We start from the raw sequence: 72,089 nt of genomic DNA, 5'->3' as shown, positions 1-72,089 counted from the left end.
TTCAATGAGCAGACCCTGAAATCATTTTCGTTTACTTCACAGACAAGGGCAGGCCATTACGCTGCTGGAACTGACAGAGAAGGATGTAGAAAGGCTGCAGAATGTACAATAGGTATTTGAAACATTCTGTTATTGAACGTCCCCTCACCATCCACCTCTGCCATTGTGGGTGTAGACCTTGGCCTTTACAATTCCCATTCCCACCTGCTGCGTTCTCATCTTTCTCCAGCAGTTTTTCTTGCTTTAAACAACATTCACGTGAGGATACATATCCGTAATCTCCTGGAAGAGCGTCACAGGTAGATAGAGTCATAAAGTGGGCTTTTGGCTTACTGGCCTTCAGAAATCCGAGAACCGTGCAAAGGAGCTGCGAGGTTCGACAGGACAATGGTGAGACCTAATTTGTGTGCAGTTCTGGTCACCTACATACAGGAAAGATATACCTAAGATTGAAAGCATACAGAGAAAATTTAAAGAATTTTGCCAGTACTTGAAGACCTGAGTTACAGGGAAAGGTTGAATCATCTTTATTCCCTGGTATTTAGGAGAATGAGAGGAGATTTGATAGAGGTATATGTGTCATTGTGTGTGTACACAATAAAGAACTTCTGTTCCCAGTGTGCAATACACGGTTCACCCTGAACTGAAGTGATGTTGGTGAATGATGCACACGTACTTCTTGGCGGTCTACAGGGTCTCGAGAAAGATATGGCCAAGCTGAAGGCACCGTGACCGTCTCCTGTCAATAAATGTGCCAGTGTTAAAAACCCATGCAAATCTGCCTTTGTTAAAGAACAACATAACAGTACACAAGATGATAGTTCAGGTAAATGCAGGCCAGCCTTTTCCACTGCGGTTGGGTGAGACGAGAACAAAAGGTTTTCGGTTAAGGGAGGAATGTGAAGTATTTAAGGGGAAACCAGAAGGGGAACTTCACTCAGAATGTGGTGCAAGTATAGAGCGAGCTGCTGGCAGACGTGTTGGATGCAGATTTTATTGTAACGTGCAAGAGAAGTTTGGATAGGTTCAAGGACGGGAGGGGCATAGAGGGCTACGGCCCAGACGCAGGCCAATGGAACCAGGCAGAGTTACAGTTCAGCACAGAGTAGGTAAGCTGAAGAGCCTGTCCCTGTGCTGACTCAGACTCTACACGGTAGTGAGGACTGTTCGGACAGAACATTTCAGCATCAAGGCTGTCCAGACCAGGAGCAAGTGTGTCAGCGAGCAGAGAGCACAGCTCAGCCTGAGTGGACACGAGTTCAGACGCAGGGCAGCAGTTTTCCGGAGCATCACCAAGTTTCTGACTGCAATGAAGATCTTCAGTTACGACGATTCGGATCCAGACTCGGATCTGCTTATCACACGTACATCGAAGCACGCAGTGAGACGCACCGTTTGTCTTAACGGCCAACACGCTCACGGGATGTGCTGGGGGCAGCCCGCTAGTGTCACCACACGTTCCGGCAGCAACGTAGCATGTCCACGGTGTTCAATAGAACAACAGCAATAACACAGAAGAAGCCGACAACAGAAAAACAAGACACACACACACACACACACACACACACACACACACACACACACACACACACACACACACACACACACACACACACACACACACACACACACACACACACACACACACACACACACACACACACTCTGACCCCAGGACAGGCCACCTACAGTCCTTTAGCCCTGGACTTTCAGATACTGGGCCTCCATCCTCCAGTCTGTGGCCTTCAGCAGTTCTCATGGTTCATCCAGGGGTTCTGGCTGGGGAAGACGCTGAGTGATTTTGTAGGGACACAGTTGTCTACGACTGTTTCTTGTGGACATATTCGACCCTTATTCCTCTCGTCAGGTCACCCCTCAACGTCCTCTGCTCCAAGGAGAGCAAACCCAGACTGTCCAGTCATCATGGCTGGAGATCTCTGTGAGTCCGAAAGTCAAGGCCAGCACTTGCAGACTCACACACATCAGGGCTCTGATCTCTGGAGAAGCCGGATCTTAAAGCCTCAACCTCCGGACTCACTGGCTTCAGACTTCAACCTTTGAGCTTCTACCTCTGGATTCGCTGACCTCTGGTCTTTGACCTTTGGCTTCTCCCTCTGGATTTGACCAACCTCAGGGTATCAGCCCCAGGGCCCGCCAATCATTGGTTTGAACTTACAGGCTCACACAGACCTCCAACCCTGGCGACTGGATAGACTGGGCTTGTTTTCCTTGGAATAGAAGAGGTTGAGGGGCAAGCTGATGGAGGCGTCCAAAATGATTGAGTATGCCTGAAGAAGCAGTCATAGATGAATGTGTCCCCACAAAATCATTCAGCATCTTCCCCAACCAGAAGCCCTGGATGAACCAGGAGATCCACAGTCTGCTTGTGGGCCAGATCAGAGGCATTCAAGTCTGGAGACCAAGAATGTTACAAGAGGTTCAGGTATGATCTCCGGAAAGCCACCTCACTGGCAAAGTGGCAATTCAGCACTAAACATGAATCAATAAAGGATACTTGAAAGCTGTGGCATGTCTTGAATGCGACTTAGGGTGACAACAGAGGTTCATTTCCAGATAAACACATTGCCTTCTATACTCATTTTGACCATCAAAACATGGAGGAGCCATGACAAACTCCCACAGGCCTCAACGATCCTGTGCCAGATATTTAATCTCCCATTGGTTGACTTTTTCTTCTATAATGATAATTTCTTCATTTTTCTGGGCAGTGCTTTCATTTAAGTTTAACGGTGTGTACTTTATATCAGAATTGCATACGCTCGCATGGAGTGCTGAAACCTGTTTTTGTTGATGAAAGTATATCCTTAGAAATTTATCTGGCTGTTGTGTAATTTTTTAATGTCTGTTATTCCTCTTCCTCCTTCTGTCCCAGGTAGTTAATCTAAACGGACAGAATGTTTTCTAAAATTTGTCATTTCAATTCTTATTTCTCTTTATAAATTTTCCAAATCTGTTCTGGACCAAGATATTATTTCAAAAGAATAAGTTAATATGCATACAGCAAAAGTGGTTATTGCCTTTGTTAAATTTCTACTGTGGAGCTCTGCTTGGTAGACTTTCTGAAGCCTTAAAGTAAATTCTGATCAAAGTTTTCCCTTTATTGCACTATGATCTTTTCAAAGTTCAAAGTACAATTTATTATCAGAGCACATACATGTCACCACATACAACCCTGAGATTCTTTTTCCCGCGGGCATACTTAGCAGATCAATAGAACAGTGACTGTAAACAGGATTAATGGACAACAAACTGCGCAAATGCAAATATAAATAAATAGCAATAAATAACCAGCATGAAGTAACAAGATAAAGAGTCCTTAAAGTGAGAGCACTGGATGTGGGAACACCGGAAATAGAATGAGTGGAGTTATCCCCTTTTGTTCAAGAGCCTGATGGTTGAGGGGTAGTAACTGTTCACGAACCTGGTGGTGCGAGTCCTGAGGCTCTTGTACCTTCTACCTGTTGGCAGCAGAGAGAAAAGAGAATGGCCTGGGTGGAGAGGATCTTTCTTTGCTTGTTGATATCCCAATTACTTTAATGTTTCATATTCATCCATCGGTGGTATTGTATTCTGCTGCTCTGTTTTATGTTCTGCTAGCTCCATTGCAACTTTCTTTATGTTTAATGTTCTGCACTATCTGGTCCAAAGTCCATGGCTATATCTTTAGAAAATAGTTCATCTATTTGAATTAACTGTTTTAACTTTACGGATGAAGAGGCTTATAATTTCAAACCTCCATGTATAGAAACCATGTTTAGGTGTATTTTGTTTGGTTGCTTCTGATTGTTTTCGTCCGATTCAGTAATTTAGAGAGCGGGTTTAAAGCTAGACAGAACCATAGTGGGCTTAGAGAGTCGCCGTGGAAAATGATTTGGTTTATTTTGGTTGTTAATAGATAGGGTGATTATGGTACGCTAATGCTTCATCAGATGTGATCAATTTCACAAGTATTGGGTGTAGTTTATGCATATTAAGAACTTCTATTAACCATGAGTGCAGGACAGAATCAAATGCTTTTAGATAGTCAACGTAACAGCATGAAAGATTTCTGCTTTTCCACTAGGCTTGAGTTAGAATTACAGAACCTATTATCAGTTGTTTATTACACCCTTTCATAACCTTACGGCATCTTTCTGCTTTTCTGTAACTATCCTGTCTCAGTAAGTGGTAATAAGTTGTGAGATACATGATGTTACGATTTTATGTATAGCTTGTAAACAAATAATAGGAATATATTTTGATGGGTCAATTGTGATTTCTTCTTTAGAGAGAAGAAATGTTTTAGCTCCTGTCAAAAACTGTTGTTATTGTTATTATTATTGTTGTTTCTTTTTGCATTTGCACAATTTGTTGACTTTTACACACTGGTTGTCCATCCTGCTGGTGTGCTCTTTCATTGACTCCATTGTTGTTATTGGGTTTATTGAGTATGTACTTTGATCATAAACTTACTTCGAACTTTGAGATACTTATTACAGATGGCACAGGTGCCTAATACCAGAGGGCTTATGTTGAATGTCAGGAGTAACAGGGAATCTGAGGTGGAAGTTTTTCACCCAGAGGGTGGTTGGAATTTAGAATATGCTATCACCAGGGGTGGCGGCCACCTTAATAATTGATTTAGGAGAATTATCCTTTATGATTTATGATGTTAGAAATAAATCTGAATCTAAATCTGAACCTTATGTCCTGATTTATGGGGAAAAGTTGAATAGGTTAGGATTAATCCCTGAGCTTTGGAAAATCAAGGTAGGGAGATTTAGGTAAAAAACACGAAATGCTGGCAGAACTCAGCAGGCCAGACAGCATCTATGGGAGGAGGTAATAACGACGTTTCGGGCCAAAACCCTTCATCAGAGAGATTTAGGGGGAGTTCAAGCAGGCATTGTCCACTGAGATTGGGTGAGACTAGAATTATTTGTGCATGAATCACAAAAGATTGGTTTGCAGGTGCAGCAGGCTATCAAGAAAGCAAATGGAATGTTGGCCTTCATTGCTAGAGGGATTGAATTTAAGAGCAGGGAGGTCATGCTGCAACTATACAGGGTACTAGTGAGGCCGCACCTGGAGTACTGTGTGCAGTTCTGGTCTCCATACTTGAGGAAGGATATACTGGCTTTGGAGGCAGTGCAGAGGAGGTTCACCAGGTTGATTCCAGAGATGAGAGGGTTAGACTATGAGGAGAGATTGAGTTGCCTGGGACTGTACTCAATGGAATTCAGAAGAATAAGAGGAGATCTTATAGAAACATATAAAATTATGAAAGTGATAGATAAAATAGAGGCAGGGAAGTTGTTTCCCCGATAGGTGAGTCTAGAGCTAGGGGACATCACCTCAAGATTCGGAGGAGTAGATTTAGGATAGAAATGAGGAGGAACTGCTTTTCCCAGAATGTGGTGAACCTTGATTCTCTACCCAATGAAGCAGTGGAGGCTGCCTCAGTAAATATATTTAAGACAGGGTTGGATAGATTTTTCAATAGTAGGGGAATCAAGGGTTGTGAGGAAAAGGCAGGTAGGTGGAGATGAGTCCATGGCCAGATCAGCCATGATCTTATTGAATGTTGGAGAAGGCTCGATGGGCCAGATGGCCGACTCCTGCTCCTATTTCTAATGTTCTTTGAGTTTAAGGATGAAGGAGAAATATTTAAGGGGAACATAAGGGGAACTTTTTCACTCAGAGGGTGGTGCGAGTGTGGAACGAGCTGCCAGTGGAAGTGGTGGATATTGGTTCGTTTGTAATGTTTAAAAGAAGTTTTGATAAATACATGGATGGGGGGGGGGGGGGGTGGTATGAAGAACTATGGTCTAAGTGAAAGTCGATGGGACAAGGTTGAATAACATGGACTAGATGGGCCAAAGGACCTATTGTTGTGTTTTATTCCTCTACAATTCTATTACCTTAGTCTCACCACGGAAGGGGACCATCTCAAGAGCCTCAAAAATCTTTTTCAAGCTACCAAGGAAAATCAAAACAAATTCTGAACAAATTCAAGACCCACCTCTAGGCAAAGGATCTTTACCCAAAACGCCAACTGCCCTTTGCATGTTGCTCTAGATTTCCAACATCTGCAGTCTCTTGTGTCACCATTAGTGTGGATGTGTATTTGATGGTTGCTATGGATACGTCAGGATGAAGGCCTGCCTCTACATGATTCGATGACTCCTTAATTGATGCTCCATGTGTGCCCTCTGAGGGAGAACTCTCTCCAGCTCTTCCCAGCTGTAAGGGAAAATAGTTTTTACTCAGATGGGCTGTGAAACATCCTGGTTTGAATCTGAAGGTTAAGATCCCACAGTCCACAGTCTCCCTTCCAGCTGTCCACCATCATCTCGAACACCTCAGTCTGCAGATAAAGACCTGGAGGAAGGTTTATGTTTGGTAAAGCACAGTTGTGTAGCAGTTAGCACGATGGTTTGTAGCACCTGTGAACAGGCTTCAAATTCCACTCAGTCCATTCTCCCTGTGACTGGGCGGGGACTCCACCAGGTGCTCAGGTTTCCTCCCACTTTCCAAAGACACACGAGTTAGGGTTAGTAAGTTGCGGGCGTGCAACGCTGTCACCAAAAGTGTGGTGACTCTTGCAGGCTGCCCTCAGCACGTCCTCAGACTGTGTTGGTCGCTGACACAAATGACGCATTTCATTGTGTGTTTCGTAGGTGATCTCAAAGGAGTTCATAAAATCATAAGACCATACGACATTGGAGCAGAATTAGGCCATTTAGCCCATCGTGTCATCTCCGCACTCCGTCATGGCTGATCCTGGATCCCACTCTACCCCAGACATCCAAGCAAAAGCAATGCTTAAGCGTGGTCTCCCTATCTGACTGTTGCCTTGAACACGCCAGCCTGCGGGCTCAGTGGAGGCCTAGAAGAAAATTACCCAAGCTGATGCAATACGTGTCCCTCTATCCTAGAGAAAAAGAGCTGAATCTCCACTGGGCATCATCCAGAAAGTGAGTGCTTTGAGCAAAGAGATTGACTAAGGAAGGCAAACACACTGAAGGAGCTTGCAGAGCCATTACCCCACAACCCCAGTGACCCAGGCTCAGCCCTGCCACTTGGCACTGTCTCTGTGGCATTTGCACGATGTCCCTGAGCAGGTGTGGGGTTCCCCTGGGTGCTCCAGGTTCCTCCTACATCTCAAAGACGATCATGATAAGTGGATTAATTGTCCCCTAGCGTGGGAGTGGGGAGTAGAATCTGGAGGAGGTGATGGGAATTGTGACGAATTTTTGGCCCTGTATCTAAGGAAGGATCAGACCATAAGACATAGGAGCAGAATTAGGCCATTCAGCCCATCGAGTCTGTTCTGCCATTCCATCATGGCTGATCCCAGATCCCACCCAATCCCATACACCTGCCTTCTCGCCATTTCTTTTGATGCCCTGCCCAATCAGGAAACTATTAACTTCTGCTTTAAATATACCCACAGACTTGGCCTCCACCACAGCCTGTGGCAAAGCATTCCACAGATTCATTACTCTCTCACTGAAATATTCCTCCTTACCACCGTTCTAAAAAGCCGCCCCTCAATTTTCAGGCTGGTCTTCTAGTTCTAGATACCCCCACCATAGGAAAGATCCTCTCCACATCCACCCTATCAACATTTGGAAGGTTTTAATGAGATACCCCCCCGTATTCTTGTATGTTCCAGCGAGTACAGGCCCAAAGCTGCCAAACGCTCCTCATATGTTAACCCCTTCATTCGCAGAATCATCTTTGTGAACCTCCTCTGGACTCTCCCCAAGGGCGACACATCCTTTCCGAGATATGGGGCTCAAAACTCTTGACAATACTCCAAGTGCAGCCTGACCAGGAAAAGGTCCGGCTGAGGTTCACAAGAATAATCTTGGAGTATGAAAGGCTGTTGGAAACACAACGCTCTCTTTCAAAACATACTTTGAGATCTTTGACCTACTACTGTCAGGAAGGAGGTGACGGGAACATCAACACTAGGACTGCCAGACTGTGTAACAGATTCTTCCCTCGATCTGTGAGACTAATGCATACCCTGCCACTGCTGAGCTGTTTACTGTTTACCCATGCTGTACACTACATGCATTTTGAATTATATGTTGTTAACTTATGTACGGTAATATTTTACTTTATGTGCTGTGTGTGATATATGTTTTCCGGGTGCACCGTGGTCCGAAGGAGCAATGTTTCATTGGGCTGTTTACATGGAGTCAGAGGACAATAAATTTGAACTTGAACTTGAGGTCAGCTGGAAATTTAAACAACTAGCAAGGGAAACAAGAGAGTTGAGTCGAATCCTCCTCTGAGCCGGCGAGCTGTTGTGGTCTGGAGCAGGACAACAAAAGCAGCTTCAGGGTGAATTAATTCAATGTGTGTGGGGAGGGCAGAAAGTCGGTCATTGACTTCCCTGAGTCCGGTCCACCGGCAGACGGATTGGGAACTGATGATGGGGATTCCAGATCCTGCTGGGCTCTGCACAGTAAAACATAGGAGCAGAATTAGGCCACTCAGCCCATCAGGTCAGCCCTGCCATTTCTTCATGGCAGATTTATTACCCCCCTTAACCCCATTTTCCTGCTTTCTCTCCATAACCTTCGGTGCTCTTACTAATCTGCTTTAAATATACAATGACTTGGCCTCCACAGCTGTCTGTGGTAATGAATTCCATAGATTCACCACGTTCTGGCTAAGGGAATTCCGTGTCATCTCTGTTCTAAAGGAACGTCCTTCAATGCAGAGGCTGTGTCCTCTAGTCCCAGACTCCCTCACTATTGGAAACATTCTCTCAATGTCCACTCTGTCTGGGACTGTCAATATAATTCATTTAATTGTATTAGATAATAGGATTGTGAATGCTAAATGTTATCCGTTTTCTCACAGTCTATCAGTCAATAGAAATGGATGAAGAAACAAATGAAGTGGGCTACCCTGTACGAAAGAGGTGGAACAGATTAGATGGGCTGAATGGCCTAATTCTGCCTCTCTCTCTCTCTCTCATGGTCTTATCAGGATCATTCAATTGAAAGCTAGTTTATTGTTATTGGCCAGACATAAAAAAGAATGCAGATGGCGTGAAAATGTGCTTTTGCAACAGCAAACCAGTATATTACTGACAAAGATGAAGCACAAATTATGCAAAAAGTAGTCACATGTTTGATGGGCCAAATGGCTTCCTTCATTGATGTGAAATGAATTCTTTGTGTCACTGTGTAACTGAATTTCTTTCAAACTACCGCCATCTAAGTGTGGCTGTGAATAAAACAGTTTTGTCTGTGCCTGTCCCTGGGGGGAGGGAGAGAGAGAGAGAGAGAGAGAGAGAGAGACAGAGAGGGAGAGGGAGAGAGAAAATGCAAGAGGGGGGAGAGAGAGGGGAGAGAGAGAAGGAGAGAGAGTGGGAGAGAGAGAGAGGGAGAGAGAGAGAAAGAGGAGAGAGAGAGAGAGGGAGAGAGAGAGGGAGGAGAGGGAGAGAGAGAAAAAGGGAAAGATAGAAGGAGAGAGGGAGAAATAGAGGGAGGGAGAGAGAGGGTACAGTGGGGAGAGGTAGAGACAGAGGAAGAGAGAGGACAGAGAGTGGGAGACAGAGAGGGGGAGAGAGGAAAGGGAGAGATAGCGAGAGAGATAGAAAGAGAAAGAGTGAGAGGGGGAAGAGAGAGACGAGAGATAGAGAGAGGATAGAGAAGAGAGAGAGAAAAGAAGGGTGATGGAGAGAGAGAGGGAGAGAAAGGGATGGGGAAAAGGGGGAGAAAGAGAGAGTAGAAAGTAAGTGGAGAAGAGAAGGTGTGAGTAAAAGTGAGAGGTGTTGGAGAGAGGAAGCAAGGGGTTGAGAGGAAACAGATGTTGGGGAAGAGAGAGAGAAAAAGACAGTTGGGGAGTAGGGAGAAAGGAGAGAGGCAAATGTGGATGGAGATAGAGGGTAAGAGTATCCTGGATCTGGCACAAACAGGGGCATTTGTTAAGCTCTCCAGCTGGCTCCTGACTGTTTCCAGTTCTGGGGTCAGCACTCCGGGGAAGATGCCATCACCCTTGGTGGGAACGCTGAGCACATCTAGCGGGAGTGTAGCAGCCCGGTGGTGCAGAGGGGCTGAAGAGTTATCGAAAACAAGAGAGCAGAGGGTTAAGCTGAGGAAAGAGTTGTAAAGGGGATCTGAGGGGTGAGCAATTTACACAGAGAGTGGTTGATATCTGGAGTGTCACAGGTGACGGCACAGTCAGATAGAACAGCTCATTTAAGAGTCATTTAGATAATGCTTACACAGGCAAGGCATAGAATAGCAAAATATCAGAATGAGGTTTACTATAACCAACGTATGTCGTGAAATATGTTGTCTTGTGGCAGAGGTATGGTGCAATACCATTAAAATTATGATGAATTACGGAACAAACGGCGCAAAAAAGAGAGCACAATATTGAGTTAGTGTCTGTGAGTTCACAGAGGTAAGTGGAGGGTTAGCTGTGTGTCTCCTTCTCCTTGGACAGTCACTGCTCCGATTCCTCTGAGGCTTGGGTATAAATGAACAAAAATCGGTCAAAAAAGGCGGATCTTCAGGAGTGTCATCAGGGAGAGAGGTAGAGATCTGTTTCCAGAGCTCAGTGTCCAGGCAATCAGAACTAGAGTCACACAGCATGGAAACAGGCCATTCAGCCCACTGTGTCCATGCTGGCTCTCCAGCACCTACCTATGCCAATCCCAATTAGCAGAACTTGGTCCATAGACCATACCTCAGTCTCCTTAGTTAGACAGTTCTTAAATGCTGTGAATGTCTTTACCTGCAGTGTGTAGCAGGTTCCAGCCATCATCGAGATGAAATAACCTCTGACCCGCTGAAAGCCTCTGCCCTCTTACCCTAGTCCTGGACCCTCCGGTTTTACGCACCCATGCTCTACAAAAGAGCCAGAACTCTGCCCTCATTGAGCAGGACACAGCTGGATTAGGAACAGGAATGGCAGACTGATGTCGGGGTAGATGTTGAAGGGACACACAGCTGCTTTTCTGGCTGTTAATGTCCGAACGTCACCGGTGGACTTTGGGACAATGGTCAGTGCTGGCCTGGCACCTAGTGCTGGGCTCACTGTAGGAAAGGGTGAAGCAACTGCTACCCAGTGTAATGGGGGGCCACCGTAATGTAGTGGTGTTCATACGGCTATTTCAGGTTCAATTTCACTGCTGTCTGTAAGGAGTTTGTACACTCCTCCCCTGCCCCTATAACCGGGTGCGTTTCTTCCAGGTGCTCCTGCCTCCTCCCACGTCCAGGTTAGGGTTTGTGAGTTGCGGGCACGCTACCTCGGCGCTGGAAGCATGCCACCCTTGTGGGCTGTCCCCAGCTCATTCTCAGCTGTGCCGGTCACTGACAGAAACGATGCATTTCACTGTGCGTTTCGATGTTTCGCTCGCTGTACAGGTACCAAAGAAAGGATTGAACCCCCCTTCTCCAATCTCCCCGTGTCAGAATTGGGTTTATTATATATATTTTTTCTCTGTGGTGCAGTACAGTGCGACACACTCACAGAGTTTCTATGAGTTACAACAGTGGGGAAGAGGAATGAAACAGTGGCTTAGTGTTTGGGGGTTTATTGGCCATTCAGAAGTCTGCTGGCGGACAGGAAGAAGCTGCTTTGGAAATGTTGAGTGTGCACCTTCAGCCGCCAGTACCTCCTCCCTGGTGGTAGTAATAATGAGAAGAAGGCATGTCCTGGGTGGAGAGCATCCTTAACGATCGGTTCTAACTCGAGGCATTTCCTTTTGAAGATGTCCTCAATGGAGAGGAGAGTTATGTCCATGATGGAGCTGCCTGAGTTTACAGACCCCTACAGTTTATGCCCAACACACAGAACATGATGGAAGAGTTCAGCAGGCCAGGCAGTAGAAAAAGAGGGGAATTGTTTGGGTCGAGTCTCTTCAATCGAGATAGAAGCTGCCTGAGTTGCTGAGTCCCTCCAGCACTTTATGTGCACTGCTCGAGATTTCCAGCATCTGCAGAATCTCTTGTGTTTTCACAGTTTATGCCCAATGCCCCGTGTAAGTTATGGATAATTTATGTTAGTTTAAGTTTACGTTAACTTCTGCTTGTCCTCGTCTTGTAATATATTGAGCTGCGTTGAAGCTCAGCTCCAGATTAGATTTAAAGATTAGCCTCATTTACCACTTGTACGCAGCAAATTCAAAACATACAGTGAAGCACGTTGTTTGTGTCAACACTCCGACAATGTGCTGGGGGCAGCCTGCAAGTGTCGCCATGCTTCCAGTGCCAGTGTTGCATAGCCAGAACTCACTAGCCCTATCCCAAATGTCTCTGGAAGGTGGGAGGAAGCCCACACGGTCACAGGGAGGACGTGCAGACGGTGGTGGGAATTGAACCCCAATCGCCGACACTCCAAAGGGTTACACTAACCGCTACGTTACCATGCCACCCCCTCCCAGCGACAATTTTCCACTAACCTGTTCAGTGAGCTCCTTCCTTGGCAGGAGCAGATCCAGAGGCAGAAGGCCTCATATCTCAGAGTACGTACAATCTGGAAGCAGGAGGAGGCCACTTAGCCATCGTGCCTGCTCCACCGATCAGTAAGATCGCAACTGGCGTCTGAACTCATCGGCGCTTTCATAGAAGACAACGTAGAACAGCACAGCCCTTCGGCCCGTGATGTCTGTACTGGACACGATGTTAAATTAATCTCAATCCCTTCTGTCTGCACATGATTCACATCACCCCATTCCCTGTCTGTTCAGGTGTCCATCTATCTAACAGAACCTTGAACATCTCTGACACATCTGCTTCTGTCACTAGCCCTGGCAGCCCGTTCTAGCCTCCCACCACTCGCTCTGTAAAAAATATACCCTGCTCATCTCCTTTAGGAACATAGAACAGTACAGGCCCTTTGGCCCATGACGTTGTGCTCACTACTGTATGTAAACCTACTCCACGGTCAGCCTAACCCTTCCCTCCAACACAGCCCATAACCCTTCATTTCCCGTACATCCATGTGGGTTTTCTACATGTCCTGAATGTATCAGGCTCAACTCCCACCCCTGGCAGCGTGTTCCACACACCCGCCACTCTCTGTGTCAAAGAGAACCTCTGTCACTTTCATCCAGTCACCTTAAACAGATATTCTCTGGTATTGACAAACAGCCCTCTCACCTTAAAGCTATATCCTCTGGGATATGAAAATTCCAACACTAACTTCAGGTCACTCAATTCCCTCAATAGCCAAAACCTATCGATCTGTCTCAAACACACCAAGCCTCGGCAGCTCCTTGGGTAGAGAGTTCCAAAATCTCACCACCCCCGGGGAAAGACATTTCTTCTCAGCCTCTCTCAGAGCATCACCCTCTTTATTCTGAGGATGGGACCCTGGCTCTCGATAGCCCAGGCAGGGGAGACGATGTCTCTGTATCTGTCCCACCTCTTCCCCACTGTCCACTGCAGAGACCTGGTACTGAAGATCAGTGTGGCCTGGTACATGGCGTGGACCCAATGGGGAGAATGAAAAGCCGAGGGGGAGGGAGGGAGGGAGGGAGAGGGGAGTGAGAAGAGAGAGACAGACATGGAGAGAGGGGAGGAGGGAGAGAGAATGGCAGAGAGATAAAGAGAGAGAGAGGAAGAGGGAAAGGAAGAAAGAGAGACAGACAGACATGGAGAGAGGAGAGAAATGAGAGAGAATGACAGAGATAGAGAGAGAAAATAACAGAGAGAGGAAAAGGGAGAGAAAGGAAGAAAGAAAGAGAGACAGACAGACAGATAGACAGAGACAGACGGAGAGAAGAGAAAAGAGAGAAAATGACAGAGAGATAGAGAGAAAAAACATATAGAGAGGGAGATAGCAGATGGGAAAGGAAGTCAGGTAGAGGGAGAGGAAAAAGTAGAGTGGGGAGAGTAAGAGGGGGGAAGAGAGAAAAACAGATATAGTGAAAAATACACATTTACACACACACACACACACACACACACACACACTCACACACACACACACACACACACACACACACACACACACACACACACACACACACACACACACACACACACACACACACACACACACACACACGTGGCCTGAGCCACAGACAGAGACCACACACAGAAATGAAGCAGGAACATACAACAGCGATGGACAAAGGGAAAACCAGCAAGGACAAAGGCTCTGTGAGTGAATAACTTTGTGAAGGGAGTGAGGAGCAAAAATGTAAGGAGAGTGAGACCGGAGAGGAACGGGGAGATTATGTGAGTGACCAGCAAGGGAAAGACGGTGGGGAGGGGGGGTATGTGGGAGATCACTGGAAAGTTATAGGGGCAAAAGGGGAGAGAATGGGAAGGAATAGAGAAGGAAAACAGAGAGTGAGGAAAAAGAGAGAAAAGGGAGTGAAGAGAGAAAGGAGAGGAACAGAGAGCAAGCTGATAGACTGGAGAGAGGTGGAAAGGGAGGAGAGGGAGAGAGAGAAATGAGGGTAAGAGAATGAGAAGTGTGAAAAGGGAAGGGAAAGATTTGGAAAAGAGTCAGAAGGGGAAAGCGAGAGAAAGGAGGCGTGAAAGAGGATGAGAGGAGAGAGGGAGAAGACAGAAAGAGAGGGAAGTGAGAATTAGAGAGGACAGAGGGTGAATTAGAGAGGAGAGAGATACAACTAGAGAGGTGGGGAGGAAGGGAGAGAGGAAATTGAGAGGGAGAGCGAGATAGGGAAAGAGGGAGAAGGAGTGAGAGGGAGAGAGAGAGAGTGGGAGAGTGAGCGAGAGGGATCTGTCTTTGACAAGCAGTGTGTCAGTGTTGGGCAGACTCTATCTGCTCCAGCTGATTGACAGGGCAAAGCACGCAGCCAGATTAGCAGCAGCCGGCCGCTCACGAGCTGATTGGTGGCTGTGAAATCCTCCTGGCTTTGTGGGGAAGGCTGTGGGGCTGGACTCCGTCTGCAGAGACAGCGAGGAGGGAGGGAGCAGCTAAATACTGGCCCCCTCTGCCGAGCCTGCCAGAGCTACCTTGGCCGTGTGTGTGAGTGGGAGAGTGCACAAGTGTGTGAGCGTGAGTGTATTCTAGTGTGTGTGTGTGTGTGTGTGTGTGTGTGTGTGCATGTAGGTGTTCATGTGTACGCACTAGTGTGTGTATGTGTGAACGAGTGCGTGTGTGTGTGTGTGTGTGAGGGCACTTGTGTACAAGTGTGTGTGCGCATGTGTCTATGCGTGTGCACGTGCACTCCGCCCAGCTCAGAGTGAACCAGCAGGGCAACACACCTCGGGCAGGCTGAGCGACGGCACGCGAGGGTCACGTGCCTCGGAGCGGCGACACTCCAGAAGCCACAGCGCTCCCCCGGACCCCCAGCGCCGGAGGGAGACCGCGAGGAGCCGGCGCGCGGCAAGGCCGGCGGCGAGAACGAGCCCCCCGCTCCCTGCGGCTCGGGACACGAGCGGGTGCGATGCGGAGCCTCCTGACTGCAGCCCTGCTGCTGCTGCTGGCGGTGGGGACCACCTCGGCGAGCAGTGCGGAGGAGTACGAGTACTACGGCTGGCAGTCGGAACACCTCCCAGCTGGACGGCTCTACACCAAACAGCCGCAGTGCGTGGACATCCCTGCCGACCTCCGCCTCTGTCACAACATCGGCTACCACAAGATGAGGGTGCCTAACCTCCTGGAGCACGACACCCTCCCCGAGATCAAGCATCAGGCCAGCAGCTGGGTGCCCCTCCTGGCCAAGCAGTGTCACCCCGACACCCAGATCTTCCTCTGCTCCCTCTTCGCCCCCATCTGCCTGGACCGGCCCATCTACCCCTGCCGCTCCCTCTGCCAGGCTGTCCGGGATGGCTGCTCGCCTGTCATGGGCTCCTTCGGCTTCCCCTGGCCCGACATGCTGAGGTGCGACCGCTTCCCTCTCGACAACGACCTCTGTGTCTCGATGCAGTCTCCGGCCAACCCCGCCACTCTGCCTCCAGGTAGGGGTCTGCGGTGGGGAGGAGGGATGCTGCGGGGGGTCAGCAGGGCTCGCACCTGTCGGGTGAAGGCAGAGGCTCGCGACCCTTAGTTACCGGGCTAATGGACCGTGTTTCGGGAGCGCCTGGAGTCGGTGGGGGTGCGGGGGTTACAGAGAGATGGGGTCATGGAATTTGGAATGACAGATGGAGGGAGGGAAGGGGGAAAAGAGAACCGCGGAGAGGGGAGAGCATGCAAGAGAGGGAGAGCGTTTAAGGAAGAGACAGCAGAGATGAGGAGAGGATGGGAGAGGATGAGGGAGAGACCTCAAGAGATTAGGGAGGACAGAAGGGAGAGTGTGAGAGAATTGGAGGGAAAGATGGAGAAACTGAAAGGGAGAGAGGGGAGATTAGGAAGGAGAAAGGGGAGGGGGAGGGACAGATGGAGAGTTTATGTGAGGGGAAAGAGAGAAAGAGAGGGTAGAGAGAATGGGGAGGAGAGATTGGAAGGGAGAGAATGAGAAATGGAGAAAAAGGAAAAAAGGAGAGAGGGAGAGAAAGTGTGAGGGTGAGGGAGGAATAGAGGGTGGAAGGGAGATTGTGAGGGAGAGAGAAGGAGAGGTTGCAGTGTAAAGGAACGGAATACCTGAGAGCGAGAGAGAGAGGAGAGAGTGGGAGAAAGGGTGTGGGGGAGAGGAAATAAGTTTTTGGGAGAATGAAAGGGAGAGAGAGTGTGTAAAAGGGATTGAAGAAGGAGCGATGAACAGAGGGTGTGAATGAGAAAGAAAGAGGCAGAGAAATGAAAGAGTTAATAGCAGAGAGAAACAGAATGTGTCTGTGAGAGAGCGAAGGGGAGAGACAGAGCAAGCCAGGGAGACAAAAGAAAGGGAAATAGTGGAAAGAATAAAAAGTGAATGTGAGAAACTAACAGTGAAGGTATGAGAGGGTGGGAGAAATGAGAGAGAGAGAGAGCGAGCCTGAGGCCAACAGAGAAAAGAGACCAACCAAAGAAAAGAGAAATAGAGAAAGAAACAGCGAGAAAAGAGAAATGGGTAGAGAGATCGAGAGAGGAGAGAGATGAGGGAAACAGAAAAAAGTAAAAAGAGATCTGTGAGAAAGAGGAAGATTAGAACACGTGGACAGTGAGTGAGACAAGTGAACTGCTTCACAGGGAAAGGGGCAAATGAGGTAACAAAAATAATTAAAGTTGAGCAGAGAGAGAGAGACAGTGAGAGGGAGAGTGAGAGAGAGAGACAGTGAGAGGGAGAGAGAGAGACAGTGAGAGGGAGAGTGAGAGAGAGAGATAGTGAGAGAGAAAATGGGAGAGTGAGAGAGATAGAGAGAGAGAGAAAGAGAGAAGAAAGTTGGTGAAAGTAAGAGAGAGAGGTGGAGAGAAACCAAACCAGAGACATTACAAAGTAATGTTGCCTTTCCTGAGCCTGGGTCACACAGCAAAGTGTGGCTACTGTCGACTGCAGGGAGGTGGGAACAGAGGATGGCAACAGCATGGGAAGGAGGGAGGTGGGGAGTGACGGCAGGGGGCAGGAGAGAGACAGGGTACAGAAAGGCAGGGAGAGGGGTGAGAAGAAGGTGTACACACTGAGGGTGACATGTAGGTGAAGAGGAGATAGATCAAGAAAGAGAGAGAGGGTGACAGGCTGGTATACAGTTAGACTAGAGAGACAGACAAAAGGTGAGAGAAAAGACAAGGGACAGACTGGGAGCATGATACAGGCAGAGAGAGTGACAGATAAAGACAGAAAAAGAGAGGCAAAGAGAGAGTGACAGAGACTGCGAAAAAGAGAGACAGACAGACAGAGATAGACAGAGAGCTACATGGAAAGAGGGAAGGATAGCGAAGGACAGGAGGGATAATTCGGGAGAGCAGGTCAATGCCACTTTGGGACAGAGTTGTTCTGGAGTATTGCTGAGGTAACAGAGACTGTAGGTATGGCTATGAAAACATTTCAGGCATGATTTGTTTTGCTTTGGTCTCTGGTTCCTTTCTTTATATTATGTATGAATAAGTAATTTGCCAGGAATTCTCACCCTTCATTGAGAATTCTTGCTTCAATTCTCCGTGCACTTTGAGTGTTTGGCTGCTACCGTAAATCCGCTGGTATAAGGTACCTACAGAGTTGTAAGTGTCGGCTTCAGCCTCCTTGGCGCCTTGAGGCTACACCAAGCCTTCTCCCTGCCCTGTTCCATCGACTATCCTCAACAGTCACCCCAACCTCCCCTGCCCCCATGACCCTAGCAATCAATGACACAGAGGCAGTGGCAACAGCCACCATTTAGTTGGAGAACAGCACAGAAAGATCCAAAAATTTGGGGAATGAAGAACCAAAAGTAGGAAGAAGAGAAATAAACACAAGCGATTCTGCAGATGATAGAAATTTTGAGCAACACAGACAAAATTCTGGGGGCATGTCAGGCAGCTTTAACGGAGGGGAATAAGTAGTTGACATTTCAGGCTGAAACCCTGATGAAGGGTTATCCGACCTGCTGAGTTTCTCCTGCAGTTTGTGTGTATTCCATGAGAAGGAGAGAGAGTTATACTCAGATTTACAGTAAATTAGTTTATTATTGTCATGCGTATGTCTTTAGAATGAGTGGAGCACCCAGAGGTTGCAGGGAGAGCATGCAAACTCCTTACAGACAGCGATGGGATTGAACCCCATGATATAAGTGCTATGTGTCCTGTACACAGGGACCACACTTCAACTGAACAATGTCTAAACACGAAGTAATATACTTGCCTTGGCAGAATGTGATTTGAATAGTTTTAAGGTAACTATGGCTAAATATTTGCAATAAGGCGAATTTAATTTTGGTAAGTTCTCCCAATATAATCTTTCCAGGGATTTATAGGCTTTAAGAGTTCATTTTATGAAACTCCTGTTCAATTTGAGACCAGATTTATCTTCCCATCTTTATACTCTGTCTCATCATTGGCAGTCAAAGAACTGTTGAATTAACGGTGCTCTGGGCAGGGTCAGAGAGGGGTGCAGGAAGACAGTGGGAGGTAGAGCTGAAGCAGAGGAAGATGGGGAGGGGGAGTCTTCACTAGGTTGCCTGAACATGGGAGAGTCACCAAAGACCCTGACAAATTTCTATAGAGGGTGGAGAGCATTCTGAGTGGCTTCATGGCCCCCTGGTATGGAGGTTCGAATGCACAGGGTCACAGGTGTTAGACTCAGCCAGTTCATTCACGGTCACAGCCTTCCTCACCATCAAGCACCCAAGAGATTCTGCAGATTCAGATTCATTGTCATTTAGAAACCACAAATGCAATGCGGTTAAAAAATGAGACAACGTTCCCCCAGAATGATATCACAAAAGCACATGACAAAACAGACTACACCAGAAAATCCACGTAACATTTGGCAATCCCCAAATCCAGAGTCCGGAGAGGCTGCTGCGTATTAATATCGCGCTACCATCTTAGCGCGTTCCCCGGAAAGGAGCTCCAAATTCACCAGACAAAAACAAGACCAAAAACTAAAGCTACAAGACCTGCACAAAACCACATAATTACAACATATAGTTACAACAGTGCAAACAATAGCATAATTGATTTAAAAAATGCTGCAAGTCCAGAGTAACACGCACCAGATGCTGGAGGAACTCAGCAGGTCAGGCAGCATCTATGGAGAAGAATAAAGAATCAACGCTTCAGGCCACGACCTGAATGAAGGTTGGCTCAAAACATTGACCCTTTATTCCTTTCCATAGATGCTGCCTGACCTACTGAGCTTCTCACTATCAAGGGCACCTTCAAGAGGCAGCATCCATCACTAAAGACCCTCACCATCTGGGACATGCCATCTTCTCATTACTACCATCAGGGAGGAGGTACAACACTCACATTTAGCAGTTTAGTTTTAATTCCCTGCCACCTTCAAATTTCTGTACGGTCCACGAACCCATGAATACTACCTCAATATTTCCATTTTTCAATACGTAATTGTTTGTAATTTATAGTTATTGAATGTCTTTGCACTGTCCTGCTGCCTCAAAGCAACAAATTTTGCATCATAAAAGATATTGATAATAGATATGGCTCTGATTCTGATGTGAGTGGTGAAGCACTGGGAGAGAAGGAATCTGCTCCCAGAGTACAGTAAAGCCCACTTGTACCTAACTGGCTCATACAGAGCAGAGCAGGGAGAGAGCTTCTGGTGCAGTAAATAGGAAGAACCCATAGCACAGAGTCCAGGAATCTAAACAACACACACAAAATGCTGGTGGAACACAGCAAGCCAGGCAGCATCTATAGGGAGAAGCACTGTCAACGTTTTGGGCCGAGACCCTTCGTCAGGACTAACTGAAAGGAAAGATACTAAGAGATTTGTAAGTAGTGGGGGGAGGGGGAAATGCGAAATGATAGGAGAAGACCAGAAGGGGTGGGATGAAGCTAAGAGCTGGAAAGGTGATTGGCGAAAGTGATACAGAGCTGGAGAAGGGAAAGGATCATGGGATGGGAGGCCTCAGGAGAAAGAAAGGGGGAGGGAGGGAGCACCAGAGGGAGATGGAGAACAGGCAGGGTGATGGGCAGAGCGAGAGAAAAAAATAAACAACTAAATATGTCAGGGATGGGGTAAGAAGGGGAGGAGATTAAGATTAATCTTATTTATCACAGGCATGTCAAAATCTGGAAACAACCAGTGAACTGTATCATTTGCATCATGGACCAACAGAGTCCAAGGATTGTGCTGGGGGCAGCCCTCAAATGCCACCATGCTTCCAGCGCCAACGTATCATGCTCACAATTTACAGTATGTTTTAGAATATGGAGGGGACTGGAGCGCCCAAGGGAACCCCACACAGTCATAGGGAGAACCTACAGGGTCCTTTCTCACAGCAGTGGGAATTGAACCCTGATAACTGATTGCCAGTGCTGTAAAGTGCTGCCCCTATATTACGAAAGTCATTAGTAGAATGATTAGAAGGGCAGGAAAATTCTTTCCTCCAGAGGGTTTTGGTACTCACTGCCCGAGAGAGGCAAGACACTCTTCACCTTTAAAACTCTCAAACTAAAAACAAACTTCTGGAAGTACTCAATGGATCAGATAGCGTCTATGAAGACAAATGGACAGTCGACGTTTCAAGTCCAGGACCTTCATCTAGCTAGAGGGGAAGTAGGCAGTATAAAGCTAGGGAAGCAAGAACTGGTAGGTGATGGGTGGATCCAGTGAGGAGAGATGATGGACAAATGGTTAAGTGGAGAATGGGAATGGTGACAGGCTGGGAGGTGATAGGTGGATCCAGGTGACGAGGGATGATGGGCAGATGGAGGAGGGGAGAGTGGGAATAGTGACTGGGAGGTGATGGGTGGATCCAGTGAGGAGAGATGATGGACAAATGGTTAAGTGGAGAATGGGAATGGTGACAGGCTGGGAGGTGATAGGTGGATCCAGGTGACGAGGGATGATGGGCAGATGGAGGAGGGGAGAGTGGGAATAGTGACTGGGAGGTGATGGGTGGATCCAGTGAGGAGAGATGATGGACAAATGGTTAAGAGGAGAATGGGAATGGTGACAGGCTGGGAGGTGATGGGTGGATCCAGGTGACGAGGGATGATGGGCATTTGGAGGAGGGGAGAGTGGGAATAGTGACTGGGAGGTGATGGGTGGATCCAGTGAGGAGAGATGATGGACAAATGGTTAAGGGGAGAATGGGAATGGTGACAGGCTGGGAGGTGATAGGTGGATCCAGGTGACGAGGGATGATGGGCAGATGGAGGAGGGGACAACAGAAATAGGGTGGGAAGTGATAGGTGGAGGTGGCACGATGCTGCATACGGTGAGTCTGATAGGAGTGTAAGGCGGAATATGGAACAGAGGGAGATGACGAGGTGACCAGTGAGAGGGCAATGGAGGTGTAGAGTGAGAGTGGTGACCAGGGTTGAGAGGTGGTAGGCAGAGGGGATAAGGGCTGAAGATTGGGGAACTGGGTGAGATTATCTGGATAATTAGACAAATGAGCTTTAGTTTCCCACTACAAACTGTCACCCAAATCAGTAAACTGTGTGTTAGAGCTTTAGGCAAATGGACCGTTCGATGGATTATTTTTATTGGTGTATATCATAAACCTTGCTGAATCCGAAAGGAGAGGAAGGGAGAGCATGGAACCAAATAAGGGAGGTGGGATAACAGACGGGAACAGTGGGGCAAGGGATTGAGTGGGAGTTGTGTATGGGTGATGGACAGATCGAGAGGGTGGGGGTAAATACAGACCGGTGCGGTTGAGGTAGATCGGAGTTAGGAAGGACTGGGTAGATCGGAGTTCTGGTCCTGATATTTAAACCTCTTGCCTGCCCCTCCCAACTTCTTCAAATACTTCCAGCCCCTCTGGTTTGTGCCTGCACCATGTTAGAGAAACCTGGCATGATCATGTCCGTGGATCTGAAATGCTACTGAGAAGATGAGCTCCAAAGAGTCCTTGAAAGTAGGTTGTAGAACCTGTTCGAAGATGAGCTGAGTAAAGCTATCCACACTAGCTTAGGAGCTTGATGGTTGTAAAGTAATAAGTGTTCCTGAACCTGGTGGTGTGTACAATGGTAGCAGCAAAGAGGGAGCATGGCCTGAGTGGGCAGGCGTCTTCGATGATGGATGCTGCTTCCTTGTGGCAGCATTCCTTGTAGATGTGCTCAATGGTGGAGAATCCTTTGCCTGTGATGGACTGGGATGTATCCAACACTTTATACAGTCTTTTTCACTCCTGGGAACTGGTGCTTCCATACCAGTCCATGATGCAACCAGTTCCATACTCTCCACTTCGCATCTATAGAAGTTTGTCAAATGTTTTTGGTGACAAGCTCAATCTATGTAAACTTCCAAGAAAGAAGAGGTGTCTTCTTTGTGATGGTACCATATGCTGGTCCCTGGTATGATAATGCCAAGGAATTTAAAGCTACTGACCCTCTGCACCTTCAGGTGCCCAATAAGGACTGGATCATGGACCTCGGGCTTTTTGTCATGTAATCAATACTCAGTTCTTTGGTTTTGCTGACACTGAGAGAGAGGTTTTTGTTGTGGCACCACTCAACCAAATTTACTGATCTGAGTACAAGCAGCTTCAGAATTCCATGTCCATCCCATTCTGAATTCTCGCTCATCCCATATCTGCATCTTCTTATGGGGAAAGGTTGAGTGAGCTAGGGAATTCGGAAGACAAGAAGCAACGTGATAGAGGTGTAGGATAATGAGTGGCATAGATAGAACAGACATGAGTACCTTTTTCCCAGCATGGTAATGGCCAAAATTGATGGGTAGCTGTTTAAGGTGAGTGGAGATGTCAGAGGGAGGTTTATTACACAGAGAATGGCGGGTGAGCGGAATGTACTGCGGTGGTGCGGTACTATAGGGGCATTTAAGGGACTCTTAGATGAGCAATACAGTAGTTGAAAGAAACGTAGAGGGTTATGGGCTGGGTAGATGGGAAAGGTTCGATTGATTGTGGAGTAGGTTTATTTAGGTCAGCCCAACATTATGGGCCGAAGGGCCGTTCTGTGCTGTACTGTTCCACGTTCTATGATCACTTCTCCATTAGCAGCTCTGCCCCCACTTCCCCTGCTCTCAGCCTTGGATACCCCATCTCAGAACCTTTCTGTCTCCCCCTGCCCCACAACAGTCACCCATCATAAAGGTCACCACAATCAATACCTTCAATATCCTCTTTAATTCTCCATCCTTTCTCACCTGGTCATAACCCCTCTCAGCACCTGTAAGTATATTGGTTTATTATTGTACCAAGGTAGAGTGAAAACTTGTCTACGTACTCTCCACACAGATCAATTTCACAGTAACTGAGGTAGAACAAGGTAACCAGTAACAGATTGCAGAGTAAAGTGTAACAGTTACAGAGAAAGTGCAGTATAGGTAATCAATAAGGCGCAAGGTCATAATGAGGTAGATTGTGAGGTCAAGAACCCATCTTATCACACTAGGGATAATATGATGAAGCCTGAAATGTCAATTTATATCTTTCTAAAGCCTGACCTGCTGAGTTCCTCCTGCATTTTATGTGTGTTACCCTGGATACCCAGCATCTGCAGTTGCTTGTATTTATACTAGGGAACCATTTCATTTACAAAATGCTGCTTTTGTGGACAAGATGTTCAGCAGGTTCAGTCAAGAGCCTCTTGTCTGAAAGGATTTTATTGAAAGTGGTTCATTTTGCTGGTCACATTTGAAGACAGAATATAATATTAATGGTAACACTCTTGGCAGTGTGGAGGATAAGAGAGATCTTGATGTCCATGTCAACAGAACACTCAAAGCTACTGCGCAGGTTGACAGTGTTGTCAAGAAGGCCTATGGTACGTTGGCATTCATCAACCATGGGATTGAGCTTAAGAGCTATGAGATAATGTTACAGCTATATAAGACCTTGGTCAGACCCCAATTGGAGTACTGTGCTCAGTTCTGGTCACCTCACTACAGGAAGGATGTAGATACTATGGAAAGAGTGCAGAGGAGACTTACAAGGATGTTGCCTGGATTGGAGAGCATGCCTAATGAGAATAGGTTGAGTGAACTCGGCCTTTTCTCCTTGAAGCGACGCAGGATGAGAGGTGTATAGGATGATGAGAGGCATTGATTGTGTGGATAGTCAGAGGCTTTTTCCCAGGGCTGAAACAACTAACATGAAAGGGCAGTTTTAAGGTGCTTGGAAGTAGGTGCAAGAGGGGTGTTAGGAGTAAGTTTTTCACACGGAGAGGGAGGGGGGTGCGTGGAATGCACTGCCAGTGAAGGTGGTAGAGGCGGATACATTAGGATCTTTTAAGAGACTTTTAGATAGGTACATGGAGCTTAGTAAAATAGAGGGCTATGCAGTAGGGAAATTCTGGGCAGCTTCTAGAGTAGGTTACATGGTCGGCACAACATTGTGGGCCGAAGGGCCTGTAATGTGCTGTAGATTTCTATGTTCTGTGAAAGTTTATTGATAACAGAAGCGTGGTTGAGAAAGTGAGATCATTAAAAAGTCTGCAAAGGGTAGCGGAGGTGGCAAGAACATGGTGGATAGAATGTAGAAAGAGATTCTACACCTTCATGGGAACAATTGTGTCAGGACATTACTGTGAACAGGATTACTGTTAGGATGTTACATGAACAGGATTTGTGCAAAGACTAGTTCTCATTTGAACTGAATAATATTTACGGGAGCTTGTTCATATATATGGGGTCCATAAGTTAGACATTTGCAAACCAGTAAAATCTCAAGTTTATTGTCATCTGCACAAGTACATGTACAGGGGTAAAATTAAAAATTTATTTTCAGCAACATCACAGGCACATAATATCACACAATTAGCATTCACAAGGAGAAATATTAACATAAGTAATCAGGCAGTCCTGATGAAGTGTCTTGACCTGAAATGTCAACTGTTTATTCCCCTCCGTAGATGCTGCCTGAACTGCTGAGTTCTTCCCGCGTTTTGAGTGTGTTGCTCTGAACATAAATAATGTTCAAGAAAATACATGGCACAGTAACATAGCCGTTAACGTGATCCTACTACAACACCAGCATGGTGTATAGCATGGTTATGTATCTTTACACTGTCAGCTGTAAGAGCAGGGTTCAATTCCTGCCACTGTCTGTTTGCAGTTTGTCCAGTCTCCCCGTTACCACATGGGTTTCCTCCGGGTGCCCTGGTTTCCTCTCACAGTCCAAAGACAATGAGTTAGAATGAGACAATGCAAGTTCTAGGCGTGCCCCGGAAGTATCGTGACAATTGTGGGCTGCCCCCAGCACATCATGGCCTGCATTGGAACTTGACGCTAAACAATGCCATTCACTGTACAGTTCAATGTTTCAATGTGCATGTGACAAATAAAGCTAATCTTTATTATTAAAAGTTCTGTCGCTGTCTGTAAGGAGTTTGGATGTCCTCCCTGTGACCGTGCAGGTTTCCTCAGGGTGCTCCAGTTTCTACCCACATTACAAAGACTTCAGGGTTAGTATGTTGATTGGTCACATGGGTAGATGGCTGTAATTGGGTGGCATGGGTTCGTTAGACGGGAAGGGCATGATACCATGCAGTACCTCTAATAATAAAAAATAAACACAATTAGACCAAAAAAATGAACATTTTAGATCAAGGTGGTCCTAGTGTTGCTAAACCATAGTGATTAGGATTGTGCAGTTTGGTTCATGAAAGAAATGGTTAAGGGGATGTCACTGGTCTTCAACCTGGTGGTGGGTAACTTCTTGCTGCTGTACCTGCTGCCTGAGGGTATCTGCAAGAAGATGACATGGCCTGGAGTTGGGATCTTGATGATGGATCTTGCCATCTTGAGACAGTGCCTTTCGTAGGCAGAGCCAATAGTACCAAGGAAAGATCTCTACGTATGGGCATTCACAACAAAGCAATGACGTCTTACTGAGGTTGCAGACTGCTCTGGCCACACATGGAGCACTAGATCCAGATAGCAGAGGAAGACTGTGACCTTGGACTCAGCTCATTGTAGATAGATAAGATCAATTCCTACAATGAGCACGTTGACCAATGAAGGAAGGCCATCCTCGAGGTTAGGAGAACGACAGGTGACATTAGTGAGGTGGGTGCCATTCTCAGAGAGTAGATGCCAGGAGGAGGCTTTTTCTTGGTGGATTGTCCCAGGACAGTCAATTAGGACTGAGTTTAGGAGTAATATCATTGTTTAGACGTGCTTGGATTTCTCAACTCAGGGACCATAGCTCATAGGTCTCTGTATATAGCTAATGTCAATTGTTTCTTGGACATTAGGACATATGGATCCTTGATCCCTTGAAAGTTGTGTCACAGGTAGATAGGGTCATAAAGACAGCTTTTGACCTGAGTACAGGAGTTCAGATATTGTATTGTGAAAGTTGTATAAGAACTTATTGAGGCCAGATTTGGAGTATTGCGTCACCTACTTACAGGAAAGATATCAGAGGAAATTTACAAGGACGTTGCCAGGACTCAAGGACCTGAGTTCCGGGGAAAGTTTGAATAGGTTAGGACCCTATTCCCTGGAGCATAGGAGAATGAACGGAGATTCGATAGAGGTGTACAAAATTATGAATGGTACAGGCAGTGTAAATAGAATCAGGCTTTTTCCACTAAGGTTGGCTGAGACTAGAACTAGAGGGCATAGGTTAAGAAGGGTGAAAGGTGAAATATTTAAGGGGAACCTGAGGGGAAAATCTCTCCATTCAGAGGGTAGTGTGAGTGTGGAACGAGCTGCAAACAAAGTGGTAGACATGGGTTTGTTTACGTGGAAGGGATGGGTATGGAGAGCTATCGTTCAGGTGTGGGTCAATGGGACTAGGCAGAATAACAGTTCAGAAAGGGCTAGATGGGCTGAAGGGTCTGTTGTGGTGCAGGGATGACTCTATGGGAAAATGAGCTTGAGGGAATAGGACCAGTCTTGATGTTATTGAATGCCAGAACAGGGTTGAGCATCCCAGTGGGTGACTCCTGTTCTTGTTTCTTGTTTCTGTTAAAAGTGCAAAAAAACTAAACTGCTTTATCCTTCTCCCCATTCTGCAGTCTCAAAGGTCTGCCCGCCGTGTGACAACGAGATGAAGGTGGACATCATTCTTGAGCACTACTGCGCCAGCGAGTTTGGTGAGTCCTCGTTCTGCTCAAGTGCTTTCCGTATCGGTGGGGTGGGGGCACCTAAAGGTTGAATAGTTGGTTGTGAGCCAGGTGGTGTGAGAATGGCGGATTGTAGGTGATCTAACATCTCGACAGTGTTCTCCTACACAATCCTCCTTTCTCCAGATACTCAGAAGGCCATCCCTTTTCCACACTGACTGAGCCCATCCACGATGAGATTTGCAGGGAGAGTGGTGGAAGGACGAACGAGTAGACAGTATACACTGCCGTCAGGGTAAATTAAATTGGTAATTCAGTAAATTGGTTTACTATTGTCTCATGTTGCAAAATACAGTGGAAAACTAGCTAGTGCCTTCCAAACCGATCATTTCATGACACAATGCATTGAGATAGCACAAGGGAAAGCAAGGAGAGAATGCAGAATAAAGTGTTACACTTACAGAGAAAGTGCAATGCAGGCAGGCTATGAAGTACGAGGCCATAACAAGGTGGACTGGGTGGTCAAGTGAACATCTTATCATACTAGGGGACTGTACGTTAGTTTTATAAAAGTGGAAGAGACACAGTCCTGTGCTATATGTTTTCGGGTGCTTGTAACTTCTGCCCAGTGAGAGGGGTGAGGAGAGGGTGGGTGGTGTCTTGCATTATGGTGGCTGTAGTACTGAACCAGCGAGAAGTGTAGACGGAATCCACGGAGAGGATGACGTGCTGAGCCGTGTCCACGACTCTGCAGTCTCTTGTGAAGCTCGTCACGTGGCTGTTTTATCCTGGATATGAGCTCCTTCAGAGTCATTGGAGCCACACCCCCCCAGACAAGTGGAGAGTATTCCATCACACTCCCAACGAGCCCGTTAGATGGAGGAAAGGCTTTAGGGTGCTAGGAGGTGAGATCCCCGGCCAGATTGGTACCCTTGTGTCTGGAACGGTTGGGTTTCAGGCCAGTGGAGAAAGCCAGGATGCTGATGGGGGATGATTTGGTGATGATGTTGGTGATGGACTGGAGAGGTTAAACTTCCTTGTTGAGTCAGTGGTATTTTCACATCCATCTGGGGGAACTGAATGACATACTGTACATTGTGAAATTTGTTGTTTTGCGGCAGCAGTATAATGCAATACAATAACAATAAGAATATATATATTAAAAAATAAATCATGCAAAAATAAATAAAAAGACTAAAGGACAGAGCCTCACGAGGCCTGTCACATGTACATAGCTTCAGAGCCAAGCTACAGCTCAGTGAAATAAGTATCTCCATGGCATATGGATGCTCCATCCTACCCCTTCCAATGGCTGAGGGTGGTGTGGTGTGAGGAGGCATCTAACACAATGCTTTACAGCGCCAGCAATTGGGGCTCGAATCCCGCCACTGACTGTAGGGCATCTGTAAGTTGTCATGGTGACCACACCTGTTTCCTCCCACATTACAAAGACATACAAGTTAGGGTTAGTGAGTTGTGAGCATGCTATGTTGGTGCTGGAAGACTGGATCGAAGGCCCTCAGACTGTTTTGGTCATTGACACAAACGACGCATGTCACTGTATGTGTCAATGTTTCGATGTATGTGACAACTAAAGCTACTCTTTAATCTCTAGGATTACTTTTAAGCAGTCAGTCTTTTTCACTAGACACTACTCGGACATGTTAATGTTTATCACCTCCCAATCACCCTGTTCTGGTCAGACTCACTCTCTCTCTTTGTTTGTCCTGTCCTGTTAATCTTGTTTGATCACACAACTTCATAAACACAGGAAGTTCTGCAAATTCTGGATATCTGGAGCAAAACACACAAAATATTGGAGCAACTCAGACTCCTTCTCTTCTCCTCCACTGCCCATCACCTCCCTCTCTATCCTCCCCTCCTTCCCCTTACTCTACTATCTCTTCTTACCAGATTCCTTCTTCCTCAACTCTCTGCCTCTTCCACCTATCACCTCCCAGCTTCTCACATCCTCTCCTCCCCCCATCTCCCCACCTTTCCCCTTACCTGATCTCACCTATCATCTACCAGCTCCACCCCATCCTCTACTTTCTTATTCTAGCTTCTCCCCCACCCCATTTTTTCCAATTCTGATGAAGTGTCTTAGCCCGAAATGTCAACTGTTTATTCCCCTCAATAAATGCACCTGGAACAGCTGAGTTCCTCCAATATTTTGTGTATGTTGATCAGACAACTTGACTGGGGTCAACTCTCCACTGACCCTCAACATAACATTCAACAGACACACAAGAAAGATCATAACAGAAGGAGTAACATGTTTAACCCCTTGTCCCTGCTCCCTCATTCAATGCAACCTCAGCACCATTTTCCAGCACTAACCCCAAATCCCTTGATTTCATAAAGCCATAAGACATAGGAGCAAAATTAGGCCCTTCAGCACATTGAGTCCGCTCCATCATCAGTCATGGCTGCTTTATTTTCCCTCTCAACCCCATGCTTCTGCCTTCTCCTGTCACCTTTGACAGCCTTACTTATTAAGAACCTATCAAGTTCTGCTTTAAATACAATGGCTTCTGGTTAGTTGGGCCACCAGTTAATTGGGACAGCCACTTACTTATTGGGGACAATTCTTGCAAAACAACAAATCATAAACACAAGAATTTCTGCAGATTGGGGGAGGAACTCAGCATCAGAGAAGTGAACAAACCCGTAGATGTTTCAGGCCGAGACCCTTCTTCAGGACTGGAAAGGAAAGGAGAAGATGCCAGAATATAAGTATGGGGAAAGGGAAGGGAAAAGGAATATCTAGAAGGTGATAGGTGAAGCCAGGTGGGTGGGAATGGTAAAGGGCTGGAGATGAAGGTATCTGATAGGGGAGAAGAGTTGACCATAGAAGAAATGGAAGCAGGAGGGGCACTAGGGGGAGGTGATAGGCTGGTGAGATGAGATAAAAGGCCAAAGTGGGGAATAGAAGAAGAGGGGAGGGGAATTTTTTGTTACCGGACAGAGAAATCGATATTCATGCCACCAGGTTGGTGGCTACCAAACCTAACCAAGAAAATAGCTGGGATTCCTTTTGCTTATTCGGGACACTATGCCACTTAATTAGGACGGGAGACCATTGTCAAGCAGTTTCTTACTAGTGTTAGTTGTGTTCATTTGTGTACAAAAAGCAGTGATGTTTTTGCCACTGATAATTGACAAGAAATAAGCAGAAAGACAACTCCGAACTGTTTTGTTAACTGCACCTTCAAACATTGACGGTTGGAGGTGCCAGAAATGGCTGAGTGGGAAAATGAAACCATTTCACTACTTCAACAAGTTACGAACTACAAAGAATTTGAAGGTATCGACAATCATCTTGAATGATGTAATGAATATGAAGATTTGGAGGGCACAATCGTCGACAACATCCTATGAATGCTGTCCATTATCTGCACAAAGTGTCTGTGCTGAACTTGTTCATTTTTAGTCAAAAGAACACAGCAGCGTACACTGGATAAATGCCTCTGTTGATAACTATTAGAAACTAATACACAGCTTTATAGTACTGTATACTAATAGTGTTCTAATTTGTCCTGAATTTCATTCAAATTCAAAGTAAATTTATTATCAAAGTACACATACTTTGATAATAACCATACATATATGGTTATATGTCACCATATACAACCCTGAGATTCATTTTCTTGTGAGCAAACTCAAATACGTAATTTGTTACTCAGTCAACTTTTTTTAACAGCTTTTTAAATTATTTCCTTTAAACTTTGGCTAATTGAGGCAGCTGCTTAATTGAGCCAAAAGGTATTGATCTTGATGTGTCTCAATTAAGTAGACTATACTGTGTACCCAATGACTTGGCCTCCACATCTGTCTGTGGCAATGAATTCCAATGATTCACCACCTAAGCAGCATCCATGGCAATGAATAAACAGTCGACATTTCAAGCCAAGACTCTTCTCTAGTTGTTGATTTCCATAGTTGCTTTGTGTCCTGCTGAGTTCCTCCAGCATTTTGAGTGTGTTGCTTTGGATTTCCAGCGTCTGCAGACTTTCCTGTGTTTATAATTTGTAGAGCACTTTTCAGTCACAGGCTGTCAAAGTGTCGAGTGATGCTTTTAGCCAGCCTGGTATACCAAAGACCATAAACAGTGATGGAGAGGTATGGATTAACGATGGCTTAGGGGTGAGTTGGAACCCTTTGATTCTCCACAGACATTAGTACCAACATGAAGTGTTGTACACTCAGTGGCCACTTCAGTAGGTACATCTGTACATCTGCACGTTAATGCAAATATCTATTCAGCCAATCATGTGGCAGCAACTCAAAGCATAAAGGTATGCCCACATGGCATGGACAAGGGCTACGGTTGTTTTTCAGACCAACCATCAGAAGGGGGAAGAAATGTGAACCAAGTTGCTTTGACCATGGAATGATTGCTGGTGCCAGATGGGGTGGTTTGAGTGTTTCAGAAGCTGCTGAGTTCCTGGGATTTTCACACACAGCAGTCTCTAGAGTTTAAAGAGAATGGTGTGAAAAACAAAAAAAAACATCCAGGGAGTAGCAGTTCTATTGGCGAAAACAGCTTGTTAATGAGGGAGGTCAGAGAAGAATGGCCAGACGGGTTCAAGCTGACAGGAAAACAACAGTAACTCTAAGAACCACACGTTACAACAGTGCAGTGGTGTGCAGGAGAAAATCTGTGAGCTCACAACACGTCAAACCTTCAAGTGGGTGGGCTACAACAGCAGAAGACAAGGAACATACACCCAGAGGCAATTTATTGGGTACAGGAGCCACCTGATAAAGTGGCCACTGAGTATAGAGTTGTACAGCATAGAAATGGGCCCTTCGGCCCAGCAGGTTTATGCTGACCCTTTTCCCATATGCCAGCAGTAGGTCCATATTCTCCTATGTCTTGCCTAATTAATTGCCTGGCTAAATGTCTCAGAAAGATAATGAATTTAACCGTCCCTTCTGGCAGCACATTTCCCAATGGACAAGCTACTGATTCTCAGGGAGAGACTGCAGATGCTGGAATCTGGAGCAATGCATTATCTGCAGAGAGTTGGGGATTGGAATTGTCAATTTTTTTCAGTTTGAAACCCTGCATCAGGACTGAGATTGGAGAGGGGAGATGATCGGTATAAAGAAGAGAGGGGTGTCAGTAGGTGATAGATGGACCGAGGATGGGGCAACAGATGACAAGCAGATGGAGCCAGATGGGGGAGGGTGAGGTGGAGATGGGAGACAGGAAAAAATAAAATACTTTTGATGAAGTTTATATTTTGCTTTGAGGCTCTTCACCTGGACCGAAAGATACAGGAGAGATAGTCAGAAGAAAGAAGTGAGGGTTAGGAATGGATCTGGTGGGTGATAGGTGGATCTAGCTGAGGAGGGATGATGGGCAGATGGAGGAGGGGAGAGTGGGAATAGTGACAGAGGCTGGGAGGTGATGGGTGGATCCAGGTGAGGAGGGATGTTGGACAGATGGAGGAGGGGAGAGTGGGAATAGTGACAGAGGCTGGGAGGTGATGGGTGGATCCAGGTGAGGAGGGATGTTGGGCAGATGGAGGAGGGGAGAGTGGTAATAGTGACAGAGGCTGGGAGGTGATGGGTGGATCTAGCTGAGGAGGGATGTTGGACAGATGGAGGAAGGGAGAGTGGGAATAGTGACAGAGGCTGGGAGGTGATGGGTGGATCCAGGTGAGGAGGGATGTTGGACAGATGGAGGAGGGGAGAGTGGGAATAGTGACAGAGGCTGGGAGGTGATGGGTGGATCCAGGTGAGGAGGGATGAGGAGCAGATGGAGGAAGGGAGTGTAGGAATAGTGACAGAGGCTGGGAGGTGATGGGTGGATCCAGGTGAGGAGGGATGATGGGCAGATGGAGGAGGGGAGAGTGGGAATAGTGACAGAGGCTGGGAGCTGATGGGTGGATCCAGGTGAGGAGGGATGTTGGACAGATGGAAGAGGGGAGAGTGGGAATAGTGACACAGGCTGGGAGGTGATGGGTGGATCCAGGTGAGGAGGGATGATGGACAGATGGAGGAGGGGAGAATGGGAATAACAGCAGAGGCTGGCAGATGATGGGTGGAGGTGACAAAGATCTGCAGGTGATGGAACGATAGGAGAGGAAGGTCCAAATAAGGGGGGTGGGGAGAGCTGATGGGTACAGAGGGAGGAGTGTGTGGGTGAAGGGAGATGGAGTGGAGGGGAGAAAGAGATAGGATGGAGGTTGGTGGATCCAAGAACATGGAGCATAAAACAGTACAGCCCTTTCTGTACAGTGCTGAACTTTAGCCTATTGCAAAACCAATCTACCAACGCCCTCCCACATAGCTCTTAATTTCACTTTGATTTTTGTGCATATCTGAGTCTTTTAAATGTCCCTGATTAATCTGCTTCTACCACTGCCCCTTGCAGAGTGTCCCACACACCCACCACTCTGTGCCTGAAAAAAACTGCTGACATCCCTCCTATACTTTCCTCCAATCACCTTAAAATTATTCCGTTTGGTATTCGCCATTTCCACTCTGAGAAAAAGTTGCTGGCTGTCCGCCCTATCAATACCTCTTATCATCTTATACACCTCTAATGAGCCGCCTCTCATTCTTCTTTGCTCCAAGGATAAAAACCCCAGCTCACTCAATCTATCCTCATAAAACATGCTTTCTAATCCAGGCAGCACTCTGGAAAATCTCCTGTGCACCCTCACCAAAACTTCTACATCGTCCCTATAATGAGGCACCCAGAAATGAACACAATGCTTAGAGCTGGACGTAATTCTTTCCAGGAGGAGAAAGCGGTTGAGAGACAGAGGGTGTGGTTACCAGAAGTTTGAGAATTCAATGTTCAGGTTGGAGACAGCCCAGATTTAAAATGAAGTGTTGGTTCTCTAGTTTCTATAGTTTCAATTTGGCAGTGGAGGAGGCCAAGGACAGCCAGCCAGTGTGGGAATTGGGTGGAATTAAAATGACTGCCTCCTGGGATACCCTGCCTTTATTTCTAATGTCTACCCATGACATCAAGGACAACTACTCCCATCATGTTCTGCCTAATCATCAGTGTGATTCCCTCTTCTCACTTGCGTTCCCTTCAGTCATGTTCCCTGGACCTTGCCCTTCCCTCAGTCATGTTCCCTGGAACTTGCCCTTCCCTCAGTCATGTTCCCTGGAACTTGCCCTTCCCTCAGCCATGTTCCCTGGACCTTGCCCTTCCCTCAGTCATGTTCCCTGGACCTTGCCCTTCCCTTCAGCCATGTTCCCTGGACCTTGCCCTTCCCTCAGCCATGTTCCCTGGACCTTGCCCTTCCCTTCAGTCATGTTCCCTGGACCTTGCCCTTCCCTTCAGCCATGTTCCCTGGACCTTGCCCTTCCCTCAGCCATGTTCCCTGGACCTTGCCCTTCCCTCAGTCATGTTCCCTGGACCTTGCCCTTCCCTTCAGTCATGTTCCCTGGACCTTGCCCTTCCCTTCAGCCATGTTCCCTGGACCTTGCCCTTCCCTTCAGCCATGTTCCCTGGACCTTGCCCTTCCCTCAGTCATGTTCCCTGGACCTTGCCCTTCCCTCAGCCATGTTCCCTGGACCTTGCCCTTCCCTCAGTCATGTTCCCTGGACCTTGCCCTTCCCTCAGCCATGTTCCCTGGACCTTGCCCTTCCCTCAGTCATGTTCCCTGGACCTTGCCCTTCCCTCAGCCATGTTTCCATGACTGCAGCAGCAGCATTATTCCAACTGCTAATCCTTGCTCTTATTTTATCAATAAAGTGTAGGACTTTAGTGAACCAGATGGGTTTTTATGAGTTTTGTGGTCACCACCACCAAGGCTTTCTTTCCAAACCAGATTTATTTGCTTATAGGCGTCTCAGTTGCTTGAATTTCAGGGTTACTGTCACCTCTGAGATAGGAGGTTCTGGGTTCAAGCTCCGCTTTAGAGCCCTGAGCACAAGAGACCAGGCTACTTCTGTTGTGCAGTGCTGGGGGGCAGGGGGTGGGGTGCATTAAAACATTCAAGCATCATTTGCCTTTTCAGGTACACTAGATTCTAGGCTCTTTGGTGGCAGGATTGGGAATCTGACCATATAGGGTCTGCAAAAGGAACTGTCATCATCCTTGTCTCCTCTTTGTCAAGAGTGAGCGGAGAAGAAGAGTGCTCAGCCCCTCAAGTTGTTCTGCCATTCCGTTAGATCATGGTTGAACCATTTGCCATCATTCAGAATCGGGATCAGAATCATGAATTTTACGCACGTCCCCTTATTTGGAGGTGATTGGACTAGTTTGGTGAGAATAGCCAACAGGGATTCTTGTTTGTTGTGGACAGACCATACAAGAAATGAGGCAGATTTTGACATGTTGTAAGCAGTTAATTTTAGTCATAGAGCAATGTAGATCAGTTGGAAGATGGTGGAGGCAGAAGGGATTAGTTTGGGAGGGCCTTGATTATTAATTTAATTAGTTTGGCCAAAGAGCCTTTCCCTGTGCTGTACTTTTCCATGTTCTATGGTCCCAGTCACCCACGTTTGGCCTATAACCCTCCAAACCACTTCTCTCCATGTACCTATCCAAATGCCTCTTCGGTGCTAAAATTGTACCCATCTTGACCACTTCCTCTGGTAGCTCATTCCAGATACTCACTGCCCTCTATGTAATACAGTTACCCCTCATGTCTCTTTAAAATCTCTCTCCTCTTACCTTGTATCTGCATGTTGTAGTGTTTGATTCCCCAACCTGAGGAAAGGACCATGACTGTCCAACCTTACCCATGCACAACACGCTTAACAAGATAAAATCCTATGGCGTTACAGGAAAGATACTGGCATGGATAGAGGAATGGCTGACAGGCAGGAAGCAGCGAGTGGGAACAAAAGGGGCCTTTTCTCGTTGGCTGCCAGTGACTAGTGGTGTTCCTCAGGGGTCGGTATTGGGACCGCAGCCTCTCACATTGTTTGTCATTGATCTAGACAAATGGAATAAAGACTTTATGGGAATGTTTGCAGATGATACAAAGATAGGTGGAGGGGTAGGTAGTGCTGAGGAAGCAAAGCAGGACTTAGACAGATTGGAAGGATGGGGAAAAAAGTGGCAGATGGAATACAGTGTTGAGTAATGTATGAAAATTCATTTTGGTAAAAGGAACAATAGTACAGACTGTTATCTAAATGGGGAGAAGGTTCAAACATCAGAGGTACAGAGGGACTTAGGAATCCTTGTGCAAGACTCCCAGAAGGTTAATTTACAGGTTGAGTCTGTGGTAACGGAGGCAAAGGCAATGTTGGCATTTATTTCAAGGGGACTAGAATATAAAAGCAAGGAGATAATGTTGTGCCTTCATAAGACACTAGTCAGGCCAAACTTAGAATATTGTCAACAGTTTGGGGCCCCATATCTCAGAAAGGACGTGTTGTCATTGGAGAGAGTCCAGAGGAGGTTCACAAGGTAGACTCCAGGAATGAAAGAGTTAACATATGAGCGCATTTGGCACTGAATGTTGAAAGGACTAGATAAGGTGGATGGGGAGAGAATATTTCCTATGATGGGGGTAACACAGAGCTAGAGGCACAGTCTCAAAATTGAGGGGCAACCTTTTAGAACAGAGGTAGGGAGGAATTTTTTTGGTCAGAGGGTAATGATTCTGTGAAATGCTCCACCACAGACTGTGGTGAAGGCCAAGTCCATGGGATATTTAAGGTGGAAGTTGATTATTTCCTGATCGGTCAGGGCATCAAAGGATATGGCGAGAAGGCAGGTGTATGAGGTTGAGTGGGATCCAGGATCAGCCATGATGGAATGAATGAATGGCCTAATTCTGCTCCTTTGTGGTATGGTCTTATGGTCTCATTATTTTATAAACTTTTTTGAGATCTCCTACACTCCAGGGAATAAAGATCCAGTGTGACCAACCTCATTCCTCCAGTCCGGTAGCATCCTCGTAGATCTCTTCGGCACACCCTCCAGCTTCACGACGTCTTTCCTATAACAGGGTGATCAGAATGTACACTGTACTCCAAATGCACCCTCAACTGGAACTTAGATAACTGCATCAATGTGCTCCTACCCGTAAGCTTAGTGCCATGAGTAATGAAGGTTGGCATTGGTAAACTTTTGTGTACGGGTTGGCAGGAACCTGATTTCTGGAATCCCCACCCTAAAATGTCTCTCTATATCACCTGTGCAATGATGCTCCTTGATCTCTAACTCTTCCCTTGTAGTTTGAGTCACTTGCCCTGATCTTCCTTCTGCTTCTCAATAGAGTCATAGATCACGGCAGCACAGAAATAGGCCCTTCAGCCCATCTAGTCTGTGCCAAGCTCTTACTCTGCCTCATGCCCTCAACCTACACCTGGACCATAACCCTTCATACCCCTCCCAACCATGTACTTATCTAAACTTCTCTTAAATGTTGCAATCAAATCTCCATCCAGCACTTCAGCGGGCAGCTCGTTCCACACTCGCACCGCCTCCAGACTCAATTTTTACCCCCTTTGGGGTGTCTTTGGTGCTTTTTAGTGTGGCTTGTATAGATGGATTGTAGTTGTTCCATGATTCTGTAGAGGTGTATAGTCTAAGGTGCTCCTGTAGTAAGAACAGTTGGCAGAGAATGTGGAGATCAGATGTGTACTTCATTGGAAAGTAATGCGGGCTTCAACACAGAAGGGCTCCATATGTGAATGTGTTGGGAATTAGCTTGGGCAAGTACAGACCACATCCGAATTAACGATCAAATTCTCCAAAGGAAGAATGATATCCCACAAATCAGGCCGACTCACCACCACATTCCTTCAGCCACTGGAACAATTGTTATTATCATCTTTTGTTTTGCTGAATATTGTCAGCACTTTTCCATCAAGTGTTCGAGGCTCTGCAGTGCCTGGGCTGACAACACCTCTCGTGGTTCTGCCAGTGTACAGGCAACACAAAACAGAGAACAGTACAGCGCAGTACAGGCCCTTCGGCCCACACTGTTGTGCCAACCTTTTAAGATCAACTAACCCTTCCCTCCCAGATAGCTCTCCATCTTTCTAGCATACATGTGCCCAAGAATCTCTTAAATACCCCTAATGTATCTGCCCCTATCACACCGTCAGCAGTACATTCTACACACTAAAGATTCTCTGTGTAACAGAAAACTACCTCCCTATATTTTCCTCTATTCGCCTTAACAATATGCCCTTTCATATTAGCCATTGCCTCTCTGGTGAAAAGGAGCTGGTTATCCACCCTACTTATTCCTCCTATCATCTTGTACGCCTCTACCAAGTCACCTCTCACCCAGCTTTGCTGCAAAGAGAAAAGCCCCAGCTCGCTCAGCCTATCCCCATAAGGCATGCTCTCTAATCCAGGCAGTGTTGTGATGAATCTCCACCGCACCGTCTCTGAAGCATCCACATCCTTCCTACAATAAACAGCTAAAACTGAACACAATGCTCCAAATGTGTGGTCTAACTAGAGTTTTATAGAGCTGCAATATCACCATAAAACTATAAGACTATAAGACATTTTGCCCGACGCCGGCCCCCTAGGTCTGAGTCGACATAGTAGTAGTACCATAAGACATAGGAGTAGAATTAGGCCATTTGGCCCATCATTCTGTTCCAACATTCCATCTTTTATGGTTCATTTATTATCCCTCTCAACCCCATTCTCCTGTCTTTTCCCGTTACCCTTTGATGCCCTGATTAATCAAGAACCTAACCACAAAGTACACTGCAGATGCTCGGCCCGAAACATTGACTACTCACTTCAACGGATGCTGCCCGACCTGCTGATTTCATCCAGCGTGTTTGTACGTGTTAATCAAAAACCTAGTGGCCTCTGTTTTAAGCATACCCATTGACTTGACCTCCACAGCTGTCTATGGCAATGAATTCTGCAGGTTCACCACCCTCCACCTAAAGGAATTGCTCTTTGCCTCTTTTCTAAAGGGATATCCTTCTATATTCTGAGGCTGCCTCGCCCCACATTCTTTCCATGTACAGTACACTCTAACCTTTCCCCAGGGCAGAAATGGCTCTTGAACTCGCCATGCACACTATACATCTTCTTAAATACTATCAACTTGCACAACAACTTTGAAGGATTTATGGACTTGGACCCCAAGATCCCTCTGTCCATAGGCCGTTTATCTCTATTGTGGAGAATAAGTTCGCTTCCCACATTTCCAACCACCACGTCCGGTGGTAATTTTGAGATGGTTCATCCACTGATGCATCCTCCAAATTCACCTTTGCTTCCTCCCTTCTCCCAGCTCCTCCCTCTCCTTCATGACATGTCATCTCCTGGAGCGAAGGAAGCTGAGAGGTGACATAGCAGACGTATATAAAACTATAACAGACCAGAGACCCAGTGTTTTTCCCATGGTAAGGGTGTCTAAGCTCAGACGGCATAGGTTTAAGACAAAAGGGAGAAGGTGTAAAGATGATCTGAGGTAAACTTTTCACAGGCTGAGTGGATGGTATCTGGAATGAGTTGCCAGAGGAGATGGAGGCAGGAGCAGTAACAACATCTAAGAGGGAACTGAACTGGTCATGCCCCCTTCTCGCTACTACCATTGGACAAGAGATACAGAGGCCTTGGGTGATGCACCACCAGGTTCAGGAAGAGTTGTTACCCTACAACCATCAGGCTCCTGAACCAGTGTGGATAACTTCACTCACCTAAACTCTGAACTGATTCCACAACCTACAGACTCACTTTCAAGGACTCTTTACAACTCCTGTTTTTAATATTATTTTTTATTTGCACAGTTTGTCTTCCTTTGCACATTGGTTATTTGTCAATCTTTGTATAGTTATTCATAAATTCTGTTGTATCTCTTTATTTTCCTATAAATGTCCACAAGAAAATGAATCTCGGGGTAGTTATATGGTGACGTATACTTGCTTTGATTACAAACTTACTTTGAACATTGACAGGTGTTTGAATGGTCCAAAATTCTCTTTCCCAATACAGTCTAGACTTACTTTTCCTTAGCATTTATTTCCTACAAAATATGAAACTCATAAATACAGGGCTTTGTTCTGAAATCGTACATAGTTAGCCTTTTCTCTTCAACCTATTCTGAGCTTCCAATTTGTCCAGGTTTCTCAATTTTCACCAAATGGTAAACAGTCCAAGTTTGGGGAAGTAAGAATGTCCTGTGGAATCATATCCGAGCAACTCCATCCCAACTATCTGGTACCTATCTGCATTTATCCCATTCACCTACATGGACTCAGTAGACTGAAGGTGATTTATAGATATATTTTGTCTTACTTCCCTTGCGATTCTTACAATTTTCTGGTCTTATTAAAAAAAAGAACTTTTTTTATTTATATAATTTTTTTTGGAATTAGGACATGCTTGTCATTCTACTGCCAGAGCCCTAGAAGATCTGACCTCTCATTGCCCTTCACTGCCCCCAATTTGGAGCCACAGAGTCATTAGTTGCAGAAACAGGCCCTTCAGCCCAACTGGCCCTTGCTGACCAAGATGCCTTCTAGTCCCATTTGCCTGCAGTGACCAAAATCCTTCTAAATTCCTCCTACCCACGAACCAAGAATCCACACGTTTGTTCAGAACAAGCCCTCACAAACTGCAGTGAGATAATATACGTTTTTCTTGATTGTGGGTAAGATTGTGATGGGCTGAAGGGACTGCCTGTAAAGTGTGGATCACCTGTGTTAGTACTGTCAACAAACGTTGAATGATATGATGTTTCCTGGAGGATTTTTGATCCCGAGGGAGAGGATAAGGCCCCAGTTTAGCATCTCGCTGGAAACGCGGTGCCTCTGACAAAATAGCGCTCTTCAACTTATATTGGTTTATCATAGTCATATTTCCTGAGGTACAGTGAAAAACTTGTCTTGCTTACAGATCAATTAATTACAACAGCATACTGAAGTAAGGCAAAACAATAACAGAATGCAGGATTAAGTGTAACAGTTATAGAGAAAGTGCAGTGCGGGTAGTCAGTTGGGTAGAAGGCCATTGTGAGGTAGGTTGTGATGTCAGGCCATCTTATCATGCTAAAGGGTACTCACTACTCTTGTAACAGTGGGCTGAAAGCTGGTGGAACATGTTTTCAGGTTTTTTTAGCTTCTGACGGCAGGGACAGGGGCGAAGAGAGACTGTCCGGGGGGTGGGGGCTTTGATGGTGCTGGCTGCTTTACGCGGCAGTGAGGTATAGACAGTGTTCACAGAGGACAGGCTGCTTTCTGAGATGTGCTGAGGTGCGGTCCCAGGCAGACCAAGCTGTGAAGCTATCGGATAGGATGCTTTCTGTGGTACGCTGATAAAAGTTGGTTGGGGTGGGGGTTGGAGAGAAACATGCCAAATTTCTTTAGCCTCTTCTTGCTGTCTGAAGTCTCTGATGGGAGTGACAGCTGGTGGAGCCAATGACATGAGACGTGGAGAGATGAACCCTACCACACACCAGTGGTACGGCACTGGGCTCACCAAGACGAAATGGCAAGCCGTCAGGTTGTCCTACTGTGGCGCCCCACTTCCTGTCGCGGGAAACCGAAGTTCCTTGGCTCCATATTCCTCACCCTGTCTCATGTGGTTAAACTTAAAACTCTTGCCACCACAGTTTGTGAAAGGCGCATTTTCTACATTAAACTGAACAATTGGAAAAATATGCCCAACAAAAACTCACGTTCAGATGGAGCATCAGCCAGGAATATTCTGAAAAATGCTCAGTGAGCAATACCAAAGGGATGAGAAGCCTTAACCACACCACAGGCCAGGCCTCAGCAGGGAGATTGCCAGATGTTGAACGTGATGTTGAATTGTTGGCTTTATGTTTAGTCCAAATAATGGACCGAGATACCAGAGAAGCTTCAATTACTCCGATTTCATTTTAATGAATGTATCGTGCAGCTGTTAAAGGGAAAAAAAAACATGATTACTAAACTTCCCTCATAAGGAAAAAGTGAACGACGGCTATCAAACATGTTAGGACATCTGACCAGAAGCTTGAGTAAAGAGGGTGTGTTGTGAGAGATAGATGATAAGAGGGAGAGAGAGAGAGAGATGGAGAAAGAGATAGGGAAAGCTAAAGAGAGAGACAGAGAGAACTGCAGAGTGAACTAGATAGAGAAAGAGAGTGGAGAGAGTGACAGAGAGAAGAGAGAGAGGGATAGACAGATGGAGAGAGACAGAGAGAAAAAAAGAGACAGAAGACAGAGAAAAAGAGAGACAGAGAGAGACAGACAGACAGAGAGATCCTGCAGATGCTGGAAATTTAGAGGAACACAATACAAATGCTGGAGGAATTCAACAGCATCTATAGGGGAGAATGAACAGTCTGCATTTCAGGCCAAGACCCTTCATTAGGACTGGAAAGGAAGAGGGCCTCTGTAGATGCTGCCCGACCTACTAAGTTGCTCCAGACTTATTGTGTGTTGCTCAGGTTCTGCACTGTTTTATGCTTTCTCTAGAGCACTGTGCTGGAACCTAGTCTGACTCATTAAGCTACCCTCTAGCCCTTGCCCTGTGAATTAATCATTGGTTATAGGATCTCTACAAGGGCCTACAAGGAGGATTCAAAGTTTAAATTGATCTTTCAGAATCAAATATGCTAATAGGAATGTGTAAATTCTTTTGCATTTTGAAAAGCTTTAACATTTTTTTTGGAAAGCTGACTAACATCTTAAGGAACAAGTTTCAACATTCAAAGTTCAAATTTTATTATCGAAGTATATGTGCCATATACAACTTTGAGATTCACCCTCTTGCAGGCAGCCTCAAACAAAGAAACACAATAGCATGCACAAAAAACCACACATAACAAAAACCACTGCGCGTTCAATGTGCAAAAGAGGACAAACTGCGCAAATAGTAAATAAAAAGTAAACAAATAGCACACAAATCATGAACTGAAGAGTCTCCAAAACTGTCCACAGGCTGTGGGGCCTTTTCAGCGTTGCGGCAAGTGAAATCGGTCCAGGAGTCCGAAGCCCACAGGGTTACAACTGTTCCTGAACCTGGCAACGGGGGAACCCAAGGCTCCTACACCTCCCACCAGATGGTAGAAGTGAGAAGAAAGAGAGAGAGAGAGAGCAAGCAAACAAGCTAAACACCTGTTTGTTCCCCGCTCTTAGCATTGACAATTTTAATCTTGTCTTCCTCTGTTTGGCCTCAATGGAGTGCCCACCCCCAGCGATGGCAACCCCAGTCATACCTGCATTCTTGAGATTCTAGTTCACCAAATCCTCCAGCAGATCACAAAAACACCAGTTCATCAGACAATTCAAAAATACATCCCTTAAAGGGAATTTACAGACTGCTGGACAGCAGTGATCGCAGTTCAGAAGCAGATCTAGTAACTTTGTGAACTGCCCACAAAACATTGCTGTGGGTTACCAGCGCCATCTTGGATTTCAGAAAATTACTTGAAAATCTTTTTCAGCCATTTACAATGGTGTTAGTCAAAGCAAATGTTCTGCCACCAGATTTGAGGGTTTTTTTTTTGCATGGTAAAGTTGTTTTCAGTCTTATTAATCACATAAGCACAAATGCATCTCGAAATTTATTTTAAAATTGAAGTCCTGATCTCAGAAAATAAACCCTAAGATATAAGAGCAGGATTAGGCCATTTGACCCAACGAGTCTGTTCCACCTTGAATCATAGGCGATTTCTTTCACCGACACAATTCCTGCACCTTACCCCTGTAACTCCTTTACCAATCAGGAGCCTATCAAACTCTGCCTTAAATACACCCAATAACATTGTCTCCACAGCTGTCTGTGGCAAGAAATAACAAGTGGTAGTGCAGAAATACCCAGCACCAGACAGTAATTCTGAAGATACAGGAACCACGAAGTATACTGCAGATGCTGTGGTCAAATCAACACATACAAACAATCTGGGTGAACATCGAATTCTCCAACTTCCAGTAATTCCCTCCCTCTCCCTTCCCCCATCCCACCTCTACTCTGTCTCCTCTTCCAGCTGCCTATCACCTCTCATGACTCTGCCTTCTTCTACTACCCATAGTGCTTTCCCCTTAGATTCCTTCTTCAGCTCTCCTGCCTATCCCCTCCCTGCTTCCCCTCCCCCACCCCTTGATTTTTCCTCTGATTGGTTTTCCACCCTCCCCCCACCTTCTTTATAGGGGTCCTGCCCCCCCTCCCTCTTCAGTCCTGACGAAGGGTCTCGGCCCGAAACGTTGACTACTCCTTTCAACGGATGCTGCCCGACCTGCTGAGTTCATCCAGCTTGATTGTATCTGCTGAAGATACAGGGTTAGTTGAATAAGGGGCTGAACAGTCAACTCTGCTAATCTCTCCACAGATGTTGCCTGGTTTGCTGAGTATTCCCGTGCTTTCATTTTTCACTATTTCTCTTTTATCAAAGGATTATAGACCATCAAATGTAGAACAGTAAAGTACAGTATAGGCCCACAATGTTGTGCCGACTGTTTAACCTACTCTAAATATAATCTCACCCTTCACTCACCTATTACCCTCCATTTCCTGTCATCCATGTGCCTATCCAAAAGTCTCTTAAATACCCCGGATGTACCTGCCTCTATCACCACCCCTGGCAGAGCGTTCCACATAATCACCAGTCTCTGTGTAAAAAAACGTACATCTCACATCCCCCTATACTTTCTGATTACCTTAAAATATGCCCTCCGGTATTAGTCATTGCTGCCCTGGGTAAAAAAGGTGTTGGTTGTCCACTTTATCATCTTATGCACCTCTATCATGTCACCTCCCATCCTCCTCTGCTCCAAGAAGAAAACACCAAGCTTGCTCAAACTTCCCTCAGAAAGCATGCTCTCTAATCCAGGTCAGAATTCTGGTAAATCTCCTCTGCATCCTTTCTAAAGCTTCCACTTCCTTCCTATAATGTGGTGACCAGAAATGAACACAATTTTCAAAGTGTGGTCTAACCAGGGTTTTATAGAGCTATAATATTACCTCATGGCTCCTGAGCTTAATCCCCCAACTAATGAGGGCCAACACACCATACACCGTCTTAACAACCCCATCAACTTGAACAGCAACTTTGAGGGATCTATAAATGTAGACCCAAAATCCCTCCATTCCTCCTCGCTACAAAGAATCCTGCTATTAACTCTGTTTCCTGCCTTCAAATTCAACCTTCCAAAGTGAATCTCTTCACACTTTTCTGGTTCGAAATCTATCTGCCACTTTCCAGCCCAGCTCTGCATCCTGCCAATGTCCCGTTGTAACCTACAACAACCCACTGCACTCCCTATTAATCCCTCAACCTTTGTTTCATCTGCAAACTTAATAATCCACCCTTCAACTTCCTCAGCCGGGTCTGTTGAAAAAATTACACGGAGCAGGGGTCCCAGAACAGATCCCTGTAGAACATCGCGGGTCACCGAACCCCAGGCAGAATATGGTCCATCTACAACCGCCCTCTGCCTTCAATGGGAGGCTAATTCTGAATCCACACAGCCAAGTTTTCCTGGATCTCATGCCCCCTGGCTTTCTGAATGAGCTTACCATGGGGAACTTTATCAAACACCTTACTAAAAATCCATTCACTTCATTAATGTAGACGCCATAGATTTGGGGTCAAGAGGAAGAGACTCAGAGCAGATCTGAGGGGGTCCTCTCTCACCCAGCGAGGGGTGAGTACCTGGAACACACTGCCAGAGAGAGAGGTAGGAGCAGAGTCCCTGACAGCATTTAGAAGTATCTAGGTGAACACTTGAGTCTCACAAACATCTAAGTTAATGCACCAAGTGCTGGAACATTGGATAAGATTAGATTAGAGGTTAGCTTCGTTTCTCACGTCTACAGGGAATCATACAGTGACCGTGTTGTTTAGATCAACGACCTACACAGCCTGAGGGTGTGCTCGGGGGTAGGCCACAAGTGTCGCCACGTTTCCGGCTGCAAGAAAGCATGCCCACAATTTACTAGCCCTAATCCATAGGTTTTCGGGATGTGGTGGGAAATGGAGCACCTGGAGAAAACCACGCGGTCACGGGGAGAACATACAAACTCCTTGCAGACATTAGCGGGAGTTGAACCCAGATCGCTGATGTTGTAAAGTGTTAGATAGAGCATATACAGCACTACAGAACAGTACAGACCCTTCGGCCCATGATATTGTGCCAAGCTTTTAACCTACTCTAAGATCGATCTAATCCTTCCCTCCTACATAGCTCTCCATTGTTCTATCACCTACTGTATGCGCCTGTCTAAGATTTTCTTAAGCGCTCTTAATATATCTGCCTTTACCACCAACCCTGCAGGGCATTATGCTAGCTGCTTATGCTACTATTCCATATTAATATGAATGTTTGCATACTAGCCAGAATGCACAGGATGGGCCGAATGGTCTATTTCCATGCTGTATGACTCTATGACTCCAAACAAGTGCAAGTTTGGGTGCAAAGGCACTGTTTGCTCCCAAATAAGAAACTCAGTTTGTCGCCAACTGACTCTCTTGCAAACTGCAGACCCCACTACAATCCCTTGCTCCAGCCTCGGAGACTGAGCTGGCAAGTAACCAGGACAACCCCTTGGGGTAGCATGAGTGCACAGGATATGTTGAGGGTGTGTCCCAGCAGACTGGGGCTCCTTGAGATCACAGTAATTAAAACAAAGGGTTAGGAATCTCCTTGGGGCTTAAGGAATGTGGTTGTGGTTGGGTCACTACAGTGTGAGTCTTTCAAAGGCAGCCTGGGATGGTGAGACATGTCTATCCTAACCATGCAATGTTGGGTTTCATTGATGGAAAATTGGAGTCACACTCTCCAAATTTGTTAAAGCATATTTCTCTGAATTCCTGGCTTCAAAAGTTCAGACAACAGTAATGGGAAAGACAATAGAACCATAAGACATAGAAGCAGAATTTAGGCCATTCAGCCCATCGAGTTTGTTCCACCATTCAATCATGGCTGATTTATTTTCCCTCTCAACCTCACTCTCCTACCTTCTCCCTGTGAAGTTTGACACCCAAACTAATCAAGAATTACCAACCTCTGCTTTAAAAATACCCAATTACTTGGCATCCACAACCGGGCACAGATTCACCACCCTCTAGCTAAAGAAATTCCTCCTCAGCTCTGTTCTACAGAGACAACCTCCTATTCTTATTCTGAGGCTGTGCCCTCTGTTCCTGGACTACTGGGACCACTACAGGAGACATCCACTCTATCCAGGCCTTTCAATACTTGATAGATTTCAATAAAATCCTTCCTTATTCTCATAGACCTCAGCAAGTACAGGCACAGAGCCAGTAAATGGTCCGCCTATGTTAACACATTCATTAAAGGGTTAAGGGTAGAGAATGGTTTTGTTTTATACATCCCTGTCCTCTACAGGGTGCAGGGTGGAGATATGTCTCTAGCAAGGTGCTCCTTCCCTCCGCTAGTCTTCAGGTCACCCCTGGGCAAGGTGTAGCACCTGCTTAGCCCCCTGATCGGGGTCACGTGAACCCATGTGAGCAGGTGGTGGACGGTCGTACGAGCAGCCGGTGTAGATCACAAGTCCTGGTTATGTGACCACTGATGCCAGGCAGTGATTCTCTGAAGGGTATTGATACTGGCTGGGGTCACCCATCTTGTAAAGACACCCTGCCCAGAAGAAGGCAACGGCAGACCACTTCTGTAGTAAAATTTGCCAAGAACAATCATGGTGATGGAAAGGTCATGATCACCTAGGTCATACGACATGGCACACAAGGAACAAATGATCCTCTACAACTTTGTGCCTTCGTGGTGGTGCGATTTTACAAGTGACAGGCTGAGCTCAAGGACCCGTCCACCTTGTTCGGTACTGTACACAGGAGTAGAGCGAAGTCCCATCACCACTCCTCCCGCAAGTGCAGGGACTCTCCCCAGTGGAATAACATTCATTCCCTTATCAAAGCTGATGGCCCAAACATCTGCACATTGCTGCGTGTGGGAGCTTGCTGTGCCATGCTTCCTGTATTCCCACAACCATCCTTCGCTTTGGGACATCACCAGGGCCTTTAACTCATTAAAACTTTTCACTTTTATTCCTTAAAACAACCCTAAACATAACACAGCACTGGTCTCACCTATAACCTTTCCACCCAACTTACGCTAGAATCAATTTAACCCACCAGACTCCCTGCCTATGGGATGTGGGAGCAAGCTGGAGCACCCAGCCAAAACCCACACAGTCATAGGGGGAACGTGCAGACTCCACACAGACAGTGCCCAAAGTGGGATTGAACTGCCTGGTTTTTCACCAGGTGCTCTGCTTTCCTCCCAGGTACCAAAGACAGGGAGGTAAGTGGGTTAAATTGCCCCTAGGTTGTAGATGAGGTGGTAGAATTTTATTTATTTATTCATTTATGGGACGAGGGTATTGCCAGCTATGCCAGCATTTATTGCCCATCCCTAGTTGCCCTTGAGAAGGCGGTGATGAGCTGCCTTCTTGAGCTGCTGCAGTCCCTGAGGTGTAGGTACCCCCACAGTGCTGTTAGGGAGGGAATTCCATGATTCTGACCCAGCGACGATGAAGGAACGGCGATGTGTTTCCAAGTTAGGATGGTGAGTGACTTGGAGAGGGATTTCCACATGGTGTTCCCGGGTATCTGCTGTTCTAGATAGTAGTGGTTGTGGGTCTAGAACCTGGGGCAAGGTGATGTGACTGTAGGGAGAATAAAAATGGGATTAATGTCAGATGAGTGTAAATTCCTGTTTGTATCTAGTATGGACTAGAGGACCGAATGGCCTGTTTCCTTGCAGTTTCTCCCTATAACTCCATGAGTTAGACCCAGCAATGGTGAGGGAATAGTTGATATATTTCCATTTAGGGGTTTGGTATGGAGGGTAGATCGGGGCTGAACTTGGTGAAACAGGCTGACAGTGCAGTTCCAGCTCCACAAAAAGAAGACAAATAATGCAAATGAAGTAAACAACCAAACAAATAAACAACTACACAATACCGAGAACAGGGGTTGGAGAGTCCTCGGCAGTGAGTCCATAGGTTGTGGGACCAGTACAGTATCGTGTTGGGGTTCTCCACGCTGGTTCGGGAGCCTGATGGCTGCAAGGTAAAGTCTGTTCCTGACCCTGATGGGGCGGGACCTATGGCTCCTGTACTTCCTTTCTGATAGTACTAGCGAGAAGAACGCATTGACGGGATGGCGGGCTCCCTTAACAATAGACAATAGCCAATAGCTGCAGGAGTAGGCTTTTCGGCCCTCCGAGCCAGCACCGCCATTCAATGTGATCATGGCTGATCATCCACAATCAGTACCCTGTTCCTGCCCTTCTCCCCATATCCCTTGACTCCGCTATCTTTAAGAGCTCTATCTAACTCTTTCTTGAAGGCATCCAGAGACTTGGCCTCCACTGCCTTCTGGGGCAGAGCATTCCACAGATCCACCACTCTCTGGGTGAAAAAGTTTTTCCTCAACTCCATTCTAAATGTCCTACCCCTTAGTCTTAAACTGTGGCCTCTGGTTCTGGACTCCCCCAACATCAGGAACATTTTCTGCCTCTAGCATGTCCAATTCTTTAATAATCTTATATGTTTCAATCAGATCCCCTCTCATCCTTCTAAATTCCAGTATATACAAGCCCAGTCGCTCCAATCTTTCAACATATGACAGTCCTGCCATCCTGGGAATTAACCTCGTGAACCTACGCTACACTCCCTCAATAGCAAGAATGCCCTTCCTCAAATTTGGAGACCAAAACTGCACACAAAACTCCAGGTGTGGTCTCACAGGGCACTGTACAACTGCAGAAGGACCTCTTTACTCCTATACTCAACTCCCCTTGTTATGAAGGCCAACATGCCGTTAGCTTTCTTCACTGCCTGCTGTACCTGCATGCTTACTTTCAGTGACTGATGAACAAGGACACCTAGATCTCGTAGTTTAACGAGGGATGCTGCTCTCTTGTGGCAATGCTCCTTGGAAGTGTGCTCCACAGTGGGGAGGGTTTTGCCTGTGATAAACTGAGTTGCATCCACCATTCATGCACTTTGCTGTTTCCATAACAGGCCAGGAGTAAGAAAGAATGTGCTGGAATTTCAGTGGGTCCAAAGGAGGTGGACGAGGACAATCCTGGAAATGAAAGGGTTAACATATGGAAAGCACTTGATGGCTCAGAGCCTGTACTCACTGGAGCTTAGAAAAATGAGAGGGGATCTCATTGAAAACTATTGAGTGATAGGCTGGGTGTGCAGGGGAGGTTTCAAATACTTGGAAACTCTAGGTCCGGGGGTGCAGCCTCAGAATACAAGGCCGGTCCTTTAGAACAGAGATGGCGAGGAATTTCTTTAGCCAGAGGGTGGTGAATCTGTGGAATTCATTGCCACAGAATGTGGAAGTGGTCATTGTGTATATTTAAAACGGAGGCTGATGGCTCGTGATTTGTAAAGGGGGTCAAAGGTTATGGAAAGAAAGCAAGAGAATGGGGTTGAGAGGGGAACTAAATGAGCCATGAAGGGCTGGCATGATACACTCAGTGGGGCAAATGGCCTAATTCTACTCCGATGTCTTATGGTCTAAATTCCTCAAGGAAGACTATTTCAGTCCTTTGGACTGGTTTCAGCATAGATCCAGTGTAGAAAGATAAACCACTTCAATCCAGGATATTCCTTTTGACCTCCCAAGCCATTCCTTCAGTTCCTTTTCTCTAATTGTGTGGTCACACAGTCTTTCCTGCTGGTCTCTTGATTTTAAGTTTCTTTTGTGGTGTCTTTTTCAAACTCCGTATAAACCACATCCACTGTATCCCTCTGATCCAAGTACCTTATTTCTTCAAAGGATTCTACAAGCTTGGTCGAGCATGTCCATCTGTCCCTGCTTAACTTATCGTTCCCCTCCCCCCCCCCACACACACTTCACTTCATCCATGGCGACTGGCTGAGGAGAAGGGAAAATCAAAACATAACCGCGGATGCTGAAAAGCTGAAATAAAAACAGAAGACGCTGGAAACACTCAGCATGCCAGTCAGCATCTGTGGGGAGAGGAACAGTCAACTTGAAGTATTGTGTGCAGTTCCGGTCACCCTGTTATGGGGAGGATGTGAAGGCTCTGGGGAGGGTGCAGAAGGCTGTCACCAGGATGCTGCCTGGATTAGAGAGCATGTGCTATTAGGAGAGGTTGAACAAACTTGGATTGTTTGCTCTGGAACGCTGGAGGCTGAGGGGAGAACTTATAACAGTTTATAAAATTAGGAGAGGCGTAGATAAGGTAGGCAGTCCGAGTCTTTTCCCAGGGTTAAAATGTCAAACACTGGAGGAGTAGCTTAGAAATGAAAGGGGGAGAGTTTAAAGGAGGTACACGGAGTGAGTTTTATAGAGGGTGGTGAGTGCCTGGTATGTACTGCCTACAGTGGTGGAGCCAGATATGATAGTGCCATTGAATAGGCACATGGGATATACAGGGAACAGAGGGATGTGGATCATGTACAGACAGAAGTAATTTAGTTTAATTCAGCACCACTTTCAGCACAGACTTGATGGGTCGAAGAGCCTGTTCCTGAACTTTACTATTCCAGTTTTCATCAAACGAAGGGTGTTTGACTGAATTATTAACTGATTGTCTTTCCACATTAACCCTGCGCGACCAGGATCAAACCATTGTCTCAAGGGCTGTAAGGACAGGCAGATTGATGATTTCAGCCCTGGGGAAAAGCCTCTGACTATCCACACAATCAATGCCTCTCATTATCTTGTACACCTCTATCAGGTCCCCTCTCATCCTTCGTCGCTCCAAGGAGAAAAGGCTAAGTTCACTTAGAGATCAGCAGGCACAATGTTATGGGCATCACTGAAAGAAGATTGTAGTTAGGAGCTTAATATCCAAGGGGACATCATATATCCAAAGGATAGGCGTAAAAGGCAGAAGGGTGGCGTGGCTCTGTTGGTAAAAATATTAAATCAAATCTTTAGAAAATGGTGACATAGGATTGGAAGATATAGTCACAGAGTCATAGATAAGTACAGCACAGAAACAGGCCCTTCAGCCCATCTAGTCTATACTGAGCCATTTAAACTGCCTACTCCTATCAACCTGCACTGGGACCATCACCCTCCAAAATCCTTACCATCCATGTACCTATCCAAACTTTGCTTAAACATTGAAATCAAGCTCATGATCACCACTTGCACTGGCAGCTCATTCCACACTGTCACCACCCTCAGAGTGAAGAAATTTCCTCTTATCTTCCCCTCAAGTTTTTTACCTTTCACCCTTAATCCATGACCTCTACTTGGAGTCCACTCAACCTCAGTAGGAAATGCCTGCTTGCATTTACACTATCTATACCCTTCATAACTTTGTATATCTCTATCAAATCTCCCCTCATTCTTCTACAAACTAAGGAATCAAGTCCTAACTTATTCTTTCCTTATAACTCCAACAACTTACTCGTACATTTTCTCTGTACTCTTTCAATTTTATTTACAACTTTCCTGTAGGTAGGTGACCAAAACTGCACACAATACTCCAAATTAGGCCTCAGCAATGTCTTATACAACTTCAACATGACATCCCAACTCCTGTAGTCAATACTTTTATGAAGGCCAACGTGCCAAAAGCTTTCTTTATGACCCTGTCTACTTGTGATGCGATTTTCAATGAATTACGATCCCTTTGTTCTACCGTTCACTGTATAAGACCTACTCTGCTGGGTCCTACCAAAGTGCGACACCTCGCCCTTGTCTGCATTAAGTTCCACCTGCCATTTTTCCATCTGGTCTAGATTCCATTGCACACTCCGATAATCTTCCCCGCTGTCCACCATACCCCCAGTCTTGGTGTCATCCCAAAACTTGCTGATCCAGTTAACCATATTTTCATCCAGATCATTGATATAGTTGACAAACAACAATGGATCCAGCACCAGTCCCTGCCGCACTCCACTAGTCACAGGCCTCCACTCAGAGAGGCAACCGTCTGCTACCACTCTCTGGTTTGTCCCACAAAGATGTGGAATCCTTGGGGGAAGATTAAGAAACTGTAAGGTTAAAAAAAAGACCCTGATGGGCCTCCAATTAGTAGCCAAGATGTGGGGTACAAATTACAATGGGAGATAGAAAAGGCATGTAAAAAGGGCAATGTTACAATAGTAGTGGGAGATTTCAGTCTCCAGGTAGTTTGGAAATAACAGTTTATTCTGGATTCCACAAGAGGGAATTTGTAAAATGCCTATGAGATGGCTCTTTAAAGCAGCTTATGGTTGAGCCTACTAGGGGAAAGGCAATTTTGGATAAGGTGCTGTGTAATGAACTTGGATTTTCAGAAGGCCTTTGACAAGGTGCCTCACGTGAGGCTGCTTTACAAGACAGCAGCCCATGGTACTAGCATAGAGAGAAGACTGGCTGACTGGCAGGAGGCAAAGAGTGGGTACAAAGGGGACCTTTGCTCGTTGGCTGCTGGTAACCAGTGGTGTTTCACAGGGTTCAGGGTTGGGACTACTACTTTTCACGTTATATATGAATTATTCGGATGATGGAATTAATAGCTTTATGGCCAAGTTTGTGGGCAATACAAAGTAATATTAAGGAAGCAAGAAGAAAGCAGAAGGACTTAGATGTATTGAGAGATTTGGCAAAGAAGTAGCAGATAGAATACAGTGCAGGGAACTGTATCATCGTGCATTTTGGAAAAAGGAATAAAGACATAGACATTTTACTAAATGTGGAGAAAATTCAATAATCAGAGGCACAAAGAGACATGGGAGTCCTTGTGCAGGATTCCTTAAAGACTAACTTGCAGGTTGAGCCAATGGTAAGGAAGGCGAATGCAATGCTAGAATTCATTTCCAGAGGACTGAAATATAAAAGCAGGGATGTAATGCTGAGGCTTTATAAGATATTGGTCGGACCACACTTGGAGCATTGTGAGCAGTTGTGATCCCCTTATCTGAGAAAAGATTGCTGACATTGGAGAGGGTCCAGAGGAAGTTCACAAGAATAACTCCAGGTTAACGTATGAGGAGCGTTTGATGCCTCTGGGCCTGTACTTGCCGGAGTTTAGAAGAAAGAAGGAAGGATCTCACTGAAACCTATTGATTACTGAAAGGGCCAGATGGAGTTGGATGTGGATGAGTCTAGGAACAGAGGGCACAGCCTCAGACTAGAGGAACGTCCATTTAGGACAGAGATAAGGAAGGATTTCTTCAGCCCGAGTGAATTCATTGCCACAGATGGCTGTGACATACATTTAAAGCAGAGGTTGATAGGTTCTTGGTTAGTCAAGAGCTACAAAGGTTACGGGAAGAAGGCAGGAGAACGGGGTTGCGAAGGATAACAAATCAGCCATCGTGGAATAGCGGAGCAGACTCCATGAACTAAATGACCTTAGTCTGCTCCTGTGTCGTATAGTCGTACTAACTGCACCACTGTACCACACTTGATGGACTGAATGGCCTTCTCAGTTGGAATGAAGCAGGAGTCTGGTATTAAAACCCAGCAGCGAGGGACGCCCACCTTCCTTACTCAACCCAAACTCTATATAATTCCAGACCATTGATGTGTTTGATAGTTAACTGGCCCATCCATTGTTGGGAGCGTTCAAAAAGGCCAGCATTTCTGGCAATATCCACGTACTCAGAATAAGTAACAAAAAGGACTTTCAAAGACCCACCTGTGCTGGGAAAACCAGCCAAGATAGGTCAAGTGAAAATATCTGCGCAATCTGGTGCAGGAATTGCATTGCAACAAGCAGCCAGGATGTTTTTCTATCCGTAAGGAGATTTGTCACAGATGAAGAACGTGCCAGTCAGCACAGAATTCCCATCCAGCGTTTAGATTCCCATGGGCCAGAATTCCCATCCAGCGTTAGATTCCCATGGGCCAGCCCCACAAGACACAATGGAGTCCTCGGCCAGGCAGGATATGCAGTCTAACATTTCATCCCGAGCCAGACTGTCCCTGAAGTTCGTGCTGTTCCTGCTGACGGCAGTTCACAGCTCGTTCTGGCGAGCTCGCAAAACGACCACACAGTTCAGCAGCTTGTTCCCCTTTCATCCTCCTTTGTTACTGCTTTAGTGAGCCGCAGTGTGTTAAATCCAGGCGGAGGCCAGCCTTCAGCGCTTGTCCGTCGATAAGTGTCCACATCATCTACCTGCATTGTGAGGTTAGATTCCAGTCTGTGTCTCACTGCCAGGGACAAGTTATTCTGTACATAATCACTCTCCCTCCCCCAGACAAACCCTTCCATTAGATTCCACCCTGCAACTCATGGCCAGGAATATGTTATTCAATACACATCCAGCCCCTCGCCAAACCATCCCCTCAATTAGATTCTAGTCTGTAGCTCGCTCCCAGGGAACTGCAGTATTATTCTAAATATCACCCCCCCCCAACCCCCTCCCATACCACTCAATTCGACTCAATGCAACTTGGTCCTCTAGATTTGCTTTTCTAGATATTAAACCTCTTGAATGGATGCCAGCCTTGCTCTCAGATCTCTGCTTTTCTAGATATAATCCTCCCCCCAGCTTCGGGATCAGACCCCAGCCTGTAACCCACTTCCAGGTATCCGGTATTCTCTACAGAAACCCACCCCCACCCCAGATTAGATTCCGTCCTGTAACTGACTGCCAGGGACATATTACTCTCCCATCACCAAATAAACGCCTCATTTAGATTCCAGCCTGCAACTCAATGCCAGAGATAAACTTCATTAGGAAACTATTATTTGATATAAAACTCCTCTAAATCCCTGGATTAGATCCCAGTATGTATCCTTAAGAAGCTCAACCTCAAGGGGAAATGTTAGCCTGCATGTAAACACCCAAATCCTTGGAATAGATCCCAGTCTGTAACCCACTCCTGGGGATCAGTTATTCTGTATACTGTAAAAAAAAACTCCACAAACCCCTGGATTAGATCCTAGCCTGTAACCCAATCCTGGGGATCTGCTATTTGATCTATAAACCTCACAAACCTCTGGATTAGATCCCAGCCTGTAACCCATGCTGTACTTCTGTTATATATAAAGCCACCAAACTTCAGATCATATTCGAATTAGTGTCCAATTCCTTCTGCTGGAAATGAATGAAACATGAGCTCAGCCACAATGACAGCCTTTGTGGTCAGGACTGTATGGGGTTACCAGGAGAGACGGTATGGAGGAAGTCAGCCAGGGAATGAGCAGGGCCAATTGATTGTTGTTTGGGATGGATGGTTGTGCTGGGGTTAGTCTGTTTGGACCAAGGGAACTGAGGGTAGATTACTCAGGAGCCAGACAGAGTGAAAAGGAGCAACTAATCTCTTAAAAAACATCAATACTATAGTGGAGTTAAAGGAATTACAGAGGCGAGAGAGGAGTTGGCCAAATTTGATTGGAAGGGGACACTAGCAGGGATGACAGCAGAGTAGCGATGGCTGGCGTTTTGGGGAGTAATTCAGAAGGCAGAGGGTATATACATCTCAAAGAGGAAGAAGGATTCTAAAGGCAGGATGGCAGACAAGAGAAGTCAAAGCCAACATAAAAGCAAAAAGAATGGTGTATAACAGAGCAAAGATTTCTGGGAAGTTAGAGGATTGGGAAGCTTTTAAAAACCAACAGAAGGCAACTAAAAGCCATAAGGAAGGAAAAGAGGAAATATGAAGGTAATCCAGCCAATAATATCAAAGAGGATACCAAGATATTTGTGAAGATAATTAAAGAGTAACAGTAAGACAGGTGTAGTTATTGGACCACCGGAAAATGACACAGGCGAGGTAGTAATAGGGGACAAGGAAATGGCCGATGAACTGAATAAGTACTTTGCATCAATCTTCACTGTGGAAGACACTAGCAGTGTGCCAGAAATTCAAGACTGTCAGAGGGCAGAAATGAGTGCAGTTGCTATAACTAGGGAGCGGGTGTTTGGAAAGCTGAAAGGTCTGAAGGTAGTTAAGTCACCTGGACCAGATGGACTACATCCCAGGGTTCTGAAGGAGGTGGCTGGAGAGATTGTGGAGGCATTAGTAATGACCTTTCAAGAATCACTAGATTCTGGAATGCTTTCAGAGGACTGGGAAATTGCAAATGTCACTCCACTCTTCCAGAAGGCAGGGAGGCAGAAGAGAAGAAATTATAGACCGGTCAGTCCAACCTCAGTGGTTGGGAAGATGTTGGAGTCAATTGTTAAGAATGTGGCTTCAGGGTACTTGGAGGCACATGACAAATAGGCCATAGTCAGCATGAATTCCTTAAGGGAAAATCTTGCCCGTTAAATTTGTTGGCATTCTGTGAAGAAGTCACAAGCAGGATAGGCAAAGGAGAATTAGTGAATGTTGTGTACTTGGATTTTCAGAAGACCTTTGACATGGTGCCACACATGAGCCTACTTATTAAGTTGAAAGCCCATGGTATTACAGAAAACACATTAGCATTGATAGAGCATTGGCTGATTGGTAGGAGGCAAAGAATGGAAATAAAGGGAGCTTTTTCTGATTGGCTGCCTGTAAATAATGGTATTCCATAGGGGTCAGTGTTGGGATCGCTTCTTTTTACACTGTATGTCAATGACATGGATAATGGCATTGATGTCTTTGTTACAAAGTTTGCGGACAGTACAAAGATACTACGAAGACAGTACGAAGGCAGGTAGTGTTGAGAAAGCAGAGAGGATGCAGAAGGATTTAAACAGATCAAGAGAATGGGCAAAGAAGTGGCAGATGGAATATAATGAGAGAGAGTGTATCAAAGTTCAAAGTAAATTTATTGTCAAAGTACTGTACATACATGTCACCACATACAACCCTGAGATTCTTTTCCTGTGGTCATATTTAACAAATCTATAGAACTATAACTGTGAACTATTAACATCAGGAACTGTAAGCTATAAATAAAATGTGCAATTGCAGATGTAAACAAACAGCAATAAAGAACAAGCATGAAATAATGATATAACACAGTCCTTAAATGAATGAAGTTATCCCCTTTTGTTCAAGAGCCTGATGGTTGAGGGGTTGTAACTGTTCTTGAACCTGGTGGTTCAAGTTCTGAGGCTCCTGCACCTTCTTTTTGAAGGCATCAGTGAGAGAAGAGCATGGTCTGGGTGGTGAGGATCTTTGATGATGGATGCTGCTTTTCTAAGGCAAAGTTTCATGTAGATGTGCTCAGTGGTTGGGAGGGTTTTACCAGTGATGTTCTGGGCCGAATCCACTACCTTTTGTAGCATTTTCCACTCAAAGGCACGGGTGTTCCCATACCAGGCCGTAATGCAGCCAGTCAGCACACTTTCCACCACACATCCATAGATGTTTGCTAAGGTTTTCGAAGACACGTTGAACCTCCGCAAACTCCTGAGGGAGTAGAGGCGCTGTCGTGCTTTCTTCACAACTACATTTATATGATGGGTCCAAAACAGGACTCTGCACTTTGGCAGAAGCTTTGTTAGAGGTAGGTCATGACCTTTGATGGAAGAAATAAATGTGTGGACTTTTTTCTAAATGGGAAGAAAATTCAAAATTCAGAGGTGCAAAGGGATTTGGGGATCTTTGTGCAGGATTCCCTGAAGGTTAACTTGCAGGTTGAATTGGTGGTGAGGAAGGCAAATACATTGTTAGCGTTCATTTTGAAAAGATTAGAATATAAACGGGAAGGAAGGCCTGGCAATCTACTTCCGTATCTTGCCATGAAAAACCTATGGACAACTAACTATCGAGAGGGTCTCCAAGAGTCGGCTACAGCTCAACAAAGACACAATATAAAAACAAGGATGTACTGCTGAGGCTGTATAAGGCACTGGTGAGGCCTCACTTGGAGTATTGTGAGCAGTTTTTGGCCTCTTATCTAGGAAAGGATGTGCTGACATCGGAGAGGGTTCAAAGGCGGTTCATGAAAATGATTCTGGAATGAAAGGCTTATCCTATGAGAAGAGTTTATTCGATGGCTTATCATATGAAGAGAGTTTGTTTGATGGCTCTAGGCCTGACAGTTAGAAGAATGAAGGGAGACCTCATTGAACCCTATCAAATGGCCAAGACAGAGTGAATGTGGGGAGTATGCTTCCTATACCGGGAGTCTAGGACCAGAGGACACAGCCTTAGAATAGAGGGCTGCCCATTTAGAATGGAGATGAGGAGGTATTTCTTTAACCAGAGGGTGGTGAATCTGTGAAATTTGTTGCAATAGGCAGCTGTGGTGGCCTATTAGGTGTATTTAAGGTGAATATTGATAAACTCTTGATAAGTCAGGGCATGAAGGCAGGAGAATGGGGTTGTAAGGAAAATGACAAAATCAGCCGTGACCAAATGACAAAGCAGACTCGATGGGCCAAATGGCCTAATTCTGCTCTTATGTGTGTCATATGGTCTTATTCGGCCATGAGACATAGGGGCAGAGTTAGCACCAGTGATTGTCCTTTCATACGTGGCAGAAACGGGCCGTTCAGCCTTACCAGGCCATGATGGTGTATATGCTCCCCCCCCCCCCCTCCATCTCTCAGCATTGTTTTCTTTGTTCTCTCCCCTTATGCACATTATTTATCTCCAACCCCACCTCTCCTTGTTGGAGTGAGTTCCACAATCTAATCGTTTCCTCAGAGTTTCTCCAGAATTCCCTGTTGGATTTCTTGTTAACAGATGACCTCTGGTTCCCCTCTTCCCCTACAAGTGGAAGTATTTTCTTTGAATCAGCTCTCCTAAAATCTGGAGCAGCAGGGTTCTAAGGAATGTGTAGGTTCTCCCCATGACTGCATGTGTTTCCCTCAGGTGCTCTGGTTTCCTCCCGCATTCTAAATACGTACAGTAACAAGTTGTATCTCGAAATGATAGCCCCTCAGCATTTTACAGACCTCCCTATTGGGTCTCTACTCTCCCTTCATCTTCCAGGAGAACGGAGACCCAGTCTGTTCATCCTCGCTCAATATCTGGTCATTTCAGGGGTCGTTCTTGTAAAACCTTCTCTGCATCCTCTCCAGTGTCACTACATCACTCACCTTGCACGCAGTGCTCCACCTGTGGTCCGACTACGGCACAAGGCAGCGATAACACAACCTCCCTACGTCCAATCTTCCTGAAATCAACCTTCAGTCTCGTTTCTTTGTGTTGGCCTTGACAACCTGTAAGCTAATGCAATGAATGGAAACATCCATAGTTCACAGCTACTGACACTGATTTGGGGCTCACTTTAAGAGGCTGATCTGCCGCGATGATGTAATGGCATGAATTTTTTTACCACGCTTTGTGCTCTGTGTTCGGTTGTCAAAAAAGGGGATGTCGAGGCTTTTCTTAAACTTAAAACGCCTCTGCCTTTTTTATTTACGAAAACCTGAAGAGGAACAATCAGACTTGATTGAATTAAGCACACACACACACACACACACACACACACACACACACACACACACACACACACACACACACACACACACACACACACACACACACACACACAGTTTGAAGCAGAAATACCACTCATGTTCAAACACTCAGTCACACTCACATACAGGACACCGGCTCGCCCCTATTACAGGGTCTGCCTTCCCTCCTTTCCTGCCTCAGACTCCTCTGTGTCATAACAACCACCCCCCCCCCCCCACCTCCTCCTCCTGGGATCTTCAGCCCCAGTGCTGCAGGACAGGATTCACGCACACAGGGTCTGATTGTTCGCAAGACAGCTGTGAGTGAGAGAACATAAACCATAAGCGTCGGTGTTGAGAGAGAGAAAATCCAGTGGTCGCTCCACTGAGTCATGGAGGTCACACAGCACAGAAACCAAACTTTCCGTGCTCACCAAACTGCCTATCTAACCAAATCCCAATTACCTGCATCATGTTAGGTTGCTTTCTAACATGCATCAATTAAAAATTGGTGAGGGTCAACAGGAACCTGGCAAATGTCTTTAGCCTCCTAAGGAAGTAGAGGCATTGGTGAGTTTTCTAGCCTCATGGTTGAACCAGGGCAGGCTATTGGTGATGGTCACTCCTAGGAACATCATTATTTGTAGTAAATGAGACGTAGAATGGGGAGGGGGTTGCCTTGATGGGAATTCGGGAGAACAGCATGGGATTAGTGTAAATGGGTGATTGGTAGATTGTACAGAGTAGATGGGCTGAAAGGTCTATTGCTGTGACTCCGTAATGATGATTTCGACCGGTGGATGAAAGGGATGATTAATGATTTCTGGTATCTTGTCTTTACAGCACTCAGAATGAAAATCAAGGAGGTAAAGAGGGAGAAGGGAGATCGCAAAATCATCTCTCAGAGGAGGAAGAAGGTGCTGAAGATGGGACCTTTGAGGAAGAAGGACCTGAAGAAGTTAGTTCTGTATATAAAGAATGGAGCGAGCTGTCCCTGTAACCAGCTGGACAACCCCAACAGCAGCTTCCTCATCATGGGACGTAAGTGGGACAACCAGTTTCTCCTCACCGTCATCCACAGATGGGACAAGAAGAACAAGGATCTGAAGCACGCCCTGAAGATGATGAAGACCTACCAGTGTCCGACATATCATCACATCTTCCAATGACTCCTCTTGTGGAACCCAGTCACTTGGGACGAACTCTTATGCAAAATCACAAAAATTGCTTTTATAGCGCCTTTAAGAAAAAAAATACACTTGATTCTGCAAGCCTTACCAAATGATCTTGTCCGTATATAGTAATTCCTTTATAGTCTTTCTTGTGCCAATAACCAGAAAGAAAGTGAAAGTCTGCTCCGTGGACACAAACAATGAATGGACGATTTAAATTCCAGATCTAAGGGGTTAAAAAAAAGTCTAATTTTCTCTCTTTCTCTATAGATATCTCTCTTCCCTCTCCAAAGATAATATGGCCTTGATATCTTGGCAGCAGGAATATCCTTTGACGTAACATGTTGGACTAAATCAGCGTTTTGGAATGTATGACATGATTCAGATCAAGTACTCCTGAGGAGAGCAGCCTCCGTGGATCTGCTACAGCATAAACTTGCTATAGTCAAGAGATGACTCTCCGGGGTGGGGTTGGGGGTGGAGGGGGGGTCACAGACTCCTTGGGTGAGGGCTGACATGGGCTGAAGATACACAGCCCATGCTTTGATTGTGAATGACAATTGACAGAAATGCATTGCTGTTGGGTACAGAAGGAGATGGGACACCCAAAATGATCTTGAGGGTATAGTTATTTTGTCATATAGTGTCATGCCACATAACAAGAATTGTTGATTATGCATTATTTGGGAATGGGGATAATCACCCTGGTCATCTACTGTGGATTAAGTGTTTGTACGTATTAGAACCACTAATGTGAAAAGATGTGACTCTGCTCCTGAGGCACGGTGACTAGGGAGACTATACTTATATGTCATATTGTATTTTAAAGTTACCTATCAACAGTGATTATTTTGTTCTTTTTTATCTAAATATTATTTTGGTTTGCCATTTTTTTTATTTTTTAAATGCCTATCAATATTGCCACAGTCGAGAACCTACTCACATTAAATAAAAGGAAGATAACAGAATTAGCATGATGGTATATTATAGATATCTGCTTTGTCTTTTCTGTTATAATTGCTCCTGTTTATTTGGTGAACTGCAGCACAGTGTTGGTGTGGCAGTGTGACAGAGAAAGGCAGTGATCCCTGACAACACAAAACCAAGAGCACTAGCTTAGTTCAGACAACAGGTGTTAATTGCTTATGAGGTTAAACTCTTAACAGTTTAATTTCTGAAAAGATTGTGCACTGTTTTTGATCCATAAGACCACAGAGGAGCAGAATTTTCAGCCCATCGAGTCTGCTCTGTCATTCAATCAGGGCTGATCCCTCTCAACACCATTTTTCTGCCTTCTCCTCATAACCTCTGATGCCCTTACTAATCAAGAACCTGCCTCTGCTTTAAATATACCCAATGACTTGGCCTCCACAGCTGTCTGTGGCAACGGTGAATCTGTTGAATTCAATCTCTGGCTAAAGAAATTTCTCATCTTAGTTCTAAATGGACATTATATTCTGAGGATTTCCCACTATTGGAAACATCCTCTCCATGTCCACTAAGTCTAGGCCTTTTAATATTCAATGAGATTCCCCATCATTAGAACATAAGACCATAAGATATAGGAGCAGAAATAGGACATTTAGCCCATCTGCTCTGCCATTCAATCATGGCTGATCATTTTCTCCCCTACTCAGCCCCACTTCCCAGCCTTCTCTCCATAATCTTTGATGCTATGGCCAATCAAGAATCTATCAATTTTGGCCTTAAATACACCCAATGATCTGGCCTCCACAGCTGCCTGTGGTAACATCTACTCTGTCTAGGCCTTTCAACATTCAAAAGGTGTCAATGAGATAGATCCCCCCTCATCCTTCTAAATTCCAGTGCATACAGGCCCAGCGCCATCAAACATTCCTCATATGATAAACTTTTCATTCCCAGAATCATCCTTGTGAATGTCTTCTGAACCCTTTCCAATGCCAACACATCTTTTGTTAGTTAAGGAATTCAAAACTGTTCACAATACTCAAGGTGAGGCCTCACCAGTGCCTTGAAAAACATCAGCATCAGTCCCTGCTCTTGTATTCTAGACCTCTTGAAATGAATGTTAACATGGCATTTGCCTTCCTCACCACCGACTCACTCAACCTGCAAGTTAACCTTCAGGGTGTTCTGCACAAGGACTCCCAAGTCCCTTTGCATCTCAGATTTGTGGATTTTCTCACCATTTAGAAAATAGTCTGCACATTAATATCTTCTACCAAAGTGCATGACCATGCATTTTCCAACATTGTATTTCATTTGCCCCTTTCTTGCCCATTCTCCTAATCTGTCTAAGTCCTTCTGCAGCCATATATAACCGTATAACAATTACAGCACGGAAACAGGCCATCTTGGCCCTTCTAGTGCCGACACTTACTCTCACCTAGTCCCACCGACCTGCACTCAGCCCATAACCCTCCATTCCTTTCCTATCCATATACCTACCCAATTTTACTTTAAATGACAATATCGAACCTGCCTCTACCACTTCTACTGGAAGCTCGTTCCACACAGCTACCACTCTCTGAGTAAAGAAATTCCCCCTCGTGTTACCCTTAAACTTTTCCCCCAACTCTCAAATCATGTCCTCTTGTTTAAATCTCCCCTACTGTCAATGGAAAAAGCCTATCCACGTCAACTCGATCTATCCCCCTCATTATTTTAAATACCTCTATCAAGTCCCCCCTCAACCTTCTACACTCCAAAGACTAAAGACCTAACTTGTTCAACCTATCCCTATAACTTAGGTAACTTAGCCTCCTGTTTCCTCAACACTACCTGCCACTCCATCAACCTTCATATCTTCTGCAAACTTGACAACAGAGCCATCTATTCCATCATCTAAATCATCGATATACAGCATAAAAAGAAGCGGTCCTAACACTAAACCCTGTGGAACACCACTGGTCACTGGCAGCCAACCAGAAAAGGATCCTTTTATTCCCACTGCCTCCTACCAATCAGCCAATGTTCTAACCATGCTGGTAACTTCCCTGTAATACCATGGGTTCTTAACTTGGTAAGCAGCCTCATGCGTGGCACCTTGTCAAAGGCTGTCTGAAAATCCAATTATACAACATCCACTGCGTCCCCTTTATCTACCCTACTTGTAATTTCCTCAAAGAATTCCAACAGGTTCGTCAGGTAAGAGTTTCCCTTCAGGAAACTATGCTGACTTTGTCCTATCTTGTCCTGTCTCACCAAGTACTCCAAAACCTCATCCTTAATTGAATCCAACATTTTCCCAAACACTGAGGTCATGATAACTGGTCTATAATTTCCTTTCTGCTGCCTTGCTCCTTTCTTAAAGAGTGGAACAACATTTGCAATTTTTTTAGTACTCTGGAACCATGCCAGAGTCCGATAATGCTTGAAAGATCATTACTAATGCCTCCACAACTCTACCGTTTCCTCTTTCAGAACCTTAGGGTGCAGTTCATCAGGTCTGGGTGGCTTGTGTACCTTTAGGTCTTTCAGCTTTTTGAGCACCTTCTCCCTTGTAACAATAACTGCACCCACTTCTCTTCCCTCACACCCTTCAACACCTGGCACACTGCTAGTGTATTCCGCAGTGCAGACTGATGCAAAGTACTCATTTCGTTCAGCTGCCATCTCCTTGTCCCCCATTAACATTTCTCCGGCCTCATTTTCCAGCGGTCCTATATCCACTCTCATCTTCTCTTTTTTTATATACCTGAAAAAGCTTTTTCTATCTCCTTGATATTGCTTGCTTTCATATTTCATCTTTTCCCTCCTAATGATTCTTTTAGTTGCTTTCTGTAGGTTTTTTAAAAGCTTCCCAGTCCTCTATCTTCCCACTAATTTTTGCTTTGTTGTATGTCCTCTCTTTTGCTTTTACATTAGCTTTGACTTCCCTTGTCAGCCACAGTCGTACTATTTTGGCATTTGAGTATTTCTTCATTTTTGGAACACAAATTATTCTGCACTTTCCTCATTTTTCCCAGAAACACACACCATTGCTGCTCTGCTGACATCCCTGCCAGCAGCTCCTTCCAATTTACTTTGGCCAACTCCTCTCTCAGACCACTGTCATTGCCTTTACTCCACTGAAATATTGCTACATCAGACTTTACTTTCTCCCTGTCAAATTTCAAGCTGAACTCGAATATTGTGATCACTGTCTCCTAAAGGATCCTTTCCCTTAAGCTCCCTAATCACCCCTAGTTCACTACATATCACCCAATCCAGTATAGTTGATCCCTGGTAGGCGCAGTGACAAATGGCTCTAAAAACCCATCTCATAGGCATTCAACAAATTCACTCTCCTGAGATCCATTATCAACCCGATTTTCCCAATCTACCTGCATGTTACAATCTCCCATGACTATCGTAACATTGCCCTTATGACACACCTTTTCTATCCACCGTTGTAATCTGTAGTTCACGTCCCAGCTACTGTTTGCTTCGAAACTCCAGTGAGTACAGGACCAGAGCAATAAAATGCTTCTCATTCATTAATTTTTTCATTCCTGAGATCATTCTCATGAACTTCTTCTGGACCCTGTCCAATGTCAACACATCCTTTCTTAGTTAAGGGGCCCAAACCTATGCACAGAGCTCACATAGACTCGCTGGAGTTTAGAAGAATGATGGGGAATCTCACTGAATATTGAAAGGTCTAGATAGAGTGGATGTGGAGCGGATGCTTCCAATAATAGGGGAGCCTCAGAATAAAAACACGTCCCTTTAGAACAGAGATGAGGAGAAATTTCTTTAGCCAGAGGGTGGTAAACCTGTGGAATTCATTGCCACAGATGGCTGTGGAGTGGTCTAACCATTGCTTTACAAAGCCTCAGCATAAAATCCTTACTTTTATATTCTAGTCCACTTGAAATGAATGCTCTTTACCCTCTTTACCAACAATTCAGCCTGGGGAATCTTGCATCATTAAAATGGAAAGTGTTCATGGAGAATTAATGAGGACACTGCCAGCATACAAGAGCCTGAAGTACGGGGAGCGGTTGGGCAGGCTAGGACCTTATTCCTGACATACGATCATACAAGGGCATTTCCCAGGGAAGGGGGACTTAAAACTAAAGGGAAAAACACAAAATGCTGGCAGAACTCAGCAGGCCAGACAGCATCTATGGGAGGAGGTAGTGACGACGTTTCAGGCCAAAACCCTTCATCAGGAGTGAAGTAGCATGGGATGGTGGAGAGGGGATAAGAAGTGGGGGGAGGGATGAAGTAGAGAGCTGGGAAGTGATAGGCTGGAGGGAAATGGGCTAGGGGGAAGGTGGGTGTAGCCTCCTACCTGCCGGCATGAACATCCAACTCACAGACCTCCGTTGATACCCCTGCCCCCCCTTACCCCCATCCCTATCTATTATTTTAGTCTGGTTCTCTTTCTCTCTCTTTTTTCCCCCCTCACTATAATCTCCCCCAGTCCTACCTTTCTTTCTCTTTTATTTCCCATAATTCTCCACCTTCCCCCAGCCCATTTCCCTCCAGCCTATCACTTCCCAGCTCTCTACTTTATCCCTCCCCACACTTCTTATCCCCCTTCGACCATCCCATGTTACTTCACTCCTGATGAAGGGTTTCGGCCTGAAACATCATCACTACCTCCTCCCATAGATGCTGTCTGGCCTGCTGAGTTCTGCCAGCATTTTGTGTTGTTATTTATTTCCAACATCTGCAGATTCACTCGTGTGCCTTAAAACTAAAGGGCTTAGGTTTAAGATGAGAGGTGAAAGATTTAAAAGGGAAGGGGCAACTCCTTCATGCAGACGGTGCTGTGTACTTGGGGGAAGTGGTTGAGACAGATATGTAGAACATAGAACATGTAATACTAGATAGATAGATAGATAGATAGATAGATACTTCATTCATCCCCATGGGGAAATTCAACTTTTTTTTCCAATGTCCCATACACTTGTTGTAGCAAAACTAATTACATACAATACTTAACTCAGTAAAAAAAATATGATATGCATCTAAATCACCATCTCAAAAAGCATTAATAGCTTTTAAAAAGTTGTTAAGTCCTGGCGGTAGAATTGTAAAGCCTAATGGCATTGGGGAGTATTGACCTCTTCATCCTGTCTGAGGAGCATTGCATCGATAGTAACCTGTCGCTGAAACTGCTTCTCTGTCTCTGGATGGTGCTATGTAGAGGATGTTCAGAGTTATCCATAATTGACCGTAGCCTACTCAGCGCCCTTCGCTCAGCTACCGATGTTAAACTCTCCAGTCCTTTGCCCACGACAGAGCCCGCCTTCCTTACCAGCTTATTAAGACGTGAGGCGTCCCTCTTCTTAATGCTTCCTCCCCAACACGCCACCACAAAGAAGAGGGCGCTCTCCACAACTGACCTATAGAACATCTTCAGCATCTCACTACAGACATTGAATGACGCCAACCTTCTTAGGAAGTACATTCGACTCTGTGCCTTCCTGCACAAGACTATCACAAGACAATTACTACAGCATGGTACAGGCCCTTCGGCCCATTATGTTGTGCTAGCTTTTTAACCTGCTCCAAGACCAATCTAACACTTAGCTCACCCGTAACCCTCCATTTTACTTTCATCCATGTGCCTATCTAAGAGTCTCGTAAATATTCCGAATGAATCTGCTCTGCTCTCACACCTGCCAGCACCCATCACTCTCTGTGTAAAAATCCTGCAAATGACATCACCCCCTGTACTTCCCTCCAATTAAAATTATGCCCTCTCATATTAGCCATTTCCACCCCGAGAAAAACTATCCATTCCTCTTATCATCTTGTATACCTCTACAATAGCAACTTTCAAAGGTATTTGGATAGGAGAGGTTTGGAGGGATATGGGCCAAATGTGGGCAAATGGGATTACTTTGGTGGACATCGTGGTCAGCATGGATGAGATGGGTCAAAGGGCCTGTTTCCTAGCTCTGTGACTCAATGAGGCCAAAGGTATTCCCAAAGCGATTTGCTCGGAGGGACGGTTTTCCGATGTAGCAAAGGCAGACCTAGCAGTCCCCTACTATTCCAGTGTATTCCCCACAGACTCCACACCCCTCAATTCATCCACAGCGGAGAACTAACCCCAATCCGGAAAATCAGTCAAGTTCCCAGAATTTTACATACGCCAGATATCTCAAATCAGAATCAGATTTATTATCACTTTCTTAGATGATCAAAATTCCCATTCCTGTTCATTCGTTCATCCCTTTCCCGTTCCAACATGTCAGTCTCCCATTCCCATTCCAACATGTCAGTCTCCCATTCCCATTTCAAAATGTCGGTCCATGGCCTCCTCTTGTGCCATGATGATGGCACCCTCAGGGAGGTGGAGTGGCATCTTATATTCCATCTGAGCAGCCTCCAACCTAATGGCATGAATATCGATTTCTCCTTCTGGTAGAAAAAGATTTCTTCCACCTCCCTCTTCTTCTCTTCCCCTCTCTGGCCTCTTTCCTCTTCTCACATGCCTATCACCCCACTGGGTCCCATCGTCCTTCCCCTCCCCACACCTTTGTATTTTGGAATCTTCCCCCTTCCTTTCCAGTCCCAAATAAGAGTCTCAGTCTGTAGTGTTGACTGTTTATTCTTTTTCAAAGATGCAGCCTGACCTGAGCCTGAGTTCCTCCAGCTGCTCTGGATTTCCAGTATCTACAGGATTTCTCGTGTTTATGATGCAAAATTTGCCGTTTTGCAACAGCAGTAGAGTGCATAGGCATAAGATTACTATAAATTATGGAATAAATAAAGAGTGCAGAAAAGGATTGTTGAGATATTGTTTATAGATTCATGGACCATTCAGAAAATCTGGTGGAGGAGGAGGAGAAACTGTTTCTGAACGTATGAGTGTGGGTCTTCAGACTCGTGTGCCTCCTCCCTGATGGCTGTGTTGAGAAGATGACATGTGTCAGATGGTGAGGATCCTGCCCTCTTCTCATTACACTATCAAGCAAGAGGTACTCAAGATAAAATCATAAGTCCATAAGACATAGGAGCAGGATTAGGCCATTCAGCCCATCAAGTCTGCTCTGCCATTCCATCATGGCTGATTTATTATCCCTCTCAAACTTATTCTCCTGCCTTCTCCTTGTAACTTCTGATGCCCTTACTAATCGAGAACCTGCCTCTGCTTTAAATATACCCAATGACTTGGCCTCCATGGCAGTCTGTTGCAATGAATTTCACAGATTCACCACCCTCTGGCTAAGGAAATCCCTCCTTATCTCTGTTCTAAATGGCCATCTCTCTATTCAGAGTCTGTTCCCTCTGGTCCTAGACTCACCCATGGTAGGAAACATCTTCTGCACATTCACTCTGTCTAGGCTTTTCAATATTTGATAGGTCTCAATGAGACCCTCCCTCATTCTTCTAAACTCCATTGAGTACAGGCCCGGAGACTCAAACACTCCTCGTACATTCATTCCTGGAGTCATCCTCCTGAACCCTTTCCAAAGCCAGCAAATCCTTTCTTGGATAAGGTGCCTAAAACTTCCAAACCCACATCACTCCAAGTATGGTCTGACCAGTGCCTTATAAAGCCTCAGCATTACATCCTTGCTTTTGTATTCGAAACAAATGCTCACATTGCTCTTGCCTTCCTCTTCACAGACTCGACCTGCAAGTTAACCTTCAGGGAATCCTGCATAAGTCCCTTTTCACCTTTGATTTTTGAATTTTCTCCCCACTTAGAAAATAGTTCACACCTTTGTTCCTTCTACGAAGTGCATGATCATCGAACACAGAAGCATAGCCAATCAAGCCACAGCTCCACTGACCCGGATTCGATCTTGCCCTCGGACACTGTCCATGTGGAGTTTGTCGGCTCTTCCCGTGATCACCTGAGTTCCTTCAGATTGCTCCAGTTGGCTCCCACATCCCAGAGTGCGCAAGATGGCAGGTTAATAATTGTGGCTGTAAATTATCCCGAGTGTACGGGTGTGTCATGGTCCAGTCCGTGAAATCTGCACTCCGGTTCACGGTCCGGTCCGTGGACTCCGGACTCCGGGTCTTCCGGTTGTCCCTTGCTTCAGTTGGGCTTAATCACAGGCACCTGATTCTCGTCTTTGGGCTGGGAATATAAGTGGCTCTGGGGTCGAGTGTAGGGGCTGGTTTGTCTTGTCAGTATCCCCTTGGAGGAACCTGCCGGTGGAAGGCTAGAGCAGCCATTTGTGATCTCTAGGCCTGGTTGGAGGACCACCGTGTCATGGAGCCTCGTTGTCTCTAGTTGGAGCTGTCATCGGGGTATGGATTCGGCTGTTTCCGGGGCCAGCTGAGTGACTGTCTGCCACTCCAAGCTAGATATGGATTTGGCTGTTTCTGTAGCCAGCCAAGGTTGCTGGCTGCCCCGAAACTTGGAGCCACCCCAGACTGAGCTCCCTTCCTGTCCTTGCCTCTGTGGGGTAAGTCAGGCTGTCTTTGCCATTACCCTACAGTGGGATCTGTCCCTTCCTGTCCTTGTCTCTGTTGGGTAAGCCAGGCTGTCTTTGCTGTTACCCTGAGGCAGGACTGTTCTCTTCCCCTCCCCATCTGAATTCCTGACAGTTTTCTCAGCGGTTTACCTCAGCAGTCATCCTGGCCCAGCGTCCAAGGAAGGGGCCTGAACTTGTGGTCTAAGAGGGAGTGCCTCGTCCTGCCCATGAGTGCCTCGAAGAACCCTAGCCTTGTCCAGTCCTGTAGCCATGTCATGTCTTCGCCTAGTTCTGGGGCCCAAGCCTGAGTCAAGACCCAGGTTCTGGGTCCTTGTTTGGTCTCTGGCTCGGAGTCCAAGCCCAGGCTCCTAGTTCCCAGTTTCTGGTCCTGCTTTCCTAGCCAAAGTCCTAGCCCAAGTCTGTGCTCCTGTCCCAGCTCCCAGTCTGTGTCCAGTCCCATCCCTAACTCTAGTCCAGTCCAGTGTCTGTGTCTTGCATTTGGGTCTGCCTTCAATGCCCCCGTATGATAGGGTGGGGGGGAGTAGAATCTGTGGCTAGGATGGGGTGGTAGATCGAAATAGGGAGAAGGAGTTTACAGGGGATTGTGAACCATGGGATTAATCGATCTCAATCTGAGAATTGAGGTAGATTTGATTAAAGACTAAAGGTTAGTTTTATTTGTTACACGTACATCAAAATATACAGTGAAAGGTGGCATTTGCATCAACAGCCAAGAGTCTAAGGCCGTGTTGCAGACAAAAGTGTTGCCGTGTTTCTGGCAGTGGCATAATGTGCCCATAGCTTACAAACCTGTACAACTTCAGAATATGAGAGGAAACCCACACAACCACTGGGAAAATGTACAAACACCTTAGACAGCAGCAGGATTGACTCCCAATCTTACAGCTGGCGTGCTATAGAGCGTTATGCTACTCACTA

General features: G+C 45.8%; 1 protein-coding gene across 1 annotated transcript; it reads left to right on the top strand.

Moving 5' to 3' along the window:
• Window positions 1–14,893: 14,893 nt before the first annotated feature.
• On the top strand, window positions 14,894–62,762 carry sfrp5 (secreted frizzled-related protein 5). The gene is made up of 3 exons (XM_073027033.1): window positions 14,894–15,914; window positions 27,412–27,489; window positions 61,466–62,762. The coding sequence occupies exons 1-3, from the start codon at window positions 15,401–15,403 to the stop codon at window positions 61,789–61,791; spliced, it is 918 nt and encodes a 305-aa protein (XP_072883134.1). The 5' UTR covers window positions 14,894–15,400; the 3' UTR covers window positions 61,792–62,762.
• Window positions 62,763–72,089: the final 9,327 nt, after the last annotated feature.

Source organism: Hemitrygon akajei, chromosome 23, assembly GCF_048418815.1.
Source record: "Hemitrygon akajei chromosome 23, sHemAka1.3, whole genome shotgun sequence".
Lineage (NCBI taxonomy): Eukaryota > Metazoa > Chordata > Chondrichthyes > Myliobatiformes > Dasyatidae > Hemitrygon > Hemitrygon akajei.
This window is presented reverse-complemented; position numbering and strand designations above follow the sequence as displayed.

Coding starts and splice junctions, on each gene's coding strand:
- sfrp5 (XM_073027033.1), top strand. CDS start 15,401: ATGCGGAGCCTCCTGACTGCAGCCCTGCTGCTGCTGCTGGCGGTGGGG. Junction 15,915..27,411: donor CCCCGCCACTCTGCCTCCAG/GTAGGGGTCTGC, acceptor CCCATTCTGCAG/TCTCAAAGGTCTGCCCGCCG. Junction 27,490..61,465: donor CTACTGCGCCAGCGAGTTTG/GTGAGTCCTCGT, acceptor TTGTCTTTACAG/CACTCAGAATGAAAATCAAG.